The sequence below is a fragment of the Poecile atricapillus genome, chromosome 15 (assembly GCF_030490865.1).
Source record: "Poecile atricapillus isolate bPoeAtr1 chromosome 15, bPoeAtr1.hap1, whole genome shotgun sequence".
Classification (NCBI taxonomy): domain Eukaryota; kingdom Metazoa; phylum Chordata; class Aves; order Passeriformes; family Paridae; genus Poecile; species Poecile atricapillus.
Window position 1 is genome coordinate 2,152,574 of NC_081263.1, and position 70,366 is coordinate 2,222,939.

Genomic DNA, 70,366 nt, shown 5'->3' on the forward strand with positions numbered 1-70,366 from the left:
GGGAAACACCCCACAAACCATGGGGGAAACACCCCACAAACCTTGGGGAAATCACCCCACAAACCTTGGGGGAATCACCCCACAGACCATGGGGAAAACACCCCACAAACCTTGGGGGAAACACCCCACAAACCTTGGGGGAATCACCCCACAAACCATGGGGGAAGCACCCCAGAGACCATGGGGGAATCACCCCACAGACCATGGGGGAAACACCCCACAAACCTTGGGGGAAACACCCCACAAACCTTGGGGGAATCACCCCACAAACCATGGGGGAAACACCCCAGAGACCATGGGGGAATCACCCCACAAACCATGGGGGAAACACCCCACAGACCATGGGGGAATCACCCCACAAACCATGGGGGAATCACCCCACAAACCTTGGGGGAATCACCCCAGAGACCATGGGGGAAACACCCCACAAACCTTGGGGGAAACACCCCACAGACCATGGGGGAAACACCCCACAGACTCCAGGGGTATCACCCTACAAACCACAGGGGAATTCCAGATAAACCTGAACCATAAAACCTTGTCAAGCACTGCTGTCCCCTTGGGAAGCCACCAAAAGACTGAAAAGGCACCAAATGCACAAATCTAGCCCAGATTTGCTTGGGCACAGCTCTTACCTGCTCCTGTGGAAAGCCAGTCCCTCCTCCAGCAGCTCCTGGGAGCTCTGTGTCCCTTCCCCATCCCTTTCAGAGGATTAAACCTTCTCATCACCTCCCAAATGAACCCAACTGGGCTGACCCCAGGGCAGTCCTTAACCCCTTCTGCGCCCCTTGGCACCTGCAGCCCCCCCTCAGCAGATTGACATGGACAAAACCTCATTTTTATTTGCCACTTTTACTATGGTAGGACTGTGTGGAGGCAACAAAGTGGGAGAAGAGAGCCGAAAAGTTACTTTCAGGTGTAGTCACAATGGCAATAAAAGCCTTTGCATGGGTTTAGTGTCACTGGAATGAAATCTGTGCTGCCTTGTCTCTGGCAGGGCTGCCCCACTCACTGCTGGAAGCACCAAAATCCTTCAGGTGGGGCCCAATCCTGGGTTCTTGGGATAAAGAGAATTTTTTCTATAACACCTAAGGCTGGTTCTGCTCTGTGACTGGGGTTGTGAATATTGATACAGCCTTTTGTGGCAATAAACAAGGAGTAATAAAGTTATCTAGCCCTGATTACTGAATTTGATGAAGGGTTCCTGAACAGGGTATTTGATAATTATGTGCCTTTTTCATTATGTGAAGCAGTTGTTAAAAATAATAATTAAAAAAAAAAATATATAAAAAGATTGCTTCAGCTCAATTTTACAAGCAAATTTTTCACAAGCAATTCTTTTCCTTCACTCAAGGCAGCCAATGCCAGGGCTCAAAAGAGAAAGTTTCCTGTGATGACAGAGTCCAAACATTCTGAGCTACTTCAGTTTCATTTACCAAAGCAATAAAATTTCAGCTATACCAGCTCAGAATCTATTTTTCCAATGGACTCGAAACTGCTGACAGCAAAGAAAAGTGAAAACTCTGCACCTTAATCCCCATTTCCCTTCTGTTTTCCAAACAACTCCAATGGAGCAATCCCAGACATCCCTGAACTTGGTGGACAAAGATGAGTTTACAAAATTGTAATTGTGTTTTAAATGCCATTGTGTTCAGTGTGTCCTCCCCGTTCCCTGTGCCCTGTGATGAGAATAAAGGACCTTGCTGTGTGTAAAGGTGAAGGGGCACTGGTGCATTCTGCATCACCTGCTCGCTCTGGGATGTGATAAAGAAAGAGTTTGGACTTTGTCCCTTTCCGGTTTAAACTCAAACCTCTGGTGCTTCCTGTGCAGGAGGTTCTTTCCTCTGCCCTTCAGCAGGTGGCAGATTTAATAGGAAATGATTAAGTAAAAGCAAAGAGTGGTGATAAGAGGTTTATTCTTCTTCGAGGCTTTTGATAATTTGTTGTCAGAAAATGACACCACTTTAAGGAATTTGTCTGCATCTTCAGCCTCTGTCAGGGCTGCTGCAGAGTTTCCTGTTTTTGTGTTCTCAGAACTGCTGAGCTGCTGAAGTTGCCGGTAAATCCCAGGGTGTGTTATCCAGAAGAGGTGGAGTCTATACAAATCCAGATTCTTTACTGATATTCTCAAAGAGAATTCAGAGCCATTCCAGCCTCACCATGGGGTCAGTCCCCACAGCCACAACCCCTCTGTGTTTATCTCCTGCAGGTATTCCTCATCCTTCCATGCAGGAAACCATGCATTTTGTTGCATGAGTGGCTTCAAAGCCATCTGTGAACATTTACATCTGAAAAGGCATTCAGGTGCAGTTCTGGGGGCAGAGCTGTGAAACACAAACCCTGGAAGTCAGCTCCGGCCTCAGTGGGAACAGACTCAGCTCCTAAAGTGAAGGATCTTAAACTCCCAAGGAGCAAGATCCTGGCCAGACTCCCCGCTCTGAGGGTAGCCACGGGTCTGGAATGGTCAGAAGGGAGGGAGTTTGTGGTTTTTAGGCACTCCCAGAGGAGTTTGTTGCTCTGCAGCCCACCCTGGGAATGCAGGGAATGGGAGCTCAACTCCTGGGAACAGCAGGATGGACACCAGGCACTGAGAATCTCACTGGGAACCTGCTCCTTCTCAGGGGCAAATAAACCTCTGTGTGCTCTAAGCCAGCATTTCTGACACAAAAACTTGCAATTTTGATCCAGTCCCTTTTATATTTACCAGAGGCTTAAAATCCATCCAAAATGCCCAAATGAAACACGCCCTGAGATCATTGATCAGTGTGATCTGCTCCAAAGATCCTGTGCATAAAACCAGAGTTTATTTGTTGTCAAAGGGCTCTAAATGCAGTGTAGTGCCTTGGCTGCTCTTTTCCTTTGTCCTGGGCTGCAGCCTGTCCCAAACTTTGATTTCCAAATGACTCGTTCAGCTTTCCTGGGCCCGGACATGAAAGCCACACTTTAACGTTTCTTATGGCATGGAATGTGGGAACTCCTCTGGGCTGGGGATGCTTCTCCCAAGACTTTTCTTCCTCTTGTGTCCCTCTTCCACGTGTGGCTGCTTTGTGGGAAGGCTGAGTGGCTTCTTCAGAGCTGCTGGTGCTGCTGTTGGCAGGAGGAACCAAACAAACCCAGGCAGTTTCTGCATGGAGGCAGTGCCAGCTCTCAGCATTATTTCATTTGTTCTGCAATGGGAGCACAGAGGGCACCCAGAGCCACACTCCCTTGGCTTGTTCCCTGCCAAGAGCATTTCCTGATCCCTCAAATCAGCCCTTTGCCAAGTGATGGGCTCAGAGCAGGGGGCAGCAGCCCTGAACGCCTGGGAACGCAGAGTGCCCCCAGCATGGGCCTGCTCCCAGAGCAGGAGAGATGTTCTCCTCCACAGGAGGCCTGCTCTGTCCAAATTACAGCATTAATTAACATCCACACAGTCTATAATATAGTAATATATATATATATATTCCATATTTTCAGCCTGGAAAAGAGAAGCTTTGGAATGACCTCATTTTGGCCTTCCACTGCCTGAAGGAGCTGCAGGGAAGATGGAGAGAGAGGATTTCCAAGGGATGGAGTGACAGGACAGGGGAATGGCTTCAAACTGACAGAGAGGAGGGTCAGGTGGGATACTGGGGAGGAATTCCTGGTTGTGAGGGTGAGGAGGGGTTGGGATGGAATTCCCAGAGCAGCTGGGGCTGTCCCTGGATCCCTGGCAGTGCCCAAGGCCAGGCTGGACAGGGCTGGGAGCACCTGGGACAGTGGAGCTGTCCCTGCCAGGGCAGGGCTGGCACTGGGTGAGTTTTAATGTCCCTCTGTGATTCAATGCTAATATAATTGACCATAATCATAATTTCTATTTGGAAATTACTGGAATACTATTGCTGAGGTAACCACAGCAGTATGGGATGACAGATCACACAGCTCTGATCACAGCCCCTGTCTCACATCTGGCACTCCCACACCCCAGTGCAGCCACCGGGGTCCTTTCCCTGTGTGGGCTTTATTCACTTCAATCTCATGTCATGTAGACAAAGCCTCATTTTATTTCTTTATTTTTGTGGAGCAAAGCTGGACAGAACAACCCCAATTTTTCATTCATGCTGGGGATGGGCAGGAGTCTCTGGTCCTGCCCAGATGGCCAAGGAGGGGGCTGTGGATCAGGCTGGAAAGCTGTGAGCAATCAGCACGGGTTCACTGCCCTTTATATGGCTTGGAAGTGCCAGGGAGTGGGACAGAAAGGGGACAGAAAATGCAATTTTAACTAAAGAACCTTTGGTCTGTGCTCTCTGGGTGCAGAGCCAGCAGCAAGTTTTGGTTGGACACCTTCAGGTTTGCAAAAATCCCGCTGATCTGCAGGACCTTTTCACCTCTGTCCTCTCTGATTAGTTAGAAACATAATTCTGCAGATTTTTTCTGAATTCTCCCTTGCTTTCCAGGTGTAATCTTCACTCAAATAAAGAGAGAATAACATTTATTCCCTCCACAGGCAAGGCCTGCCTGTGCTGATTTATGCCATAATGTCACATCAGTCATCAGACCACAGGGATGTAAATAACAACCTTTCTTTGAAAATTAAAGCAGCAACTGATTTTTCTTTTTTCAAAGGATAAGTATTAGTTTATTTAAAGATAAGGATGTCAAAATATACAGTATTGTATCATTAAGATCAGTGTTGATTAAAATGTCAGGCCCCTGGTTCCCTGTACAGGCTAGGATTGAACGAACAGAAATCTTAATTTTCTGTAAAATTTATTAACTGTAGTTATTATGGGAGTCTTGTGAAGCAGAGAGCTGCCTGGGCAGCTTTGATTTTGGTTTTTATTAGGATTAATTACGACTATAAACAAATATCAGGATGAACAAGTAAGTTTCCTATGATCTAAGGACCATTAATTCCCGGCTGGCAGGCACAGCCCGGCGTTAGGGGACGTGGGTGCCCTCTTGTGTCCTATTAGAACTTTAAATAGCTTTTAATTTGTTATCCCACCTCGCCCGGCCAAGAGAGGAGCTGCCTCAATCACCTCAAGCCTTTGCATTTTAGCGTTTTAATTTACATTAATAACCAACAGGAAGCAGGACTTGATCACCACGGATTCTCTCAGGCTGAAGGGTTCAGCTTTGATTTCAGCTCCATCGAAACCCCACCAGAAGTGACTCAGCTGTTGTTCCATGGAAGCAGAAGATTTATCCAAGGGGATTTGTGTTTTTCCTGGCTGCTTTCAAGCTCTCTAACGCGGAGGATTCTCTGCCCGTGCCTCGCTGCCCTCCTTTGTCATGTCCTTTGTTTTTCTGCCATTTATTGAATTCTCTGCCACCCTCGTGCCTGACTTACTCTCCCCTCTCCACACTTCAAACCACCCACACCACCTTACATTAAACACATTTCTTGGGGGTCTTTAGAGCTGCTTTCTCCAGGTGAGGAACAAACCTGCCAGTGACAAGCTGCAATGGTACCCCGGTGTTTGCTTCAGCCTCAGGCGTTTGCTGAGAGCCGTGGGAAGGAAAAGGAGGCATTTCTGCTGCCAGGAGCTCCCAGAGAGCTGCTGAGCCTCCCCTCAGCAGCCACAGCTGGGCACTACTTGGATTTCCCAGCGGGGAGGATGGACACGGGATCTGTCTGCACTTCTGCATCCGACATCCTCTTGGAGCCCTGTGGAACAAGAGAGACGCCTTCAGAAACATTTCCAAGCGTTTCAGAATGGTCAGGTCTGGATTGGTGTCTTGGACTTTTGCTACCAGATCTTTCCCACTGATTTCATCTCCCTGCTTCTCTTCATTTGCCCTTTATTTAATATGCACAAATATACGAGCACCATCTGCATCATGAGAACCACACGAAATTCCTGCCTGTGACTCTGCCTAAATGTGGGGGTTATTTTAATAGAATTGTCTCAATTGGCATGGAAACAATTGTTTTCAGGAGCTGGGCTCACATAGCAGAGCCAGGCTGCTGCGTGTCTGTAGTACTGGAGTTTTGGCATAACTTTCTCTAAAATTTCCCTGCCCTAAACGCTTCACTGCAAGCCTGCTAAGAGTCCTTCAAGCATGATGAATGGTGTATTATAGCCAGCCCTGCTCTGCTCTAGGTTAAAGGAACATTAAATACTTTTATGCATGACAGGTATTCGACAATGTTTGAGTGATAAAGCTTTTTTTACACTGCAAACCTAATTCTGGGTTTGGAACCGCTCCAAGACACTAATCCAGCTTAGATGAAGGAAATGTATAGCTCTAACTATACCAACTACATTTTTCATTAACTGATAAAAACTTGGCTCTGGTTTAAGGTGCTTGACCCAATTTTGCTGGCCTTGAAGCTGCCAAAACTTCAGCAACACGGACCCACAAACAGTGTTTGAGGTCACTGTTACCACTGTGGGGTGTCAGTGCTGTTTGTAGCCCAAATCGTGCCTTGCTAAGCAGAAAATCCAGCATGACCAAGCTAAAGGTGACTCTGTGCTTTCCCTAAGATAGGAACCAGGCAGAATAATGTGTGAATTGTCCTTTCCTGGAAACCTGAGTCACCACTTCAGGATGATTCTGTGTTTCACATGGAGAGTGAAAGGTCTCCACTTCCTCATCCCATTCAGGGAAGTAGAATCAGCAAGGTTTTTACACTGATAAGGCTCCACCTCACTGATCTTCTTTTAATTTTTCACCTTGAAGGATCTAAGGATGAAAAAGAGCGGCCAAAAATCACAATGGACTAAAAAAATCCCATCTAAAACTGATTGTAACCTTGTGCAGCTCAGCTGGCTGCAGTGGCTTTGCTTCTGCTTCCCCTGATGTTGAGTTTTGGAGGGTGCTCTAGTGCAGAATAAAAGGGTTTGGCCATTTATAGGTAGCAACAAATCCAAGTTTTATCCATCAACCAATACTAAGTGAGCTACTCATCCCAAATTCACCCAGAAACCCTAAAAGCTTCCACATCAGGTGAAGATTTCCCCCATCACAGGAGCAGTGGGGTGTGCCAGCTCCAGCTCCTGTCAGAGCAGGATGAAGTCACTGCCAAACCCAGCTAGGGAATAAACTGATACAATTTGCCTTTCCTCCTGTAAAGGGCTGGAGGGAGGAGAAGGAGAAAAGGCTCGTGGGAGATAATCCCCATTTTGCCTCATTTACCACTCATTTTACATTATTTTCTCACTGCAGTCTCCTGCTGCACCCATTTTCAAGGTGGCTGCTGATTAAAGCAGGAAGATCAGACTGGCTGATGATTCTTGTTGAACTGGAATTTCCAAGCCCGGTGTGAAACAAAGAACTTTGTTCTGCCTTTTTTAACGGACAAATTCCAGCTCTGCCCTGGGATTCAGGAGCTCAGGTACCACCAGCTCAGGGTTTGTGACAGTGAAGCTGGAACGTGCTGGTTTGAGCAGAGCATTTAGAAGTGCACACACAGCAAAATCGTGGTACTGGAGAATTTTCTTCCCCAAATTTTGCTCAGGAGAAGCCTGGGTCAGTGCAGCACATACTCTGCTCAGAATAAATCCAAATACTTTCCATGTGCTGAGCACTCCCAGCTTCTGACAACTGGACTATGAGATATTCCAGCTCAGGAAACAATGTTAATAATCTTTTTTTTCCCCTTTTTTTTTCTTTCTAATCTAATCTTTCAAAGACTCCCTAAATACATTTGCTACATCTTATAAATTAATCTCTTTTACCATAGGAACAACCTTATCTGTGCTCAAAGCCTGCAGCTGGGCAGTGATGCTGTTTGCTTGCGTGAATGGCTCCAGTTGTAGCCAAAATTTCAGCATTTGTAGCCAAAATTCCAGCATTTGTAGCCAAGATTTCAGCATTTTTAGCCCAGCTGGGAGCAGAGGCTGGAGCTGCAGTGCTCTAATCTGCATTCCTGCTCCGTGCCATTCCCAGGGGAATCAGGATCCAGGAGAGGGTGACGGTAAAATACAGAATAGGAGCTGTTCAGTGAGCATGGGCTGGGTGAGCTGCTGGATCCCCCCTTCAATCCCTCCTGCTCCCATTTGATCAACAAAAATCTGGATTTTTCTGCTGAGTTGTTCCCAGACAATCGAGCTGTTATCTTGAACTGGCCATGCTGGCATGGGTTGGTGTGTGTGATCTAACATTTTCAGATCAATGATTACACCTTCTGATCACCTAGGAGATGAGGAAATTATTTTTTTAGCATTGCAGAATGAGTTTCTTAGCTCTTGGTAATCTTGGGGATATTCAAAGACAGGTAATAATTTTCCATGAGAGTTTTCCCATACTCAGACCTCATTGCTACATGATTTGCTGCCACTTTGAAAGCACAATAAACTGACCAAATCAACATTACTGTTGTCAAAAATTCCTTTTTTTTAAGAGTTAATGGGAGAGGGAAGCTGCAGGAGCACTCTCTATAATCTCTAGAAGATAAGGGGCTGCCAAACTGAGGTGAGCAGAAAACAAATAAATCCTACAGAACACCTCTACTTCCTCTACATTGATTCTGGTTCATTCCTCAAATGGTCTTTTTATCTCTCACTATCTCCTCCCTTGATCTAAAAGCTTTTCTTGCCCTTTCAATCTGAGCCACCTTTCCTGCCTCTCTGTGCCTTTCATGAATTTTGAAGGTGTTTCCTCACTCCTTCAGATCTCCCTTTCTGGAAGAATTCTGAATTTGTGTCTCTTGTAAAACTCACGAAGGAGTTTGGATTTTGATCCCCTCCCTTGATTTTGAGCTTGCAGGGATTTTGGTTTGCAGGGATTTTGGTTTGCAGGGATTTTGTTTGGCAGGGATGCGCCAGCTCTGGTGAACCAGCCCCATCTCCACTTTCCCTTAATTAACACCCTGTAATTTGTAGGGACTTTGACTCATCCCCGTAGCCAAGGCCTGAACCCCAAACCCAGCGCTGTGGCAACAATTCCAGCTCTCCCTGGGCAAACCATCCCTGCCTCCATCTGCACCCTGAGGCCTGAATTTTCCTTCTGTCCCCAAAATCTTGCTGCTCTTTGGCCCAAGTCCTGCTGGTGAAGTTGATGCACAAATCCCCCATGGATCAGCTGGAAAATGGCTAAAAAAGGAAGAGAAATGAACGTACAAGGCCTTTAAAAAAGCCTCCGAGGGACTGCCTCTTCTCTGTCTTCTTGTAGGAGGGTTCCTTGGCGTCTCCACCGTTCTGGATGGAGTCGGGGTCGGCTGCTGGCTGCTCCCGGGGCTCTGGCTGCTCCCTGCCCTTCTGCTTGCCCAGCTCCACCGAGGACTTCTTGTCTTTGGAGCTCTCTTTGCTCCTTTGGCCCCCAGGGTCGCTCTCAGATGGGGCAAGAGGCTTCTCTGTGGCGTTTAAAGTCTGCAGAGGTTCCCAGCAGGGGTTATTTTTAGTGGGGAATAGAAAGAGATCAGAAGGAGATCCATAAATATGTTAGGGGGGATAAAAAGTAATTAAAAAAATGCAAGGCCACCTGGCAGGGAGGAATCGTCCTGCTGCCCAGCAGGTTTTCATTTACAGGGGCTGGGATGAGCTCCTGCAGTGTTGGCTCAGGGAAGGGCTCCCAGGGAGCTGATGCAATTCCATGAGCAAAGACTGCGAGATCAAACCATCCCTGCGTGGAACAAGTTCACTGATGTGTCTGCTGGAGGAGGCAGAGAGCATTGCACAGTCACTGCCCACTGAAATACCCCAGTGATTGCACCCCAAGCAGGGAAAGCACCCAGAAAGTGCAAGGAAAAGATTTGAGAGAGGATAAAAAATCAAAAGACCCCATAAAGCAAAGAATGAAAACAAATTGCCTGTGAACGAGCAACACTCCACCCAAAAATTAACAACACAGGGTTTGGCTGTGGAAAGCCAAAACATCATAGAAAATTTCATGTACAAGTGCAAAAGAAGAGATGGGAAATCTTCCAAAAAAAGCACAATCACAAAGCACCTGTCTAGAGTAAAGGGGAAGATTCTGGAACTCAGAGAAGTTCAGGATATATTTGAAGTTCACACAAGAAAAATCACAGGATTTTGTCTGCCTGACATCAAAGGCCCCACAGCAAACAAAGGATCAGACAATGAAATTGTCACTGTTTGGGAAGTAGTAAATGAGGGTGTTTTTGCCAGGAAATCTGTTTGCAAATAGGGTTTTCTTTTTTCTTATTAAAAGAAAAACCCAAAAAACAAACAAACAAACCAACCCACAAAAAACAAACAAACAAAAAAACCCCCACCAAACCCATATGGCTTTACTTATTACCATCATTAAAACAGCACAAATTTGCCATGTTGAAAAGCTGGAAATCTCACATCTGCCCTCAGGCCATGGCCCTAGCTTAATGCTGTGTATTTTTCCAGCTTTGGGAATTTTACCATTAGTCTTGAAATATTTGGTGTTCTTCTGAAGGCCTGGGGTTATGTGCTCACACGCCAGGCTTAGCTTTCATTCAAAACAAAAACATTTTTACATCTCATGATTTCAGAGAAAACCCTGAAAGCAGAAACTCTAGAGGAACACAATGCAAATACACCTCTTGTATTTAAAAATAAAAAATGTTGGAGCCTGTCTAATTCTGGGGAAACAAGAATGAGAGTGGACAACAATCCTACTGCTTGCCTTTTTCACTCAATTCACCTTTTCTCGCTACTCAATCTTAAAAAAATTCCATGTTTAAATCACAGAACCCATTTAATACATTCAGACTCAACTCCTCCACTGAGTATGAGCTTTTGGAATTATTTCTTTTTCCAAAGATAGATATAAGTGGGTAAATATTTCCTCACACCTGGATTTCTCTGTTCTTAGATGTAAAAAATCCAGTCAGCAGCTTGTGTTTGTGCAGGAGAACATGAAGGAGGGGATCAGCAGAGTTAGAGTTCATCAAAGCAGATTCAGGGGGTCAGAGGAGAGCAGAGGGGAGGTCTGGGGCTGCACAGACACCACACACACCCCACCTGTGTCCTGGCCACCTAAACTGTGTCCTGGCCACCCCACCTGTGTCCTGGCCACCTAAACTCTGTCCTGGCCACCCCACCTGTGTCCTGGCCACCTAAGCTCTGTCCTGGCCACCCCACCTGTGTCCTGGCCACCCCACCTGTGTCCTGGCCACCTAAGCTCTGTCCTGGCCACCCCACCTGTGTCCTGGCCATCTAAACTGTGTCCTGGCCACCTAAACTCTGTCCTGGTCACCTAAACTCTGTCCTGGCCATCTCACCTGTGTCCTGGTCACCCCACCTGTGTCCTGGCCACCTAAACTGTGTCCTGGTCACCTAAATTTTGTCCTGGCCATCTCACCTGTGTCCTGGTCACCCCACCTATGTACTGGTCACCCCACCTGTGTCCTGGCCACCCCACCTGGGAAAGGACACTTGGCAGTGCCCAGGGGATGCAGGAGCTCTCCCAGCACAAGGAATTCGATGTTGTCTCTGGCTCAGTTAAACTCTGGGAGCTCTGAGCTGCTGCCCCAGCTCTTGGTTTCTCACTGGAATTTGCCTCAGCTGACCTTTGAAGTGATTCTTTGGTGAAATTGTAAACGTTCACCTTCTCTGCAGCACCAACCACAGCTCTGGGACTGAGCCCAGACACAGCTGAGTTCAAAGGGGCCAGAAGAGCCTGGAACCCTCAGAAACACTCTGTGAAATCTGTGGCTTTGCTCTGTGGGTGTAAAATTAGAGTTTCCCTCCCCACACGTGCCTGAGACTGCGCTGCAGCCAGAGCAGAACGGTCCCCATGGCTGAGAGCAGGTGGGGCCTTTGATGAAAGGCAGACAAAACACGTTTTAAAAAATATTCATAATGCATTTTCCAGGCAAAAAAAAAAAACCCAACTCAAACCCTATCAGATAATCTCTTTGAGGTGTTTCATATTAACCTTGAAAAGCAGGAAATGGGCATATTTGATATTGACGGGAGCAGCTCAGGAAATGCGGAGTGAGGCCTATGAATAATGAAAGATGTTAATGCTCCTTATTCCAAGGCAGAGCTGCTCCTGGCAGTTTGCTTTGCCTCCCTCGACATTAGCACTGCACTGAAATAAAGAAAGAAAAATGGACAGCATTTTCCTCCTTATCTCACAGGAGACCTTGGTCCAAGGCTGATTTTTAAGCGCAGGATTTTTGGAGCGGTGCTGAAATTTCTGGAGGGCGCAGAGGGGCAGGGATGGGAAGGGGAGAAGAATCACAGCATTCCAGAGACACTGCAGCATAACTGAAGGAACTCCTTTCAAAGAAATCCCCAAAAAAGGAAGAAGTCAGCAGCAGATCCAGTTTTCCTTGGGCTCCTCTGTGGAATAAAACTGTTCTACTTTACACCAGGGCAAGGGAGAGGAGGAAGAACAATAAACTGATTTACAAAAATGGAAGGAAGCTGGCTGCTCTTTAAAACAATAAAATAGATCCAGGGCTGAAACTTCTGGTGTCTTACCCAGATCACTTCACAAAACTCCTGTATGAAATAAGGATTAGGTGTCACAAGACAAGGCCCTTCTATATTTAGGATGTTTTTAGAGACATAATTCACAAAAATTAACCTTGGTGTCATCAGATATTGTGAAAATAAGAAGAGAGAGATATAATTTTACAGCTCTTTGAAACAGGAAATTCTGAAATGTCAGTTTTGAATGCAGCTTCAGATTTGCTCTTACAGGAAACTGCTTATACACAGAACCTTGTTTTATCTCTCATTACTGAGAGATGAATTCTTCTGGATATCTTCACTTGCAGCAGATGAGGGTTTGGCTCTCAAATTAACAGAATTTGTATTTCTAATGAAAATATGTTTTTTTTCTGAAGCATTTTAAAAGCCATCAAGAATAGAATGCAAATACCACACCCAAAGGTTGGGTTTAGATTTTATGAACACAGAACGAAAGAAACAAAAACAGATCAGGAAACAAATATTTTCATGGCTTTTGTTACACTGCAGTGAACACTTTTCATTCTCACTTTCATTTCTCTTCTTTAGAGTTTCCACCTAAATAATTCTTTCCTCGGAAGACAAGTAAATCAACAAAGTAAAAATAATTCTGTGTGTATTTAGTTCCACTGCCTGAGTGCTTGCAGAAAGTCAAAAAGCAGCAAAAGAGGAAGAAGACTGACCATAAACACAGTAATTATTTTAAGAAAAGGAACATATCCGGAAAAAGATTTTTTTAAAAAAAAAATAAAAAATATGCTGACTCTTTAAAATCTTGTTTAATATTATGAATAGATAAAAGAATCAGATAAGTTGTGTGTAAATATATGAAGCTCAGTGAGTGCAGCACTTTTCTCTCAGTGACTTTTACATTTCAAGAGGTTCAGCTGTGTGGAAGGTGACAGGAATCCACCATCAGAGGATGAAAAGTCCAGGCCAAAAAAGAAAAAATCCACTTACGTGGTGTCTGGGGCTGGGACCATCTCCCTCTTCTGAACTGGGGGTCCCTCCATCACCTTTGACTGACTAAAATCACAAAGGGTTGTGTTTGAGGCATTCAGTCAGGATGAAAACTCACAGGAGTAAAGTTTGAAGGAATTTCAGCAGCTCCACTTTGGAAATATCCCCATCTCCAGGGTGGATTTTGCTGGTTCTGTTCTGTGGATTGTCTCTTGCCAGTCAGGTTTCCCATCAAGGAAAGAAGGAATCATTTCAGCCACTAAACAAGAACCTGCTGTCAGCCCTGCTGCTGGAATTTTCTAGAAAGAGTTTTTCCTTGCTTTTCAGAGCCAAATCTGTCCTTCAAGACCTACTGGGACTTGCTCTCTATTTCTCCACCCTACTCAATGCATGTGCTGTGAATAATTAAAGCCCACTCAGCTTTAGAAAGATGTTTTCATATTTAATCCTGATTTTTGCTTTCCAGTTTATTCCTGCACTCCTTAAATCTCCGAATAATAATTCTCCTTGGTTCCCACTTTTCCCAGCCAGGACAATCCAAGCAGAGCCTGAGGCAGCAGCACTGGAAGGTCACTCAGAGCAAATCTTGACTCTGAAATATCTTTTTAAGGTAAAATCCCATTTCCATCTAGATATAAAAATGAGAAACCCCCATTTGATCAAACTGAGTAAATAGTACAAGCTTTGTGAGAATTAGGTTAAGCTTAAGTTACAATTAGTGCTACAAAAGAGACAACAGGAATGAGCATTTGTGTTTAAAAATGTGTTGGAGGGTTCAGGGTGTTCTCCTGGGTGCTACAGAAACCACAGAGCTCAGCAGCAAAGCGTAAAACAAACTGCAGGATTTCAGAGTGCCCAAATTTAAATGTCATTTTTCATTGCAGGAGTTCAATGAAAACAATGAAAGGATGTGACTTTTGTTCTAAATTTATCTCAGGCGGAATTGTGGTTTGCTGCAGCTCTGCATTTGTAACGTGAGGCACAGCCTGATCCCACAGATGGGGTGACTGCAGCCCAGAGCCTGATTTTCCTATGAAACCACGAAAATCAATATGTGGCAGCAGCAGGAGAGAGAATTAAACCACTCCATGACAATTGATGGCTTTTGTGGGGAAAATGCTGTCCCTGGAAGGTGCCACTGCTGAGGCTGGTGTGTGTTTGTGCTGGTGGAGCTTTATCTGCACGGGAGGAGTGTGATCTGTGCTGGGACAAACCCGTCCAGAGTGCACAAAGATGGGCTGTGATAAGATCTACTCCGCATTTGTGTTTTAGCAAGTCCTCAAATGCATTTAGAAAACTAAAAATTCTGCTCTAACAGCAATCAGTGTTACCTTTCCCCCTATAAACACTCCAAAGCCAGATATAAACAATCCTGCTTTAGCCAGCCTCTCTAACCCACCTGGTATTTTTATCATTATTACTATTTTTAACCAAAAATAACAGAGTAAAGACCTCGAGGTCTAGACAAAGCTCCCTCTTGCTGCCAGTGAGACAAGGACAAAACAACCCCAAGGATTTCTCTCTGAGCACTGCTGACCTCTTATCCTTGCCTCTGGGCACTTGGGCTCGCTGCTGGCCAAAGCTTCCCAAAAAGTTTTCTGCAGCAAGCAGGGTGGATTGGGATGATTTGAAATGGAGGAGATGGGAACAGCCAGCCCTGCTACCTTTTCATGAAGAGTTGTGACAACATAAAATGGTTATTCTTGATTCTAAGTGCTATTTATTGCCTAAAAGTTGGATTATGTTGGGAAGAAGGGCAGCACAGGGACTGCAGATGGCTTGGGAACAATTTTCCTCATTCCTCAGGTAAAGGATTCCTCAGATTCCTCAGAATTCCTCAGGTAATGGATTAAATGCCCAAACAGGCAGATTTTTTTTAAAAAATAAATTTCTTAGGACCAAATTCAGTTCTCTACTGCAGTTTTCTGGAGGGAATTTCTGCAAAAACATTTGGTCCCAGCAGGATCCCAGAGCCAAGAAGTTCTAAGCAAGCAGAAAGGAGCTCATTGGAGAAAGTTCACATTTCACAGGCTATTGTGATTCAGCACATTTGTGTAAAAGGAAGCAGGATCAGATTCTACTTTGTGCCTTCCCTTTTTCCCACCTGATGGGGCTTTGCAGGAGTGATTCCCTCATTTCTTCTCACCTACCAGTTCACCCAACCTACCTAAACTGCCAGAAAAAGTTGTGCCACTAAGAACACAAGTCCCCGGAGCCAGCACAGGACAGGACATAGCACAGCGAGGTCCGACAGTGCCGTGGCCAGCGGGAGATGGATTTGGAGGCGGCTTTGGAGATGGGATCCTCCGGGAGCATCCCACCGGGGGATGCGGTTTGTGACACGGAGCATCCTCGGTGTGGCGACCCTTGGGGTTCCCTGGGAGGGGAAAGGGCCAGCGGAGCCCTCGGGCCGTTCCGGGAGGAGCCGCGAGAGGGAGATGAAGGACGGGGAATGCGCGGGGGGATGCGGGGAGAAATCCCAGCCGCGCATCCCCAGCGCCGCTCACCCACCCCGAGCATCCCTGCGCCCTCCTCCCAAAGGCAAAGCGCTTTCCAAGCCTCGCCCCCAGCCCTCTGAGCTTCAGAAGGGATAAACTGCTCTTACCAGCTTAAAAAACTTCCTCAGGTTTGCTTTGGGCGTTTTGCTCTCCGCCCCTCGCGGTTTCAGCTCGGTGCTCTCGGAGCTCTTGCTCTCGTCCCTGTCGGGAGCCGCCGCCTCCAGAGCCGCCTCTGCCTTCTCATTGCTCACCGTCTCTGCTTCTTCCGAGTTCTGTGGTTGGGAAACAAAGTGGAAAAAACATCCACACTCAATCCCTGAGGGGTTGGTTGATTTTTTAAAAAAATTTACAATCAAACAAGGCATAAAAGCATCCTCAGCTTCACTGTTCTCTTTGTGTTGCTTCAGGATTTGATTAATCCCAATTGAAAATGAGGAGATAAATGTTAGAATGAATGACAGAAATAACCTTCCTTGACTTGCAGTTCCCAAGCACAAGAATCGAGTTTAGATTACAATGTAAAAAGAATGAATGTGAAATTACACACAGTGATGTCCTGAGGAGATGAGGCCAAAGTAAATCCAGTAAATAGAAGAAAAATCATACTCAGGAACTTGCACTTCAAAGCAGAATTAGGATTCTTTAAAACACACTATGGACACTATTAACTGCTGAAACCTGGCCTTGGACACTTCCAGAGATGGGGCAGCCACAGCTTCTCTGGGATCTGTGTCAGGACCTCACCTCCTGAGGTGATTCCAGGGAAGAATTCCTTCCCAATATCCCAAATAAACCTCCTCTGTGTCAGTCTGAAGCCATTTCCCCTGTCCTGCCACTTGTTTATTCTTATTTGTCACCACATTCCTTTATTTGGATTCTGTCACTTTTATAGTGAACGGTGATATTTTCCACTCCCCTTTACTGCAGTTTTTCTGTGTGCTGTTGTCATTTCCCCTTCTGAGCAAATAAAATCCCAATTTATTTAGTCCTTCATCCAGAAGCCATGCAATATATTTACTCCTTTTGGTTCTGTTATTACACCTTTTAGTTCTGTCACATTTTTAAGTTGCAGGGAGTTCCACATTCAGGAAGGGCACTCACCATGGACTCCTACAGCAGCAGGAGAGATTTTGTTTTGTTCCTGACTCCTCTTTTGTGGAAGAAACAACATTTTGGGGGTGGGGCAGCAGGGAGAAGAATGATGAGGGAATAAATATTCCTTATCCCCTGCTGCCTGAGATGGCTGCAGCACATCCCGCTTCCCTGTGGAATTGTAGATTTAATTTATATTTATGAACAGCTTCAAGATAATCAATCTGTAGTAATTTTACTCTGGATCTCTGCCTATTCCCACATCCATATCATCAATTCCCCATCTATTTGCTGGAAGGAAATGATTCAGAGCAGAGTGGAAACAGTGGCTCAGTAAAGCAGAGTTCAGCTCCTGGGATCTCATCACTCTGAGGGGACAGGTTGGGATCACGCTGCTGCATCCCAAAGGAGTTTTGTCTCTGCAGCTCTGGCTCTGCACTGCAATTGGTGGCACCAAAGCAGCAAAAGCACCCTGGGACCAAATGCCATCCTCCAAAAAGCACTGTCCAGCTAAATGAGGGTTAGTCAGCTATTCAGAGATTGACTTGTTTAAAGTATCTGGGATTTTTTTGCACATTTCTTCAGGAAATTCTTCTGCAGGACAAGGGGGAATGGCTTCACACTGAAAGGAGGGAAATTTAGGTTGGATATACAGAAGAAATTCCTCCCTGTGAGGGTGCTGAGGGCCTGGCAGGCTTTCCCAGAGCAGCTGTGGCTGCCCCTGATCCCTGGGAGAGCCCAAGGCCAGGCTGGAGGTGCTGGGAGCAGCCTGGGTCAGTGGAAGGTGCCATGGCAGGGGTGCCACTGGATGGGATTTAAGGTCCCTCCAACCCAAACCACTCTGGGATTCCATGTTCTGCTTCACCCAGTAATTAACCAGTTTGCTGTTTGCACATCAGTAAAATGTGCATGATTTTCCTGCAGTTGCATGTCAAAAGTTGTTTAAAATTCAAGGTTTTTAAGCAAACACATCTGCTTTTAAAGACAGATCCCAGAGCAGTCGAAATAACTCTGCCTTGATCACCTTCCACCCTGGCCTGGCCTGCTTTGATCAGATAAATGTGAAGCATCATGTTTCTCTGCCCTGATCAGATATCTACGAGGCCTTCAAAGCAGCTTTCCAACACAAATATTGGAAATTGCCTGCTGTAATTCCCTATTAGTATTCCTTCTGAAAAAAAAAAGAAAAAAGAAAACTGCTGGCACAGCAAATATTTGAGTAACACTTCTGAAAATTCTCATGAAAACTGATCAGGAAATGGGGCAAATACAAAGTGGCTCCCAGCTGAGAGGCTGAATAAGGAATTTTTCATTTTCCTTTTCCATATTTATTCATCTGCAGGCAGAGCAGCAGCATTAAGAGCCACGTGTTGACAGGCACTTCATTAGCTGCACTCTGAAGTGAAAGCTCATCAGAAGATGGATATTTAAGAGACTGCCTGGAAAGAGGAGCTGGAGCTGAATCCTGGGTCTATTGAATGCTGTGGTTGCTGTTTGTGAGTTCAAAAGCAAAGCAGCTCCTGACTCTGAATTCTCCACCTATTTGAGTTTGGATTCTCTGTCCTAACAAAAGGACAGTGCATTAAATGTGCCAGAAAAAAATAAATTCACTGCAGAATACCCCCAGAATCTTCAAACCAAGCTGACTTTGAGGCCAACCTGTTGCCTTTCAGTTTTTTATACATCTCTCTTAATTTTATTTCATTTCAAGCTGACTGGGTCACCAGGGTCTTTCAACAAAAGAAATATAAAATATTATTCTCATCCAAGAAAACTCAGTAAAGCCACATCAGCCTTTTACAGGTAAAGGATTCAATGCCCAAACAGGCAGATTTTTTTTTTTTAAATAAATTCCTTAGGACCAAATTCAGTTCTCTACTGCAGTTTTCTGGAGGGAATTTCTGCAAAAACATTTGGTCTCAGCAGGATCCCAGAGCCAAGAAGTTCTAAGCAAGCAGAAAGGAGCTCATTTGAGAAAGTTCACATTTCACAGGCTATTGTAAATTCAGCACATTTGTGTAAAAGCTTTAATCAGCCCTTAGGATTTTCGGATGCAACAAAATCTGCTTGGAGTCGTGGAGAATTCCCTACAAAACGTTCTCTCCCCTGACATAAAGAGCTGAGGGTGATGCAGGAGGAATTAAACCCAGCATTATCAGCTAATTATCACCATCAGCAGTGAAAGACAATTTTGGTCCGAGGTTTATGGCCTGAGGGGTTGGAGACCCCAGAACTGAAGATTTTTACAGGGTGAGAGATGCTCAGGGCAGGTACCAAATTCAACTTTATCTCTGAGAAGTTTCCCTTCTTGCATGTTTTTTCTCTCTTTTAAAAAGATCTTGATACTTCATTATGAAATAACTGAATTCAGATCAGATTTATTGCTGTTTTACACTGAAACTCCACACAGCAGCCTGCCAGAAAGCCTCTTCTTTTCCTTATTTCATCCTGATGTTCAGCACACATCCTGCTTTCCCAGCTCTGCTTTCAAATAAGCCGGACTTCTCAGAGGAGGAGCAATTCTGTAGCAATAACAGTTACAGAAAAAACCTCCCTCTCCCTCTTCTTCCCAACTTTCCCCTCATTCCAAGCACCTGATTTATTCAGTTCCCTGGGAAATTCAGTCCCAAGTGGCAAATGTTTGAAGCTTTGATTATTTTCAAGCATGTTTACGCTGTAAAATAGATATTTACTCTGTAAATATCTAAACACCTTCATTTTTTAAACATAAATAAAATATCCGAACTGCATCTCCAGTGGGAAAACACAGCTAAAGAAGCTGCAGGAGCAGCAGCCACTCAAAGGCATCTGGGTGTTTGGAAGCAGCAAATTTCTGGGATTTGAGCCTGAGCAGAAGCCAGAAATGCAGTTATTCAACATCCAGTGACTCAGTGAAGTTTCATACAGCCCTTCTATGAAATGAAATTAAGAATGAATAAACTTCAGCTTGTAAGCCATAAGGATCATGGAAACAAGCTGTGGTTTTAGAGTTAGCTCTAATTTTAGTTAAAATCTTTATTTAACCTGAGGAACAATGTTCTCTTCCCAAGCAATTGAGGCCCCAAACTTAAAGCCTGACCTGCTCTGTCACAGAACATTTTCTGCTGGGTAAGAACAGATCCACATGATCCCAGCTTTTCAGACATTTACAGCAAAGAAATGAAAGGTTTGAGCGCTTTATCAGTGATAATTTTTAGTAAAGAATGCTGTGATCTCTGGGGGATATTTAACAGAAGCATTGAACTGAGAGAGAATAACGTTTCTGATTCCATAAAAACAAGAAAAACACCACAGATCAATTCATGCTCCTGATGTTTAACATGGGAGCCGCTGCCCGTGGTGGGTTTGGCTGGTTTGCTGCACCTTGGAATGAACTCCAAGCCCTGCAGGGAGCTGCCCAGCTCCCAGATCCTGTACCTTTTTCCAGAAGAGCTTGCTCAGGGGCAGAGGAGTGGCCGAGCCCTTGTCCTTGGTGGCCTCCCGGGGGGTTTCAGTGGTCACTCCCTGCGCAGGGGTCGCGGCCTCCGGAGCTTTCGGGTTCTGCTTGGCCGGCGGCTCTTGGGAGGGAGGGACATTTCTGTCTGCCTTGACACAGGTGACAGGAGGCTGCTCAGGGCTCTGGCAATAAAAAGGACATGGATATTGTGGAGAACAAATCCAGCACGCTCAGGCATCACCTGGGGCAGGTGAGCACCGCCTCTCCCTGCTCAGCTTCATCCCTGCTTCCTTCAGCAGAGGAAGCAAAAGACACAGCAGACCCAGCACCCAGATAAAGAAATTAAACCTTTAGAGACTGAAAATGCCAGCAAGAATCCCCCTTTTCCTGCACTGCACAGATAATTCAACCCTCCTACTCACTTTGGTGTTGGCTGTCTGCTGGGTTTCTTTTGCAGCCTGGAGGGAAACAAAACACAAAGATGAGTTTGTCTGAGGCAACGGCAGAGCTGCAGTTCCACAGGCCAGGAATTGTCTGTGTCACCGATTATTTTGTTTTTAGTGAATGTGTGTGCAAGTCCTGGCTCCTGCAGCCATGGAAACTGATCCCTGGAAGAGTGGAAGGAATGCCAGGTACCCTCCTTGGTGCTGCACCAGCTTGGTGCTGCATTCTTTGTGCTTGTTCTTTAAAAATATGTTCTTTAAAAATAAAAATTCATTTGTAGATGCATTCCCATAGTTACATTCCCATTCAGCTCAGGTAAATCGTTACAGAGAATTGAAAGGTATTAACAGATTTTTCTGTGTCTGCAGCTTCCAGTGCTCACGGACACCAGAGCTGGGTGTTTTCCATGGGAATCCTGCACCATCCTCAGGGATGTGCTCCCATCACCTTCCAGCAGGAGGCTTGGATTTCTGGCATCCAAAACACAGGCAGCACACGAAATCCTGGAAATCCAGGGCAGGGAACAGCCCTGGATTTGGAATTTGGCCAGAGCTGCAGCTCTGCAGGTGCTGGAGGTTGGTTCCACCCATCCTCTCATAGCTTTGGCCATGAGGTGGGATTTCCTTTTGTAAAAACATTCAGTGATGGGCCTGATTTCATCAGAACACGCAAACCCAGGAGGATCCCGTTAAATTCCTCCTTTGCCAGGGATGTTCCCCTGCTTCTCTCACCCCTCACCCAGCAGAGCTCACACTGAAGAATTACCTGAGCTGTACCAAAAACATCACCCAGCCGCAGGCTGAGGCTGCAGCAGCCTGGCACAGCCTTTGGGAAGCTCCCACAGAACAGGGGAGAGATTCTGCACAGGAATCACTTTGCAGGAACCAAGAATTGTGGTTTTTTTGTGGTCAGCCCTGACAAACAACATCCAGAAGGGTGAGGATGCCATGGGCTGGCCTGAGTGTTAGTGAGGGATTCACCCTTCTCTTCCAAGGGAAAATTCCATAAATCAGCACGGTGATACTGCAAAATTAGTGTGGAATGAGGGACAAACGTGCATGGGTGGGAAGAGCATCACAAGCTGCTTTAAAGTTAGGATTTTGTAGCACAGGAGCCTGAAAAACAATGTTCCTGTTAACTCCCAGCCAACCCCAGCTGGATTGAGGCAGAGAAGTGTATTTTGGACATGCAGAGAAAGCACTGTCAGAGGAGACAGTGAGGTGTTTAAGCACAAATATATCTATTAAAATGATCATTTCAAATTAAGGAATTGGTTATCTATCCATCCAGTTCGTACAGCATGGAAAGCATTGCAAATTTAAAGATATAAACTATATTTTTAATTTTTTTTTTACTAAAAGTGGTAACTCCAGGGCCTGCTTGTCACATCCCCGCTCTGAGTTGAATTCCCACTTTCAATCAGCTTTACAAGCAAATTGTTGGCACCATTTAAATCCCTCTCCTTGATTCCTAATAGGTCATAAATGATATTTCAGTTCCTGCTTCTGTATTTTGGATGTGAAAAGAAAACTGTGAAAAAAGAAAAAGTTCTTTTAAAAGTAATATTTTATAAGACAGCTTTTACTGGTGTAAAAACTTATTGCTCTTGCATTCCTTCAAGGGAAGTGTTGTCATTCCAGACAAAAAGCTCTTTAAACTTTCATTATATATTCCAGGGAATTTTCTCCCTACAACTTATTGCAAGATTAATTGCTGGCACTGAATATTAAAAAATGCCAGCCAGGTTTGGTTTTTACCAGGAAGCCTTAACTCATTATGAACAAGTAATTAATATTTTAATTTTATTAAGAAATAAAGCTGAGATCTCAAATTTAAGTTTTTGGCAAGAACTGCACACTTTAATTCATTTGGAATCTTATTATTCCTTCAGCAATATGCAGATGATTTTTTTTTTCTCAAAAGTGAGACAGTGGAAAGAACATTCTTGGTTTTAAAATGTATTAAAGAATGGCCTATGCCCTTGATTATAAAGCCCCCTACTCACCAGAAATTCCACGTGGGTGTCTGGAGGGAGAATGAAATATTAATTAGGTTCCTCCCCCACTGGAAGGGTCTCTGCTTCTGCATTCTCTGGCCTGAAAAGCTGCAATTCTCTGTTTCCCTGCCATGATCATCTTCAGAGAGTGCAGAAATCCCCAAATATAGAGCTTGAGACCAAAAGGTTTGGGTGATTTTTGGGTTTTAATATTGTTCTCTGAAGCAGCCATTTGCTTGACTGTGCATTTTAACCACTTTAAAGTACCCATCAATCCCAGATGTTTTTCTACTTCAAACAAGGACTAAAATAAATTAATTTGCTTGTTTGCAGGGATCCCTATTTCTGCAGGAAATTCCATGTTCCAGCCTTCTCTGTACCGCACCAGATGCCCCAAAACACCAATTTTAGCCAAGTTCTGGTGCACATTAATGACATAAAACCCAGCTGTGGCTGGGCTGAGCTGCCAAAGCTCTGTGGTTTCAGGCTCTCTTCACCTCTACACAATTCATTGTTTGTCAGCACCTCTGATTTTATTTTGGTTTTGAGTGGCCAGGGGGGGTTTAGTCCATGTTAGTAACCAGGCAGGAATTGGTACAGGAATAGTTATAGGAATTGGTATAGGAATTGCTCCAGGAATTGTTATAGGAATTGCTCCAGGAATTGTTATAGGAATTGCTCCAGGAATTGTTATAGGAATTGTTCCAGGAATTGTTATAGGAATTGCTCCAGGATTTGTTATAGGAATTGCTCCAGGAATTGTTATAGGAATTGCTCCAGGAATTGCTCCAGAACCCTGAGCTCACAGAGGGCCCAGCGAGAGGAACTCTGCAGCTCAGGATGGTTTCCATTCCCAGCACAGAAACGCTCCCCCAGGGATTTCTAGAGCTCTGCACATCTGGCCAGATGTTGGGAGAGAACTCCTCTCTCTCTCTGCCAGGAGCCAGCTGTGATTTCTCAGGGTTCTGCTCCTCCTGGAGCCTCATACCAACCTTGTGCCTAAAGAGTTTGCTAAAGGTGCTGTGGCCCAGCTTGGGGCTCTCTGCCTTCTTTTTCTTGGCTCCTTTGGAGGGGGATTCTGCCGCTGCCTTCGGGCCCGGCTGCCCCCCTGGGCCCTTCTCCGCCTTGGAGCCCTTGTGCACAACAGCAGGTGCAGGTGAGTTTATTGCAGGTATTTTCTTTATCAAAGACATTATTCCATCACTCACATGCGTGGGATTAAAGGAAAACATTCCCTCATAGCCCTGGACAAATCAGGTTTTTTTCCCCCGAGTGATCTCTCAGCTCTCCTCAGATCTTCTTTCACACGAGCAGCAAAATAAAAGCCAAGGCAATCCACCCAATTCCAAATTAAACCACAACTTCCCCTCTAAAATCTCCCCTAAACTGAAACCTAATTCCACAAACTTCTGTCTTTTCAAGTAATGAAGAAGCAATTTAGGATTTATAATTTTAAAACAGGCAAATATATAAATCTTTGGAAGAACCTTCAGTCTTTTTACTGCAGAATAATAGGGACTTTATAACATTTTATATAAGGTATTATTTCGGAAAAGGGCAGTGTGAATATTCATGATATACATTGCCTAAAATATTTCAAGCTTGCATTAATGTCCTTGAAATTAATTAATTGATTGTTCAAGGTCTCAGGCTTTAAAGCAGGAGGATGCCTTTGGTTACCTGGCACGGAGGAGGACGAAGGATTATTCCTTCCTAACTCCCACAGCAAAGCTGACCCTTTTTCCTGCAAAATCCTCACAATTCCCAAACACAGAGTGACCCAGGAGCAGCTCGGGGTCTGCCACAGGAGGGCCAGGGCAGTGATTTGGGGCAGACATTGCCCTCTTGGTTTGTAGGAACTGCCCGAGGAGGTGGAGTGGAGACAGCTGAAAGGACAGCCAGCGAGGGACAGCCACACACCCTGAGGGACAGCCACACACACCTCGAGGGACAGCCACACACACCCCAAGGGACAGCCACACACCCCAAGGGACAGCCACACACCTTGAGGGACAGCCACACACCTCAAGGGACAGCCACACACCCTGAGGGACAGCCACACACCTCGAGGGACAGCCACACACCCCAAGGGACAGCCACACACCTCGAGGGACAGCCACACACACCTCGAGGGACAGCCAAACACCCCAAGGGACAGCCACCCCAAGGGACAGCCACACACCCCAAGGGACAGCCACACACCTCAAGGGACAGCCACCCCAAGGGACAGCCACACACCCCAAGGGACAGCCAGCCCAAGGGACAGCCACCCCAAGGGACAGCCACACACCCCAAGGGACAGCCACCCCAAGGGACAGCCACACACCCCAAGGGACAGTCACACACCCCAAGGGACAGCCACCCCAAGGGACAGCCACACACCCCAAGGGACAGCCACACACACCCCAAGGGACAGCCACACACACCCCAAGGGACAGCCACACACCCCAAGGGACAGCCACACACACCCCAAGGGACAGCCACACACCCCAAGGGACAGCCACCCCAAGGGACAGCCACCCCACAGGTGTGCCCAGCTGCTGGCAGCACCCATTGCCCAGCAGCTGCTCAGAGCCTGATCCTACAACCCCAGAAGGTCCCGTCCCCACAGAAGGTTCTGGGGCACTGCCTGGGCTCCCCAGGGGTTGTTCCCTGCTCCAAAACCTTCCAGCACTCCAGGAGCGCTTGGACAACGCTCTCGGTGGGATTGCTGGGGGTCTGTGCAGGGCCAGGCCTTGGATGATCTTTGGGATCCCTTCCAGCTCCAGGATATTCCATGATTCTATGATTTGAAGGCACAGCAGCCACTCAACAGCCCCACGGCACTTGGGAAAACTTCACCCGGTTGTTTACCACCTAATTTTGTTTTATTTTCTATTTTATATCATTATTATTTTCTAATTTTCTAACTCCTTATTTTTTAATTTTTCTATTTTATTACCCTAATTTATCAGCTTTACCTTTAACACATTTGAGTTGTTTTTTGGGAAATAATAATAATAAAAAAAAAGACCATTATTTCCTATCAGCCAAAAAAATCTGCAGTTTTTCTACCCGGAAGCTGATAAATTAACCTCCTATAGATATTTCCCCTTTATTAAAGTATAAATGCCATATCAGACAAAGGAATTCCCAGTAAAAGAGAACTCCCACTTAATCTCCTGTAGGGAGTTTGCATATCCTGCGAGTCACCTGGATTTGTTTGCCGTGCCAGGTGTGCCAGCAAACCAAACCCACCCAGAATATTCTGTCCAAGTTACAGCAGCAGTCACCTGGCACAGGTGACACAGGCATGGGAACGGGGTGCTTTCCCTCCAAGCAGGATTGGGCACCACCTTTGGGAAGAACTGCAAGTTTCCCTGAGCCAGGGAGCTTTAATAATTGTATTTTCTTCATAGCTTGGAAAACCTTTACCCTGTCTGATGATTTTCAGAGTTATATGGAATTACTGAGAATAATTTTCAGAGTTATTCAGAATTAAATCTCCCAAGCTTGCTGCAAAGGTTAACCATTGAATGGGACAAAAGAATAAAAAAATAGGAGAAAACCCAAAACTGTTGTGGGTTTGGCTAATATCTACATGGACAAAACACTTCCATTTTTAGGGTGTAATTCCTTGTTTCTTAAAGTTATTTCAAGGCACAGGGAAAACTGCTCTATGAGCAAACTGAATTTTTTTGCAGACTTAAAGTTTTCACTGAAATTTTACCTCAAGGATGAGTCAGAGAAATAACCAAAAGTGTCACAAATCATCACCAAGCTTGCAGAAAACACAACAGATTTTGATTGCAACAGATGATTTAAGAATTGCACTGTTTGGTGTCTTCCTTTTCAATTTATCCAGGGGAAAAAAATATTTGAAATTACTTCAAATGATGAGATCAGTTGGGGAAAAAACCCAGCAAAATAAATAAGAAATCCCTGTGTGAAAAACACCCAATGACCAGTGAACAAGGAACTGCCTACCTTGTCTTCAGAATCACTTTTGGCTTCAGCTTTGCTTGGGGAGACCTTAAAAGAATTGGAGAAGAAACAGTCACTCAACCCAGCCTTTCAAAGGATCAAAAAGATGAGTTTGAAATCAGCAGGTTTTATTTGCACAAAGCGAAAATACAAATATTGTTTGTCTCAAGCAGGAAAATTGATAATGCAAATATTTCTTGAGAATAACATAAAGGCTAAAATGAAAAATGCCTGGATCGAATATTTACTATTCGAGATTCTAATAAATTTAAAAAATGAACTTTTAGAGGTGGTACAAAAGGAATATCAAGCAGAAAATCTTTGAGACAGGTAAAGACCTGTGAGTATCTGTGTAAAAGTGAAGTTTGAAGAGCAGGTGGCACTCACCATTCCTCATCCCTCCAGTGCCCAGGACAGAGAACATTTTACATTTATTTGTGCATAATTTTTGCGTTATTTACACATTTTTTTCAGTCCCACAGGGGATTTTTGGAAGCAATTGAAACAGAAAGAGATGGAAAGGTAAAACTTACCAGTGTTTTGAGGAAGCTCATGACTGAGCCCTGTCCTGCAGCTGCCTGGGGACTGTCCTGCTCTACCTGTGTCCTCCCAGGGGCTGCAGCAGCTGGGCCCTGTTCACCTGCAGAGTCCTGCCCAAGCTCCTTTTGGGTGCACTCATCTATCTCCTAAAAAATAAAAGGGGACAGAGATTGCTCGGTGCCAGCTTGCCCGATTCCCTGTGGAATGCAAAAGTGACTTTTGTGACTTGCTCAGCGTCACAACAGCAATTCCAACCATTCCTGCCCAGCCCACGGCTCAGAACAATCCAGCATTTATCCCTCTCCTTGTCCTCTTTCCTCAGAGATTCAGCACTTGCTGCTGCTTGGGGAGTGTTATTCTCAGCCACTACAAGCACAGGGTGAGTCCCAAACTCCACTTTTCTCTTTTCAAGGCTGAATTTGTGAAAAATGGGAGCAAATGCTGAGATTTTGGCCTTTGCCAGCTCCCTGTCTGAGTGCACCATACAAAGATGGCTTCTGATTCTCTGTTTTGCCACACCAGGAATAATTTTATCTATCAAACACAAACGTGACACACATTAAAAGAAGGAAAAAAGCAACAAATCAAAGAAATTCCCCTTAGGCAGATGGAGCTGTCTCTTCTCTTCATGGAATTACAGCTCCCAGAGCCCCAAAACATTTTCCAGTGCTCAAACACTCACAAGCAGGTAATATTAAGGTACTTGTTTTCAGTTTAGACACTGCACAAGGATCTGGCTCTAAAAAAACTGTTCTTGAACAAGTTTTGGAGAGTTTGGCACCTCTCACACTGAATTTACCTCCCACTTTGGCCATCTTTGCCTTGTGGCTGCACAGGAAAACTCAGCAAAAGTGTTGTGCAGCAGAGAGTGACATCAAAGAGTGCCAGAGTGACATCAAAGAGCATCTAAGTGACATCAAACATTTTTTCCCTCACCAACCCATTATAGCTCAGTGCTTTTTTTGGTGGGGAAAATTAGAATAAAAGCATTCTAAAGAACCTTTCCCTGTGCTGGGTGATTAAAATACCACAATAATTTTATAATATAAATTTCTTTATGTCACCAGTGGAAGGAATAGACTTAAAATGCTTTAAAGCTTCAGAGGGATGAGGAGAGCTGGGTGTGGGGTGGGCAAAGCCAAGAGAACACAGGAGTTAAAGTGAACATTGAAATACCAGCAGGGACTTGTGTGTAATTCCCCACGCAGCGAGGTTTCCAGCTGGCCCAGGAAGCAGCAGAGCAGCGCTGGAATGCTCAGCAGCTACTGGAGGGTGTCACACAGCACTTTGTGCAGCTGCCAGCCCCTGAGTGGCCCCAGAACAATCTGTCCCATGCAGGGCACGCGTGGCCACGCCAGCCCAGGGGTGCCATCCACACAGCTCTGCTGCTGTGGAAAAGGCTGGCTCTGCTCCAGGGGTTAAAGGGACAACTGAGGCAGGACAAGGAGGAGCAGGCTGATGTGTTGCTAAACAGAAGCAGCTTCCCAAGTGCTTGGTGCCATCAAACTCTTTGGAGCTGAATGCTATCAAGAAAAAGAAACAGATTTAATAACCTTTTTGACTTACAGAGAAGGCCAAGGCTGGTTTTGGGATGCACTTCAGGAGAGAGCTGTACACAGCTGTTTCCAGCTGTTTCTGGCTGATCCAGGACATCTCCCTGACAAAATCACACTGAAGAGAAATCCTGAGAACTGGGGCCACCCCAAAATCCCTGAACAACCTCGCAGCTCAGGTGTGCCCCATTGGATATACCCATTTCAGTGTACACTTTAACTCCTGTGTTCTGTTGGCACTGCCCACCCCACACCCAGCTCTCCTCATCCCTCTGAAGTTTTAAAGCATTTAAAGTCAATTCCTCCCAGTGGTGACATAAAGAAATCCGTATTATAAAATTATTGTGGTATTTTAATCATCCAGGACACAGAAAGGTTCTTTAGAATGCTTTTATTCTAATTTTTGCCATTAAAAATGCCCCTGCCCTGCTCGAGGATCCCCCTCTGTGATTTCCAAGCCCTTGGCTACAGAGAATCGCTCAAATCTGGCCTTGGAGAGGGGCTGTGATCCATCCTGTGCTCCCATGGGAATATTCCTGCAGGAGGAGCACAGGCTCTGGCCACCAGCACAGAAATCAGACACAGACAATGCACAGCCCTACACAATCACTTAGAACAAAATCACCACAAAAGCCTCAGTGGCAGCTCCCTGCTCAAAGCCCTGGGGGTAAATAATGAAAGAAACCCCAGGAATAACAGAAGATCAGTATTAGGAGTTAATAGATGCCATGTAAATGTTCAATTCATGTCTTTGAGAAGCTAAATTTGGGGGTAATAAACACCTTAAATATACTGTAGTTTCAGTTCAGTCATCAGGGAAAAAAAACAACCCCAAACATATCAAAAGAATGTATTCCTGCCAGCACTTTTGTTTGCATGAATCATGGCTCAGTGAAACATTTCAGGCATATAATTTATCTTTTCTTTGGCTTACATAGTAAATGCTTCATGAATTCATGAATTCTGCCCTTGTTTTAATTATGCTGCGCTCTGAATGTAGTTTTGTAGACCACAAAAATAAAGAGTGGCTCAGCAAACACAGAATGTTTGTGCAGCTCTTAAGCTACAACTGTGGAGCCTCTCTCTTACTCACCAGCAACGCTGTTTGTTTTGTCTTGGCACTCAGTGCAGGGAAACTTTGCTTTTAGCATTTACAGATACTACAAGTCATAATCCACAAAGAGGAAAAAAAAGAGAGAGAGAGAGAAAAGGAGCTGTTGGCAGCGATATCTTGATTTTTAGTACGATTATTTGGTAACAGTTTGTAGTTACTAGAGTAACAGTAATTAAATTAGGCTTGGTCATTCTCCCATCCAACAGAATTGGGACTTCAGAGAAAACAGAAGGCAACTGTGGTGCAAGGCAGAGTAACAACCTTTGTTTTAGGGATTGAGTTAAATTTGGCAACACAGTGCAGTGTTTAGCTGATGTATTTTCCCCAGAAAAGGTGCTTAACTCCTCTCTGCCCCCACCACATATTCCTTTTCATATCTGAAGATCCAAAATTATAGCCCAAAAATTCAGGCTTACGGTTAAAATTCCTCTCCCTGTGATCCAGATCTGTCATTTATTTACAGAGTAACCCTGATTTTGTGAGTCCTCAAAGATTTCCATGGTGCAGCTTTAAGAACACACCTAAGAGATGTAGGAGCATTTTTGATAACCAGACCTGTCCTCAGGAATGTTCCTGGGCTCAAAAATCTGCTGGGATGCTGCAGACACTCCCAGACAGACCCAGCACCAGCCACGGCTCAGCAGTGCCTGGAGTTTCCAGCTTATTCCCATCAGGGACCTCCAGGATGTGGATGGGTACAAGGGGGGCTGGAGCAGAACTGCAAACCAGCAGGAATTATAAGAAATCCAGGTGTTATTGATATAATAAAGCTTGATTTGGATGAGCAGTGCTTCCCTGTTTGAGCTGGGAGAATGATTTCTATTCCTGTCCCTGATCATGCTCGTACAGCACTGCCTCACCTGAGCTTTCGACTGCTCCCAGCAATGTCTAACTCTGAATTTTAGCTAAAACTGCTCCAAATTGTTCTTTCACACCATTCCTTCAGCAGCATCAGCTGGGACCTTCCCCACTCTGTAAATAAAAGCAGTGACACTGCAGTGACAGCAAAATAAGAAACGAGGATTTGGCATTTGGTGGGAAAAGAGAAAATTCTTGCAAGCTACAGGGAAGACTTGTGTGATAATCAAAAATATCTGCAGGAATTTGGGGTGTTGAAAAGCTTCATTCTAAGAGGCTGAACACAGAAGTGCCAGTGTGCCCTGAACAGAGGATTCATTTCAAATTATCCACCCTGTTCTGCTTAGGTGCTGAATGCCTTTATGGATTCTTTAAATGTGCATCCTGAGCCGTCTGAAACACCAGTGATGGGAGCACTCCTGAAGGGCAGGCATGAAAAATGAGACTGTTTTTTTCTTGAAAATGAAGCTCAGAAAAATATTGCAAAGGGTAAATTTGTACAAGAAAATCTTCAAATCTGAGAAGGTCTAAAATAGAGAAGACAAGGTAGGTTAAAATTAAAAGAATTTTGGGACAACTTGCAATGCTGGCAGTGTAAGCAGGGAGTATCTCATGAGTTAAGTTCAACACTACCCAAGGCATCAGTGAGCACAATCTTATTTGTAAGCCTGAATTGGCCAATACAAGCAGTTGTTATTAAAATGGTATTTACATATAGATTTTTCCCTCCCGCTTCTGACATTGGACAGGGTTTCAATTTGATCCCCAATTCCTGTATTTTGCCTCTCTCGCAGAACTCAGTTACACCATTATGCCCTTCCAGAGGATAGGATTTTTGTGTAGTTAATTCCCTAAACATTAATTTTATAATACCCTCGCTGACATCAGTCTCAGCAGGAAGTACAAAATCTAAACTCATATTAACTTTCAGCTCCTTTGACCAGAGTGCTCTTTCAGTTACGATCCGTAGTTTCTTCTATCACATTCTCATCCTGTAAAATCATTTCCAACGAACCACTTTTTTTTGACTGAAACATCACAATAAGTGAGTACAGGAATTATTGCTGCATAATATTCCTTATTTTGATGAATAAGATATCCAGCATCTATTGCTTGATAAGTAGGACTGTTTTAAAAATGGCACAAAACACACCGAAGAACTTTTAGAAAACCATCCCGTGTCAAACTCCAAGGTCTTAAAGCACAAGAAACTGTTTTAGTTTCAGGTATTTTTGCTTTCATTTGCAGCTGGCAGCTGTTCCACCGGGCAGTTGGAGCTGTGTTGCCCAAACCTTTCAGGGAATTATAAATTAAATTAAACCAGAGGTCAGGATTTAGTCATGAGAGAGAGCTTCACTCCTTGGCCACAGGTTCATCTTCCACACCTCTGTCTGGTGCTATCTGTGGTCGCTTTAAAGGCAACACTGATTCCTTCCCAGCCCCACATGGAGTTATCCCACTCTGCCAACATTCCTGAGAGGTTTCATTAGTGAAAATGAAATTAATGGATATTTTATGGAAGCACTTGCCTCGTCCAGCGGGATCCCGTTGGGTGCGCCGGCCGCGGTGTTCCCGTTGGGAACGTCCAAGCCCTGCCTTCCCTCCTGAGGGTCTCCTCGTGTCCTTCCCTTGCCCTTCTCCGGCCTGAAGATCCTGTCGAAGAGCGTCACTGCTTTGGCCTTTGGGGCGGCCACATCGTGTCCCTCAGGTGTCCCCTCGAGCTCGACGTCCTGGAGCGGGGCCCGGCCCAGGTTTTTATGGCTTCCCTGCTGGGCCTCAGCCGCCCCAGGCCCCTCTGCGCCCTCACTGGGACCTTTGTTCAGGCCGGTGGCATCGCGAGCGGGCTGTGCGGGGGCTGGAGGCTGCGCTGGCTGCTCAGCACGCCCTGGCACAGCCCAGGGAAAGGCGAGCAGGGAGCGGGGCCTGGCAGCCGGCTCGGCCCTCCTGGCAGCGCTCCCGCCCGCCCGGGCAGCGCCGCGCTGCTCCGCTGGCTCCGCCGGGGAAACGGCCGCGCTGTCCCGTCCAGAACCCGCCTCGGCAGCTGCTGGAACAGAGGGATAAAGGGAATTATCCCACAGCAACAGTGCATCCTCAGCCACGGCCGCTCGGGCTGTGGTGAGCTGGTCCTGATGTGTGGAAGAGCACACGCAGGACCCCGGTGCTGATGCTCATCCCTCACTGAAATCAGTGCGAATTTTCCTCTCTGCTCATCCCTCAGAGATGATTGTGGCTCCCCTGCCATCCCTCACTGAAATCAGTGCGAATTTTCCTCTCTGCTCATCCCTCAGAGCTGATTGTGGCTCCCCTGACATCCCTCACTGAAATCAGTGCAAATTTTCGCTTCTGTTCAATCTCCAGAGCTGATTGTTGCTCCCCTGACTGAAATCAGTGCAAATTTTCCCCTCTTCACACCCCCCTCACAGTGTCAAAGTCAGGTACCAGCCCCATTTGGCACTACTCAGCCCAGTGGACAGCAAATTAAAATTAGTGACATGCAAAAAAACCCATCCCAGTAAAACCTGAGACAGTTATATATGAATATATCACCCTCTCCTCTTTCAATGCTAAAGAAACAAATGCAGTGAAAAGCACCAGGATTGATCCCATTTCCTGGCTCGCCAAACTCCCAGCAGGGCTGTGCTGTCAGAACTGATTCCATGCATTTCTGATTCCATGCATTTCTGATTCCATGCATTTCTGATTCCATGCATTTCTGATTCCATGCATTTCTCCTGGCCTTGCTGCCTCAGTGCAGCTCCTACCTGCACTTCTCCTTTGCCTGCACTTCTTTTCAGCCTGGTTTGAATACTGAAAAATCACATCCGAGCCAGGTTTCTTACCCTTACATTTCCCTTTATATTTCTTCTCTTTACCCACAAACTGTGGCTCAGAATCACATTTCCTCCCCCAAAATTCACACAAATCATTCAGTGTGTACACATGATCATCACACCTTAGGTGCAAAGACCCTTTTGATTTAAAATTGTGTTTTATGATTTTGTAAAACAATGGTGCTCTGATAACACAGTTGAGGTGAAAATCCCTGGTATGGGATGCACAGACAGGAAAAGGCAGCTCCTGCTTTACACGAGACAAAAGAAACAAGAGACAAAAGGACAATAATCTTGCTTGGATCTGTTTTGTGGCTGGGAGGCAGAAGCACAGATGATGTGGTGTGAAACCCCAATAAAAAAGGGTCTTGTCTAGAAGTAAACCTTACAGCTCCCCCCGAGCTTCAGCTTCTCTTCCCTACTTGGACTGGAATATGGATTTGATTTCCCTGTCAGTCATCACCACATTTCAAGGATGAATTTAGATCTATTTAATTATAACTGTGGAAAACTGACAGGCTCAAACCAACTTGCTGAATTAGAGCGGGAAAATTGTCAGTTTCAATGCAAAATTGAAACGATTTCAAATTATAATTGTAATAGTCTAGTCAATATTATGCCTTCCACATTTTCCTTTAAGAGAAAGAAAACCCCAGATACCAAAAAAAACCTGACTGAAACTTGTCTTCCACACAACACAGATCTTCAGTTTGAAATTCTTTGAGATCAGGAAAACAGAACAATTTTAGATCCCAACTTTCAAAGCGATCCCTTGGCTTTTCACAACAAAATTCCCCCGGCTTCCCACCTCCCCAGGGATTCTGGATAATCCCATAAAACATCAGCAGGTCCTGGGCTGATTTTATCCATCAGCTTCTGACTTTCTGTGGCAGCACCCAGGGATCCTGGGCACATCCAACAGCAGAACCGAGCCCAGGGCCCAGCCAGGAGATTCCTTTTTCCACAGCCCTCATTCCATGGCTTTGTGTAACAGATAAGAAATGAACCCCAGGAAAACTGGCTGCAGCAGAAAAAGAGGGATAGAAGCTCAGCGTTAAGAAAACCAGTTCCAGTTCAGGAACCCATGGAGCTTCCTTTAATCTCTGATTATCATGGAAGGAATGGAAGCCCTGGAAAATGTCACTGCCATGGGCTGTGCTGTGTCAGCTCCAGCTGCTCCAAGGAAAGCCAGAGGCAGAGCAGATCCCACCACCAGCGCTGGGCTCGCTGGACAGGCACAGCAAACTCAGGGGGAGAACCCTTGAAATTCTGGTATTTGGGTGAAAAGTGCAGGATATTTTTGTTTCTAAAGACACTCAAGTGCCATTTTTTCCAGATTTATTCCTCAATCCTGAGGCAGAATTGCAAAGATAAGCAAAACCCCCCAAATTCTAGGCCAGGTCTTTGAGCAGATCAAAGCTGCTCGTTGTGACTGAGATTAAAGCTGCTCTGAAATGAAAATCAATACACAATTTACAGACTGCATTTCAGGCTCCTCCTGCTCAGGCATTTGCCTTTCAACTCTTTAACAAAAGACAGTCACACTCCAGATGATTTGTCTCTCTTTCCCCTTTTCTTCACTAGGGTGCGTTAAAAAGGAAATTTTGTGGCTACACAAAATCCCTCTTCTATTAGAGCACACTCAAGGAGATTTCTTTTCTGGAATTTGGCAAATTAGACCAATGTTTTCTTCTTGACTTCAGGAAAAAAATAGGGAAGAACAATGGTTAATGAAATATCACAAAATCATGGAATGGTTTGGGTTGGAAGAGACCTTAAAGCTCATCTCATTCCTCTATTTTGAGTACAAGCCAGCCACAAAGAGATATTTTCCTTAGCCATGGAACTAGAGCCACACAGAACTTTTTTCTCTCCTGGTGTTCAGATAATTGTGGAGAAAATATTTTAATGGCCATGAAGAAACCATTAATGGCTACAAGGCAACACTTGGCACCAGGAATTGCAGCAGTGCAGGGCAGCACAGGGTACAACAGCCCTGAATGAATTTCTGCAGTCAATACTAATCCAAAATAAAACATTCCTCCTTCCTTAAAAAAAAGAAGGAACAAACTAATATCCTTTTGCCATCTTCCTCCACTATTCCATGCAAATCATTTTTATGCTCCAAGAATCATCTTGTTTCACTAATTTAACTTGCATTGTTATTTACCTCCAGACTCCCTGAAATTAATGGAGATAGGGGGAGAGCAGCCAGCAGCAATAACAGCAATGATCATTCCCTAAAAACATTCCTGAGATAATTCACATTTCAGGCCTTCCAGGCACACTGAGCTGCTGCAATCAGGATTTCTGTTGGGTTCTGGTTGCTACAAGGCAACATTTGGCACCAAGAATTCCAGCAGTGCAGACCAGCACAGTGGGTACGACTGCCCTAAATGAATTTCTGCAGCAAATACTAATCTAAAATAAAACATTGTCCCTGTCTTTAAAGAAAATCAAGTCCACACTAATATTCTTTAGCCATCTTGCTCCATGCAAATAAAGTTTATGCTCCAAGAAGCATCTTGCTTCACTAATTAAATTGTGTTGTTATTTACCTCCAGATTTCCAGAAATTAATGGAAATAGGAGGAGAGCAGCCAGCAGCAAGAATAGCAATGATCATTCTCTAAAACCACCCCTGAAATCCTTCACATTCCAGGCCTTCCAGGCACACAGGGCTGCTGCAATCAGGATTTCTGCTGGGTTCTGGCTGCAAGCTGCATTTGCTGAATGGGATTTATCCTCTGGGACAAAGGAACTGCATCTTCACTCAACCTTTCTCCTTTGTAACCTTTTTAACTCCTTTGTAATTCTTTTTAGGAGCAGGCTGTTGTTTCAATCTGCATGGAATTACCACCCAAATCCCACATTGAATTGTTCCTGTTTTGTCCTCCTGCTGCATTTCTGCTCTGTGGAGTTCCAATCAGAGACAGAAAACTCCAGTTCCAACCTCCCCTCTTCACCTGTTGCTCACCAAATGCTTTTTATTACTGAAAGTACAAAAAGGTTCCCTTTTCTCAGCTCTGGCTCCCCCAAAATCCTCACTTTAGACCCCAAAAATGCTATTTATTGCAGTATTTAGTTTTAGAAATGCTACAAACAATTTTTTTTCCATAGTAATAACTTCCATCACTTTTATTTCTCCAAAACCTTGATTACATTGCACAAAAGTGGAGATTTCAATTGTATCTCAATGATTTTAGCTGCTTTTTCAAACAGGAAAAAAGTTAAAATGCAAGAAACATCAACACAGAAATGTCTAATTTTTCAACTTGCTACTTAAACTGATTTAGCAATTACATTAATTAGGTAATCTGTTTAAGTGAAGCAGTCCCATATGTTTCATTTTACATATGAGGAATAAAATGTACATGCATTTTCTACGTCTTCAGGCAGTGTAAATCATCTGGCTTTTATTTCCTCCTCAGAACTCTGCTGGTTTACACCAGAAAAAAACACACAGAGAGAGGCTTTTCTAGTAGGCAGCTGCTTAAAGTGACTTATGGTGGGATGGCACTGGGAAATTTGGGCCATGGAACAGGAGCTGAGCTCTTATCAGAACCATCTGCACATCCCCACACCAGCCTTTGACTATTTTTACCTAAATTTAGATTTTTCAAGCGCCTGTGACAGATTGAGAGGGTTCTCTTAACAATATATCATAAAGTGTTTTTCTCAGCGTTGAATTAGAAAGTATTTCCTTATAAGATGGAAGAGGGATTGTTGGGCTTTATTTATTCTGAAAATGAAAGAAGCTGCAGTGACAAGGAGAGTGGCTGAATTTCAGAGCTGTGAGCAGGGGTGGTGCAGCTGCTCAGAAAAGCTCCAAAGCCAACAAGGGCTGGCAGGAGGAATTCAGGAGGTGCTGAAAAGCAAGAGGAGCCACGTGGCTGTGGATGAGAGCAATTGCCCTTGAATGTGTGGCAAAAACTTCTCTAAACTACTTGGAAAGGAATTTTTCATGCTCAGGTCATGTAGCTCCCGGCAGGATTTGAGGATTTGGGAAGTGGGGCTCAGCTGCACCCTGGGGGGGTCACCTGCAAACCCAGTCCCCTCTGAGCCCACCCAAACTGGGCTGAAATGGGATCAGCTCACGGAACAAAGCTTTACTCACACCCCACCAACTGCTCTGCACTCACAGCTGCTCCGTAAAAGGGACAGAATTTATTTAATTAGTGTGCAGGGAAAGAAGAAATGACTGTGCTACAGTCTAAATTCTCTAGGATTCAAGCTCAGGAGCTGAATTTTGTTAAATTTTGTTAAACAGCTAAATTTTGTTAGACAGACCCTGGTCTCTTCAGGAAGCTCCAAATGAGAGCAAGGATGGTTTTTGTACATTAAATACTCACTAAGGCCCAGCTCAGGGTCAGAAGGGGTCAAACGTAATTCTGATTTAACAACTTCACTGCAGCTTTAATCCCTGCCACTTTCTGGTGTTTTTCCCAGCCAATCACTATTTTTAAATTAAAAACAAGACAGAAAAAATTCCCTATATATATTTAATTGCTAATAAATAACTGCTGAGTACCTTTCAAGTGAAAGCAATGCCCCTGGTCAAGAGAAGAGAGAATAAGATGGAAATGTTCAGATGGATAAGGATTCTAACATGAATAAGACATTTCTAAAACCCCAAACTGCCAAAATCCCCCTGCACTGGTGCTACTTCTGCATTTTGTCCTTTCCAAGAGCCTAAATTTGGCCTCCTTGCAGCAAGAATTCCCCCAGGGCTTGCTGGAGACACAAATTCCACCAGGAATTCCCCCAGAGCCTGGGCAGAGCTTGCCACAAAGCCAGCAGGGACCAGCACCAAACCACCCTGCCTGAGGATGCTCCACACAAAGCCCTTCCCTCTGTAAATCCTTTAAATCTGTAAAACTTTTTGGGAGCCAGGGCAGAACCAAATCCCCAGAACTATCAACCAGCACCCAGAGAACTTTGGGAAGCATTCCTTCTTTTTGTTTTTGTTGTATTTAAACTTTCCAGCTTCAGTAGAACCACATTTACAAGTAAGAGCAGGAACATGGGTACATCCCCTAATTCAAAGCCACCCCCTAATATTAAATATTAATTAATTTAATTTATTATATTAATCTAATTAATACTGAATATTGTTCCTTCAGCACAAACCTCCAACCCCCCTTCCCGGTCCATACCTTCACCATTCACTGCCAGGGCAGGGCTCTGAACAAACACCACAGATCCATTTTTAATACTGCCAGGAGACTCAGAGAGAGCCTGAAATAACAAAGAACAGAGTTTTCAGGACACCAAAGGGGTGAAAACGGCACTGGCAGCAGCCAGGGAGGTGGGAGCGGGGTTTCTCACCTGGTAACTCTTCACTGTGCAGGTGTTATCATCCTCAGCTTCCTCTGGCACACTCAGGGTATTCCCCATTTTCCTGGGAGGTGGAGAGAAAAACCCCAAATAACCCTTTTTTTGTCATTGAGATGAATGCACTGCCTAATTCCACAGCCAGCCAATGGGTTCAGGCTGTAAAAATCCCTAAAATCCCACCTGCCTTCCCAAGACACCTGCCCCATCCCCTTGTGCTCGAGGCTCCCAGCTGCTCCCCAAAAATGGCAGAAAGGAACAAACTTTTCTGGTTTATGGAGGCAAAGTGGCTGCAGTCACACCTGCAGCGCTCCTCAGGGCTCAGGAGAGAGCAGCAGAACAAGGCTGAAATCTGTGCAGAAACTACAACAACCTCTGTGCTTTTGTTTGGCTTTTATTTAATAAAAGAGAGAGGAAAAGAGGCAGCGTGGAAAGGCACCACACATGGAAACTCTGAACTGCAGCCTGTGTACAAATTCACAGAAATCTTCTGGGAGTTTGCTTTATTTCTCTTTTCTTCCTAATTTCAAATGCATTTTTGCTAAAAATGGGAAAACTTGCTACACAACCCTAAACATAATCCCCAAACACCAAAGCCTGTTCTCTGCTGTGCACATGGAACAGAGCAGCTGTGGCTGCTCCATCCCTGGAAGTGTCCAAAGGCAGGTTGGACAGGGCTTGGAGCAAACTGGGACAGTGGAAGTGTCCCTGGCATGGCAGAGGTGGCACTGGCTGGGCTTTGATCACCTTCCACCCCTCTGTGATATTGAAAATCCCCATGTGCGCTCTTCTGCCCTATTTTAAGGAAAAATGACAGGTCAGTGCCACCTAGAGACAGCAGCGCTACAAACACAGCAGCTGGGATCAGGCTGGCAGCGCTCCCGGCTGGTGTCACAGCCCTGCCCTCCTGCCAGCACAGCTCCCTGCCACCAGCCCTGCCTCCAGCTGATTGTCCCTTCTGTGCCAAACAACAGCTCCGGCATTCCCAGGAGATGTTTGGCTTTTCTGTTTATACGGTCACATCCATTTTTCTCTCATCTCATACACCGTGTCTTGAAGCTGAAGTTGTTCAATGTGAAGGCAAAGAGGTTGTCTGGAAAATCAAGGAGCTCTCAGGGTGTGTTTGTGAATGAGATAATCACGGATAATTGCAGAAGAATTTGGTTGGAAGGGACCCAGTGTAAGCCCTGCCCAGGCAGGGCCACCCGGAGCAGGGGACACAGGTCTGGGGTGTCCCCATGCCCTCCCTGGAGCTGTTCCAGGGCTCTGTGGGAATTTCTTCCTCTTTTCTTGCGACAGAAAATTTGACAACTTTTATAGGAGACAAATTTTAAGGACTGAGAGGGGAAAAGAGATGATTCTGATACAAGAACATTCTTCAAAATGAGTGGAAAGCCCTTAAAAGTCAGGAGGAGCTGGAGTAATTCCTCTCCTTAGGCTTCCTTTCTAGGTACAGGTTTTTCACCAAGCTCCAAGGATATTGTCCTTGTGGGGGGCTCCCTCAGGCCAGCCAGAATCCAGCCCGACTGGTTCCAAAAGGAACATGAACTACCAGCTTCTACAGCTCTGAAACAATCCCTTTTCCAAATTATGCTTCACTGCTTCCATTGTAAGTGCAGAAAATAATTCAAAAGGAAAATAAACGTATTTTTAATTGGTTTTAATGTTATGTGAACCGTAGTATGCCAAGTTCAAGGCTTGGGAAAATTCTCCTTTTTCACTCTCTCTCTCTCAAAAATCGTTGGTTTGGTCCTGGCAGAATGGTAAAAACTTTGAAAATAGGAGAGAAAATTACAGCAAAATCTGTGATCTGCTGTGTACTGCTAAAGGCAGCCAAGCCTCACCTTCCTGATGTATTGACCAGCCTGGAATATTGCAGTCACCCTTGTCTATTAATGCCAATAGTCCACAATTAATTCCTCACTAAAACTTACCATATGTCATATTTAAACATCAGAGTAAAGAATCCATTTTCCTGCCCTGGGAACCCAGCTGAGCTTGAGGACATGGCCATGTGCAGGTGGAAAAGCAGAATTTCCAGCTGTGATTGGAGTGGAGCGAAGAAAGGGCTGATTATGGGACAGAGTTTAGAAATTCAGCTTACCTGGAGCGCAGCTCTGGTCCTGCAGGGACAGGCACTGGGACACGTGCTGGGGATGAGGAGAGCAGGGCCAGGTGGCTCCGAGCCCGGGCACAGCTCAGGAGGAGCAGTGGCACAGAGGGACAGCAGAAGGGACAGCAGGAGGAAGGTTTGGGATGAGTCACCTACAGCAAACAAGAAACACCCAAGAGCACCTCGAATCCAGCCTGGCAGGGGCTGGGCACGCAGGACGTGCTGCCTCACGGTCCTTAAGGCTCTTGGGACAGTTTTATACAATTCTTTCAGCCACTCCACACTGGAGCCAAGTGGGAAAAGGAAAATAGTTCAAACATTCACGCCCTGGGCTCTCAGGGAGGGGACAGCTCCGCAATGGCACCAGCTGAACAGTCAATCCTGGCAGGGGAAAGGCTCTGCCACAAAGCTGGGCTTCCCTTTCTGCTGTCCTCCTGCAGGAAAAGCCAGGACACTGCGGGGACAAAGGCAGAGCAGCTGCTTTAAACACAAATAAAGAAAACGAGACTTGCAGGATCCCAAGATCCTCGAGCAGGAGAGCACAGGCAGCACTGCTGGAGCACAGCAGCCAAAAGCAAACGCAAGAAATGCTTTGCAAAAGCAAAACCCGGGAAAAGCCAAGCCAGCAGCACATTAGGGAAGGAAGGATATGGAGGATATGAAGGATATGGAGGATATGGAGGATATGGAGGATATGGAGGAGTTACCTGGGGGAGAGGGGCTGGGACAGCCTCTGGGAGCCGGAGCTGGTCCAGGTGAGGTGCTGCTCACCCAGCCCTGACAGCTCTGTCCCTGCTGTGTCCCTGTCCCTGCTGTGTCCCTGTCCCTGCTGTGTCCCTGCTGTGTCCCACAGTCAGCCCAGGGAGTGCTCACAAACACTGGGTGCAAACACAGCCAGGGTGGAGCAGCCCCGTGCCCCTCCCCAGCCCTCTCCAGGTGCTTTCTGCTCTCTCTGGCCCCCCCAGCCTGCTCCGAGGCACCTCTGGATCCCTGGCTCTGGGGTCCCTCACTGCTTTGGGAATGGTGACATCGTGCTGGACACCCACCAGCCCCTTCCCAACGCGGACTGTTCCCAAAATGCAGAACAAGCCCGAAGTTCTCTTAGTGGCAGGACTGTTTGCTGTTGCCAGCGTGGCTCCTAATCCCCCTGCAGGGTGTGCAGAGTGACTGAGTGGTGACATTTTAAAGCCATTGTCACGATTTGCTGTTGCCCCAGGTGAGTCACGGAGCCCACGCTCACACTGGGGGTGTCTGCAGCAGGGAGAGCTTTTCCTTCTCAGTCAGCAAAACCTGGCTTTGGAAAGTGAGGCTTCCACAGGCAGTCAAAATACCAAGAAAAAATTCCCAATTTTATGGTTTGAAAAGAACACCATCACAATCCCTGGGATCTGTTTCCCAATTCCAGCTGCTGCTATTATTTCGGAGTTGCTTTATGGGTTTGGGTATAATTTTGTTATTAATCATGAAAAAGAAAGGAGAACGGATTTGTCATGAGGGTTGTGCTGGCTGTGGAGGCTGTCAGGTGTTTGAGGGGTGATGAGGAACCTGCAAGGTTGGAAACAGAGCAGGAATCTGCATCCAGAGCCCCAGCAGGGTGTGGGAAGGGAGGGGATGTCCTGATTCCCTCATTTCTTCCAGCACTGGGTCAAGCATCTTCCTCATTTTCTCCTTGGTGTAAATCCCTGTCTGCTACAAGCTCAGGTGCTATCCCACGAGTTCAGTCTCAAAATTCCATCCAGAGATGGAGTGTGAGTTATGAATGGTCTCTGGATTCTTCATGTAGGGACAGAATTTATCCCTGGGCTGAGGCACAAAATCCCAGCCTGGCTGTGAAACCACCCACCCATGCAATAATGCTGGACTAATTGTCCTTTTTATCTTTATTTTTTGGTCATTCTCCCCTGGTTAAAATATTATTGTGAGGTGATTTTGAAATGCAAAATGTAAATACTCAATTCAGAAAATGCTTCATTTCTGTAAGAGAAGGTCATTACATTCACTCTGTGTTTGCACCATATTTCAAATATTTCATATTTGCATCATATTTCCATGGTTCTGTTTGCTCCTCAAATGTCTTCAAATTCAGCCTCAAAACCTTGATGTTCATCACAAAGGAAGTAATTTGGATTATCATGTCCTTCACCTGTGAATATAAGAATAACAGTGCTCCTTTTCCTCAAAAAAAAAAGCTTTTTCTTGATCTGAGCCATCACCCTGAGCCTTATCCTGATTCATTTTTCCCAGTTGTGTGGATGGTGAACCATCCATTCTTTGAGCTTCCAACTCTTTAATATTCCTTTCCAGTAATTTCAAAGCCATCTCATGTTTTCATCAAGGACAGGTCAGAGGGGCACACCATGAGTTTTGTTTTACCAAATTGGGAATTATTTACCTGGGTGGCAGCCAGAGAAAATCTTCTCCAAAGCAAAGGAAACTGTGCTGCTTTCATGATTTTTCAGCACCCAAAATGCTATTTTTTTTCTTTCTAAAAATCTCCAATGAAGCTGTCACCAAATAAATCTTCCTCCCCTGCAGGAAATGCTCAGCTCGTGCATCTGACAGCTGCACAAAACTTCCTGTTCATGAATGGCACAGAGCTCCCAACAATTATCAATGATTAACCAGCTTCTTTTATGACTGTCCAGAACGAGAGCCAAGAGCATTCAAATATTGACAATGGAGGAGCAGATGACTCCTGGGCTATATTTGCATGTGTTTTTGGCACACGTGGGCTGGAGGGGGCTGCTGTGTGGGTTGGAGGTGAGGGTTTCCATCTGGCTGCTGCTGTCAAGGTTCATTCAGCAGAGCACGAGGGATGAGCAGCAAAACGAGGAAAGGGAGGACAGAAGGAACCTGCAGGAGAACAGCTGAGCAAAAAAGCAAAATTAGGCATAACTCCAGTGGAATTCTGGCAGTTTGGAGCAAAATATAAATGAGGTTTTGACTCAGCTTTGATGTTTCACTCCGAGGAGGACGGATGGACTGAATCACGGATTCTTTCAGATGAGAGAGCCCAACATTTGCATGGATTGATGGATCCTGGGAGAGCCATGGGAGCCACCTGAATCCCAGATCCAGCCCAGCCCCTGGGCCTCTGAGATCCCCAGGGTTTGGTCCTTCACATGGAGCTGCATTCCTAAAACGCTGAGTGACACCTCTGAGGGTCACCCTGGCAGTTCAACCCGCTTGGAATAGGCTTCCAAAAAATCAGAGGCAGTGCAGTGACCGATGCTGGGGCTCAGACCCCAACACAAGGTGCTGGCACTCCTGAATTCCTGATATCCCTTACAAAATCCACAATCCTTGGGAAAGACACGAGCTGGAAAGCTGGTGCAGAGGTGGAGTCATCCCCATCACCCCAGCACCACGAACATCCTCCTCTTTGGGGGAGTAGGTGCTGCTGTGAACTGAGAAAGGAAAGCACATCTGAGCTCATGCTCCTGCAATCCTGAAAAGCCTGGCTCAGAGCTCCAGGGAAAACTGTTTCTGTTTAAGTTCTGCTTAAGTTCTAGGCTTTATTGGATCTGGCTCCTTTACAGCTGGTGGCTCCTGGTGCCTGCCCCAGAGTTATGTTTTCAGCAAGTGGGATTTCCCCGCTGGCTCGGAGCTCCCATTAAGGGTTGGATCTGTCTTGCGTTTCACCAATGTGGTCTGACTGGGTAATGAAAAGGAGAGAATAATTGCTGCAGTGCAGGAGCTCTGGGGAAGCAGCACCATCCCTAATTGTTACCATGCTGCCCGTGCCTCTCAGCAGGCCCTGGCTGTTCCTGTGGTCTGCCCCTGCAGCAGCTCCACCAAACCCGGAGGAATCCCTGCAGATCCGCGCCGGGGTGGGAGCAGCCTCTGGTTCACACGCTCCAGCTGGAGCTCAATGGGAAACATTCCCTCATTCTGCTTCCCAGAGATGCCTGAACAGCGTTTTTAAATGCTATTTCAGCCTCGAGTTCCTGCAGACTGTGAGTCACGGTGTTGATGTGGGGAGGGAGCTGCTGATCCGATTGTCTCTTCTTCCCCCATCACAAAACCCCCCCAGGTTCCTGCTGCCACTATTTTATTTTTCAAAGAGGGAGAATTACAGACTCTACACCAGCTATTTCTCCATGTGGGAGCTTCTAGAACAGATAAAAGGTTCCTGTGTCAGGATTGAGACAGAGAGTTATTGTAGACGTGGTGCCTCAGTGGGTGGAACAGGCATTTGAACCACAATTACTCTCCTGTAGGAGCATTTTAAGTCTCTATCAAATATGCAGCGATGATAACAATACTATGTTAAATATTCACCTCCTTCATGCAAGTCCTTCCTTCTGGGTCACGACTTTCCCCAGCTGGCTCTGCTTTGAACCCCCTGGCTCTGCTTTCCCCTGTCAGTGCTTCACCCTTCCCCTTCCCAAGCCTGAAATACGGAAAATTTGAGGAGCTGCAGCTACTACAAAGAAGAAGGAATGAAAAAAAGCCTTGTAAACTCTGTATTTAATTCCTGCCTTTGGTGAGGAAGCAGCAGGCACATGAGCATGGACCTGCAGCATGGAAAGTGATGATTTTTGGGGGGTGTTGGATCCACATGGATCAGGTGTAGGATGTTCTGTCCTGAGGAGGAGCCAGGCACGAGGCTGAGCCTGCTCTGATGGATGTGCAGAGCTGGGAACAGCAGAGTCCCCACAGCCAGCTTTGTCCTGGCAGGTTCCTGGTGCCAGCTGGACACAGGTGAAGTGATGTCCACACTCCTGCCCTTCTGCCAGGCATTGTTTTGAAACCTTTGTTTCCCCACCCTCGTGGCTTTAGGCTGAGGGAAAAGTCCAAATTTTATTCTATTTTGTGTGTACTTCTCCCAAGAAAAGACCTCGATGGCCTCAGTGCACCTTGTCCTGATGCTGTCTGCTCCCTGGGATCACCCTGGAGAAGGGTCCCTGCAATTCCAGCGGTGAATTCCTGCAGCTGCCCCACAGAACGGGGTTAAAGCTCCTCCTCACACAGGAGACACCCCTCAGGTCACTGCAGATCAGGGCAGCTGCAGCCAGATTTTCTCCCTGGAGAAATACGATTTGCTAAACTTGGCAAGGATGGATATCCCTGATCCAGCCCACTGAAGGGATAAAAGCTTTTCAGCTATGGGAGGAAACATTAATCTTTGTGACAGGCTGTGAGGGATAAGAATTTGATATCATTTTATTGCTGCCACTGGAATATTGGACAGGAGCTGTGCCAGCCCCTGGGCTTTTCCTTTTCCCCATTTCCTTTTCCCGTTTCCCTTTTCCTTTTCCAGTTTTTTTTTTCCCTTTTCCCTTTCCCAACTCCTGATCTGAGCTCTGTGACCCTCTGGATTACTCAGCAATTCCGCATTGCTGAGAGCCAAAGCTTTATTCCAGGAGAATTCCAGCATTCCCTGAGCCTGTCCTCCAGCACAGCTCCCTGGCGAGCAGTGACATTACAGCAGCACATCCTCGGGTGACACCGGCACGGGAGAAACGAAACAGGAATTTCAGGCAGCACAGGGATCTTTGGAATCCTCCTGGGTTCGTGAAACTGCTTCTTTCATGAAAAAAACCTTATGTACCTGAGGATTTTGTTGTTTTATTGATTCAGTGGTGCCTGGTTTTGAATTTTGATAGGTTTGGGTTTAAAAGAATAATTATCAGGGTTAGAAAATTGTCAGTATTGCAAAAAGAGGCAAAGAGGAGTTATCAAGTATTCAGAATTCATAGTGCAACTCGAGGATCTGCTGCCTAACTTATCTCACTGGCAGTAAAATCAACAATACCCAAATCCAGCAATATCCTACAGTTTGAAGGGGATAAAATTGCCAGGTAGGAACTTCGTGACTCAATTAAACATTTAAAAGTGCAAATCCTCAAAAGCAGAAGTGGGAGCTGTGCTTAAGAAGGCAAGGAAAAAAAAACCTCTCATTTTAACTCATCACATCTGGACTCAAAATTGGCTAAAAAAATAAAAAAAATAGAAGATTTTTAGGGATGTTGCAGCTTGGAGTAGTTGCTCCTGGATTCAACCCCGAATATCGCTTTTTGAGCTTTAAATGGAGAAGTTTCACCTCATTTGAGGGCAGCTCTCCAGCAGTGACTCCTGAGCAGGACCTGACCCGTCCTCCATGGCCAAGACTTGGGAATTACACTTCCCATATCACATTTAACCTTTCCCTTTATTTTACCCTCTTGTAAAAAGCAGTTACACCTCAATTCTGACCACATTGTCAGCATCACCTGGCAGAGATGGCCAGGGATGCTCAGGGATGCCCACGGAATGTTCAGGGATGCTCCGAGATTCTCAGGGATGCTCCGGGATGCTCCAGGATGTTCCGGGATGCTCTGGGATGTTCCGGGATGCTCAGAGAAGCTCCGGGATGCCCAGGGAAGCTCCGGGATGTTCCGGGAAGCTCCGGGATGCCCAGGGAAGTTCAGGGATGTTCCGGGAAGCTCAGGGATACCCACGGAAAGTTCGGGATGCTCAGGAAAGGTCTGGGATGCCCAGGGAAGATCCGGGAAGCTCAGGGATGCCCAGGGAAGGTTCGGGATGCCCAGGGAAGCTCAGGGATACCCAGGGAAGGTCCGGGATACCCACGGAAAATTCGGGATGCCCAAGGAAGCTCAGGAATGCCCAGGTAAGGTTCGGGATACCCACGGAAGCTCCGGGATGCCCAGGGAAGCTCAGGGATGCCCAGGGAAGGTCCGGGATGCTCAGGGAAGGTCCGGGATGCCCCGGGAAGTTCCGGGATGCTCAGGGAAGGCTCGGGATGCCCAGGGAAGCTCAGGGATGCCCAGGGAAGTTCCGGGATGCTCAGGGAAGGCTCGGGATGCCCAGGGAAGGTCCGGGATGCCCAGGGAAGCTCAGGGATGCCCAGGGAAGGTTCGGGACACCCAGGGAAGCTCCGGGATGCTCAGGGAAGGCTCGGGATGCCCAGGGAAGGTCCGGGATGCCCAGGGAAGGTCCGGGATGCCTCGGGAAGCTCAGGGATGCCCAGGGAAGCTCCGGGATGCTCAGGGAAGCTCAGGGATGCCCAGGGAAGCTCAGGGATGCTCAGGGAAGCTCAGGGATGCCCACGGAAGCTCCGGGATGCCCAGGGAAGGTCCGGGATGCCCAGGGAAGCTCCGGGATGCCCAGGGAAGGTCCGGGATGCCCAGGGAAGGCTCGGGATGCCCAGGGAAGGTCCGGGATGCTCAGGGAAGGTTCGGGATACCCAGGGAAGGTCCGGGATGCCCAGGGAAGGTCCGGGATGCCCAGGGAAGGCTCGGGATGCCCAGGGAAGGTCCGGGATGCCCAGGGAAGGTCCGGGATGCCCAGGGAAGGTTCGGGATACCCAGAGAAGGTTCGGGATGCCCAGGGAAGGTCCGGGATGCCCAGGGAAGGCTCGGGATGCCCAGGGAAGGTCCGGGATGCCCAGGGAAGGTTCGGGATACCCAGGGAAGCTCAGGGATACCCAGGGAAGGTCCGGGATGCCCAGGGAAGGCTCGGGATGCCCAGAGAAGCTCAGGGATACCCAGAGAAGGTTCGGGATGCCCAGGGAAGCTCAGGGATGCCCAGGGAAGCTCCGGGATGCCCGGCAGCTGTCAGCAGGTGGCGGAGTTAAGCCGCGCTCAGCGAGGAGATGCTCAGTGCGCTCCGAGCTGAGCCCAGCGTTTTACCCACAATGAGCACTTAATTAATTGATAATCCACCTCAGTTTGAAATTTCTGAGCGCTTGGGACTCAAAAGGAGGCGCTTTCAAGCAGCCTTGTGCCTTCCAACCCTTTCCAGCCACTTCCCCTCTCCTGCAAAGGAATTTTCTGTTCTCACCACCAAGGACAAAGCTGGCTGATGAGCTGCGTTTGTGCAGCTCAGACTGCAAGTGACATTTCTACTCTTTAATTCTACTCTGGACAAAGTAATCTTTTCGAGCCCCCTGGGTTTCCTCCGTGCTGTTGTCCTGGTGGTGTTAAAACAGCCGGGCTGTGGTGACCAGGGGAGAGTTTGGTGGCACCAGAGCTGTTCTTGTCGTGACAGACTCGTGGGCAGGTTTGTTTTTAGCAATTAAAATTAAAATCCTAAGTCCCAGCTGTGAAAATAACATGTAGGTGTCAATAAGTCAAGGATATACACAATCTTTAGGTTATCATTGTCTTTTAAATAAAGAAATGCAAGCCAAACCCTGGAGAAGCTGATTTGAACATTGATATTTGGGTAATCAGGAGTAACTTAAATATTTCTTTAACTATCAAATTTCTCTCTCTAGAGAGAGCCAGCTGGTGTGATTAATTCCTGCTCCAGCTTCATCCCTTTGTTCCCATTTTGAACCAAAAACCCAATTTAGGCATGAGAAAGCTTCTGAAGATGTTTCTTGTGCAGGCAGAGGTGGAGGGCAGGGTAAATGCCAGCACATGACTCAGGCTGTGTCTCAAACCACACAGCTGCCACTGTTTGCTCTGAACCAGTCTCATTCTAAAGTTAGCTTCATTTATTATTATTTTTTTTTTCTCAGATCAAGTTTTTGTGTTGTTAAATTTGTTCCCTGGGGTCAGAGAGTCCGTGCTGGTGTTTTCAGGTGCGGTTAATGATTTAAGGTGACTCATATGTCAGGGCTCACTCACTGGAGCCTCACAACAAACCCAGCAGTGACTCAGGAAGCTTTTTTACCATTGTGTTGAGATGATGTGTGCTCACAGAATTCCAAGAGGAGACATAGATATTTTAGCAGCTTTTTTTTTTTTTTTTTGGTGTTCTTGCTATCAGTTTGTAACTCTGTGAGGGGATTAGCTCATATCAGGGTTAGATCCCCCAGCAGCAGCGGGCTCTGGGTTTGCAGAGGACACCGTGGTTAATGTTTCTGCAGCTGGCATGTGACTTCCAGAGGGGACACACGAGGGACAAGGGAAAGGGGATCTCTGCATCATGTGGCAGCGCTGGGGTTGCCGAGTGCAAGAGGCAGAATCATTCCAGGTCTCATCTGAACACGTCCAAACCCCAGGGAAAGGAACCCACCCATTTTAGTCAGCTCTGGAAAGCACCTTTAACGTGCACAGAGAGCAGCAAGGAGAGCGTGGTGCAGAATGACAGAACCAGGGCGTTGGGAGGGATGTCAGAGCTCATCCCTCCACCCCTGCCATGCCAGGGACACCTTGCACTGCCCTGCCTGCCCTTGGACACTTCCAGCCTCAGCTTCCCTGGGAATTCCATCCCAGCCCCTCCCAGGCAGGAATTCCTTCCCAATGGTGCTGAGCAGGGATCACAGAGGGAATGATTTCCATATGTCAGTGTCCCCTGCTAGAGGCAGACACGGCATCAACAGGAGCTGAGTTTTTGGTCAAAAATAAAGAATGAGCTTGAAGTGTTGAGTCAGAACAGAAATCCCAAAGGAAAATTGTGGGTGCATCCCTTAAAATGAGACTTCTTCAGCAAGTATTAGTAACAGCTTAAATATTCTGTTACATAAATGTCATTTTTTGTAATGCTGGTGAGAGATAGGGACTTTTATTTTTTCCCCCAGGAAAAGATTGCTTGGCAATTCTAAAAGCATCTGTATTGTTTTTGTGTATCCTGCAAATTTCACGTGAAAACACTTCCGAAAAGCGACCCTGGCACTTCCCTAACTCCAGGTCTTGAGGAGTTATAAATAACTGCTAGGAAGTACTACACGTACCACTAGTTTGGGTAATATTTAATGGAGGTCAGTGTGCAATGAACTCCTCAGGTAACGGAGTCCAGTGGACAATTATTGCCTGACACTTCAGTTTTCTATTTGGATAATTTGACCTTTTAATTGAGCACTTAACCTGAAAGTTTACACAGTTTGGGGCCACTCTCAGGGGAGAAAAAAAACCCCACTATTATAGATATTCTTTTCTAAATTTCCAATTAAGGGGAAGACATGACCAAAGCAGTTTTCCTGGAGCTGCTGGCTGGTGCTGGAGCTGACAGGAGGAGGGCAGGGGTGTTTGAACCCCACGGGGTGGGTCACGTACTCCCAGGGCTGGGATGGGCTGCACTCGTTGGCCTCTCCCTTATCACGGGAGGGATTCCTGCTGGAGATCTGCTCTGCACGCTCGGGGTGAGCTGGGTTTGCTGCTGAGCCGTGTTTTCCCCAAAGCTGGGGCAGCTCATTCACTCAGCACATCCTTCAGGGCTGGGAAGAGCCAGGACTGGGCTGTTCCTGCTGCTGAGGGTCCATCCTGCCTCCCTGTGCCTTCCCAAGCTGCTCCCCAGGAAAGGCCTTCCCAAGGCTGCCCTGATGCTCCAGGCTCTGCATTCCTGAGGGCTGAGCCTGGTCCCAAAGGGAATTCTGCTGAAATTCAGTGTTTAGAGAAGCCACACCATGATAAAATATATATATTTATATATTTATATATTTATATATTTATATATTTATATATTTATATATTTATATATTTATATATTTATATATTTATACTTCCTTGTGAGCTCTCTGCAGCTCTGGTGGATCACCCAGCTGCTAGAACACTGCTGAGGATGCAGCTCCGAGATTCAGACACCTCAAATTCCAATGGGCTTTATTTCCACCCTTAATGGTGTCCAATAAAAGAGAAAAGATGGGAACTGTTTTCAGATCAGCAACTGCTGAAAGCCAGGGCAGTGCTCTTACTCATGGGCAAGCCTGATAATCCCAGCAAACTCACTCATCCCTTCTCCAAGAGGAATTTATTCCAGTCCACACCACACAGTTCATTGCTGGTAAGAAGGAGGAACAACCTTTTGCAATATGTTCCTCCCAGCCAATCCTCCTTTGCTACTGGCTTTTTCCTACCAGGTTGCCCAAGAATATTAAAGAAAATTCAGTGAGACTTTTTCAAACCACTGACTTATCCCAATGCTTTTGTTGGCAGCAGCAAACCCGGGCTTGAAAGTTTGAGCAATGTGGAGATGGGATGGGTGGGTGGGGGAAAAACTGAAAATGCAAAAGCAAACTCAGGGCTTAGGATGCTTCTGCTTTGGGTGAGACAGAGAGGGAGAGTAAAAGAGAAAGAAATTTGACACAGAAGCAGTTCTAGCTGAAAATTTTCAGTGAAATTGTAGAGAAGAAATTTGGGAGATAATTTCTCTAGACATTTTCATGGCAAAGGAAAAACAGTGGCTACAAAGACTTGTACATCTCTGAATATTTTTGGTATCCTCTGTACAAACACAGTTTTCCTTTTTGACAGTTCTGGCTGAAAAAAACCCAGTAATTAACACACAAAATTAATGACAGCTTCTCTGCTAGAACAAACTCCTCGAGGTGAAGGCTAATGGAGCTTTAATGATCTCTCTAGAAAAGGGAAATGGTCATTTCCAGCACAGCCAGCCATTATTCTGCCATTCTAACCATCACTGCCAAAGCAGGAAATATTGTTGTGCTCTGAACTGCTAAGAGCTGGTGGAAATCTTCCTCTGAGTGTGCCTGTGACAGAGAATATTTAACTTGTGAGAGCAGGGAAGAGCAACCAGTCATTCTGCTGGGTTTTATTATTTGCCTCAATCCCGTCCAGTTTGGAAAATGTAAAAACAAAGAACACTTTATTTCTCATGTTATCATAAATATGGATTAATTTACAGGAAAGCTGAGGGTGCTGCGAGATCAAAAAGAGAGGAAATCCACATGAGCTTCGAAACAGGCTGGCGTTTCTCACCAATAAACATGATGTGTGGTGGGATGATCAAAGCTGCTGCATTAGTCCAAATATTATCCTTGGAACAGAGCCACCACCACTCCGCTCTGTTTCTTACTTAACCTTTCAAGTAAAAGTCCCATTACTCATGAGGGTGTCTCACGCTGCTCTGCAGCTCTCCTGGGCTGCTGTTGCTGCTGTTTTTCCTGCTCTATCCCGAGCTCACACGGCTGCCGTGTGCTGCTTCCCCACACCCCGGCTCTGACTCGCCCCTCCTGCACCGTGGGGGCATTTTGGGCTCACATCCTGACCCTCATTCTCTTCACAAAGTATCATAAAATGATCTTTTACTTCTTCTGACAGCACCATTCTGCCCTGCTTTCCAGACTCAGGAAGTTCCTGACGTGGCAATATTTGGGAAATCTGGGAAGAGGTGAAGCTGGGAGCCGTGAGCCTGCATCCCACATCAGCCTGCATCCCTGCTCCCAGGAGATTCCCTGAGCCCTGTGCTGCCCTTTCCTACATCCCCTGGGGGCTTGAGGGAGGAATCTTGGCGTGGTTTGGCCACAGTTCAGCCCAAGATGGTTTGGGTTGGAGGAATCTCAAAGCTGATCCCATTCCACCCCTGTCCTGGCAGGGACAGCTCCACCATCCCAGGCTGCTCCAAACCCATCCAGCCTGACCTTGTCACTGCCAGGGATCCAGGGACAGCCCCAGAAGCTCTGGGAATTCCTGTGCCAGGGCCTGTCCACCCTCACAGGGAGGAATTTATCCCAATATCCCACCTAACCCTCCTCTCTGTCAGTTTGAAGCCATTCCCAGTGTCCTGTCCCTCCATCCCTGTAAATTTTCTCTCCCCATCCTTCCTGCAGCTCCTTCAGGCCACGATGAGCTCACCCCAAAGCTTCTCCAGGCTGAACAATCCCAATTTTCCCAACCTTCCCTCACAGCTGGGGGGTCACCAGTGGCAATACCAGCTGTGACACTCAGGCTGGGGCTGCTCTGTCCCCAGCTGGGGACATTTCCCATCCTGGAGCCTCCCAGGCCGTGTCCTGTGCTGCTTTTTGTGTCTCTGGTGGAAAAGGTCTCCAGGTTCCCCCCTCACCCCATGCCCTGGCACTGGTTACTCATTAAACCCCCTGCTATTAATAGCAGAGCACAGGGTGGGAGTGCAGGTTCAGCCAGTGCGTTCTCCTACCCAGGGATGCCAAAAATAGACACACAAAAGTCCAACCCTGATGAAACTTTAACTATTTTTAGTAAAAAACCCCACATACTATACTAACTAACTGATCCCTGACAGGTCCGAATTCCTCAGGAGCTGTGGAATGAATGTGTTAGAAACCCCATCATCTGTTATATTTACAATATCTCTTGTAGCTGTATTTCTAAATTAATATATATCTTTTTTTTTTTTTTTCCTTACTTTTCAGCTGATGAGGGGAAATGAAGCTCAAGGATGTTTCAGTGTGTTTTATTAATTGCTTTATTCTATGATCAAGGATGGGCTGGTGATGGACACGAGCTGAAGGTGTTACCTGCAGTGCCTGCCCCTGCCCAAAGCAAGATTTGGGGCAGGCTGAGAAAACAGAGCCCAAATTCTGGGAATGACAGAAACTGGGTGGGTGGGGGATTCCAGGAATCCAGGGGAAGGATTCTGACAGGCTGAGCTGAGCCCTGAGGGTGAGAATCCATGGAGCCTCAATTCCTAAGCAGGGATAAATGTGGAAAGGTTCAGCCCAAAACGAGAGAACTCTGAGAGGAAGCAGAGGAGACAGAGCCCACCTGCTTTTGATAATGGCAGAATTAACTCTGAGTTATGTGCTGCTCCCTGAGCTTTTAAATCTTTTACTGTTAATGTCATATTTATGATTTCTGTGCAAGCTAAGGTGATGAAGTCCTGCACAGACTGCTGGAAGTGGCTCAGGAGCAGCTTTTCCCCAGCACTGATTACAGCCTGGCTCTCGTGCCAGATAAGCAAAGCTCTATCTCTGCATTAACAACTGAAAATAAATCACTTGGCTCTGTCTGCCCAGACAAAAGCAGCAAGGTAGAAATGGCTGCATATTGCTGAAAATTTAAGTGCTATCCATGCACCAAAAAGGTTCAGTTTTTGGCAGAAGTTTTCCTGCTCAGACTGAGGCTGTGCAAGGTTTTCTCACCATTTAATGGCGCTGCCTGAAGATGCTGTGCCTGAAGGTGTTTGGGTGGAGCTGCTTTCTAAAAATCAAAACATGCCATGAGACTGAGGTGGTTTTCATGAAATGCCCTTTCAAAATGAAAATGAAGAGTTGTTGACATAATAATGTTGAAAACTGCAGGTTTGGAGCTTGACTGGAAGAAGAATCTTTGTCCTGGAGGAAGCTCTTGTAACAGCCCAGCTAATCTTAAAAACAACCCCAAGTTTTCCAAAAGGTTCCTTCCCATAAGATTTGCATCCAGCTGATGTGTTTTGCCTCTTAAAAACTTTTTGTAAAAAGCCACCTTCGCTTCAATCAGATTTTCAAGCGCAGAAGAATTTTAAATTTCAGGATTGTCTAGAAAAATGGCAAACCTGGTTCCCATTGTCCTTCAGCCAGTGTGGGGCACGTGGCTCCCCAGCAGGGCACTGACACTGCTCTAACCTCCCTCAGGAAAATGCTATTTCCACTTCTCTGTTTGCCCAGGGGCTCTGATTTCCCCCAGAAATTCCAGTTGCTCCTGCTATTGTTTCTTTTTTTTCCCCCTGGATGCCATTGATTTCTATAAATAGCAAGCTCCTCTCTCTCCCTGTCACAAATCTTTTTTTTTTTTTGACAAATGTTTCGACAAAAAACAAATGTTTTCCAGTCTGGCACCTCTTTGGGTGCCAAGCACAACCCCAGAGGGGCTGGGAGGAAGCAGCAGCTTCCCCAGGGGATGTTGAATATGCAAAATATGCAATAAAAACCCCTCTGTGCTCTGTGTTTCTGAGGGCACCTGCCCAGAGCCCTGCTGCTGGATCAAAGCACACATCAAACATTTGGCATCAGCCACGTCCCTCCCTGAGCAACCCCTCCTGCAGGCAGCATAATGTGCTATTTTTAAACTTTTATTCCATTCATTTGTATCCACACACAAATAAAACTTCCCCACTGCAGGGGTTTGCTGTTGGCTCCCAGCTGACTCTGATTCTTTAAGCAATGAGTTTCCCTTTCAATTCTGCCTTTGGGCAAGAGGGGATTTGCAAGAGTTATGAATCAACTGCATTTGGAGCTTCTGTCCTGCCTGGAAAATGTCTTGGGGCACACTTTCCTTGCCAGGCTTCCCTCAGAGCCTGGCCCTGTGCTGGGAAGTTGTTTTGCTACTGTTCAGCAACAAAAAATACCTTGTGCAATTAGTTCTTTTCTCCTTCCAACCAGAAGGGAAGTCCTGAGAGGTTCTTGTGTATCCAAAGTGAAATTTTAGTGTTTAGAATAAAAAACTAAAGACCTGCTGGTTTTAGGTGGCTTAATTTCACTTTAATATTTAAGAACCTGAGGGACTGCATCTCCAGCTAAAAGATTCAGCACCTAAAGTTCTCTTTAGAGAGACCTTGGGGATCTTCCTGGTTCCTTTGGCTGCACAGGGGGGTGGTCTGGCCCTTTCCAGCTCCAAGGTCTCATCCCCAGGTAGGAATTGGTGCCACATGGCTGCTGTTGACTGCAGCAGTTCTGCAGCCAAGAGCTGAGTCACAGCAGCCCTGTGATCCTACTAAAACCAGCCCTGCACAAAAAGGTTTTTGTCTGGATCAAAGTCCCAGGATCCCTGCTCACGAAAGGGGGTGAAGGACAAGGGTTCATAATCAGTCTGTGAACCACAAAGTTCCTTGGGGTGCAATCTCCACAGGGCTTTTATTGCAGGTGAGCAAACCACACCTAAAAAATTCCCCCAGCTACCCTCTCCTTTGGGATGGGTGTGAGCAGCTCCAGGGGATCAGCTGTCTCCATTTCAGGGGAATTTAACTCCCATTGATTCCCATCAACTCAAGGTGTCTAAATGAAAACATCATCTATAAAGAGGTCAATAAAGGAAATATCCTTACAATTATGGGCTTGAATTCTCTTTGTAACTCTATGGCTCTTTCTGTCCCCAAAAATCCTTTTCAGTCTGCACACAAATATGTATTTAATAGGATGCACCACTCCTGCTGCAGCCAATAAATCTGATAAAATGATATTTCTCCACCCTGCAAATGTTTCCCCTCACCCTGCACTTCTTATCAGCCCTTCCAGGAACGAGCACTTGGAGGTGAACTTTGAAATATTAAATTTTCGTAAGAAAACCAAATGCCTGATCTCCTATGGAGCCAGCTTCCCTTTGTATGTCCCAAATCACAGAATCACAGATGAATTTAGATCGGGAAAGATCTCCAAGGGTCCAACCTCTGCCCAATCTCCACCTTGTCTCCTAAACCAGAGCACTGAGTGCCACCCCCAGCGGCAGTGGAAGCTCCCAGTAAGAATTATTGAATTACCTGAGACCTTTTTATCATTGACAGCATTTCAAATATCTCCTGTTTCCTTCTGTTCCCTTTATTCTAGAGGAGTGTGCTTTGAAGCCTTTCACTTGTGTGGAAATACTGAATGTTAGAAGGAGCAATGTGCATTAAAGCTTTTCCTTCGGAGGGAAGAGAGGATTCTTCCAGAGCACCAAAACCTGGCAGCTGCTGAGCAGAGCACAAGGTGTGGATGATCCCAGTTATCCTCTCAAACTGCCCAGAACCTCGCTCCCAAACTCTTCCTTGCTCTACTTCAGCTCCCATTTAAAATGACCAGAGTTTGGTCAGCTGAGCTTTTCTGCTGTGCTTTTTTGTGGCCCAGATGTTCAGCCCCAGCAGTTTGAGGAGGGTTTGGGGTCTGCAGGCTCAGGTTGGAGGTCCCTGCTGAGCCACCAGGGCAGCTCCCAGCTCTGGGCAGGGGGTGGCCTTTGCCCACGGCTGAGCTGGCTCCTGGCTGACCCCTGGCAGATATCTGGGTACCTTTGCCCTGGAGAAAAATGGGACAGAGCCTCAGTCAGGCATTGACCTCAGCTGCAAAACTGCCTGTGATTCCCGTGCTGGAACTGAGATAACAGGAAGGGCTTTTTTCAGGGAGCTTGGAAGCCTGGGCAAGTGCAACCCATTCTGTCTGAGGCTCCTCAAACATTCCCTCCCATCACTTCCATTAAACCTGGAGAACCTTTTTCCTTCCTTCCCCTTCAGCCAGCTCATTCTGCTGGAAGTCCATCTGCAGCGAGGTAAACAAGACCTGGAGCATTCCCCTGCTCCTCTCCTATCTCCTGTTTTTCTGTGGAGCACAGTTCACCAGCAGCATGAATCAGATGAGACTCTGATTTCCATTCCACTTTCAGGACACCTGAGTTGATAGTGGAGGGTTAAAGTACCATGGACGTGCAGATTTCAATTTGGGGTAATTTTTGTACTCCTGGCTCCCCTTTATTGCCCTGCTGTTGTCCCTGCCAGCAGCTGACTCCTTCCCTTCTCCCTTCCCTTCCCTTCCCACTGTCTGGAGTTCACTCAACACATGGAAAATTAGAGGCAAAGAGTTCGAACTTGTTGAGAGGAACATGCCCAAGGAAGCACAGGATAATTTTCCCTGATTATTAACCACATTCCATTCCACACTTGTTTTGACATTGTCCCTCGGAGAAAAATATTTTGCTTTATAGGGAGGCCTCGCTGTTGCTTTTCCTGTCAGGAATTATTGCTCCATAAGTGTTCAGCTCCATCCAAACCCTACAATGTAAAGTTCTCTAAAATTCCTTCTGGACCCAAGCCCTCCAGCTGAAGTTTAACTTGTTGGGTTGTTCCAAAGCCTCAGAGAACACAGAACTGAGATAAAAGCCGTGGACAAGAGTTGAAATTCGATGTAGTCCATTCTCTGCTAGCAAGGAGTATGGGAATATAGGAGACAAAATCCATGCAGGAATTGGATGGATTAATTGGAACATCAATGAAGTTCTAGGTGAACAGACAAGAAAGAAAAACTGATTTTCACTCTCTTCAACTCTGATACTCAAAAACACCCAAGAATAAATAAAAGTGAACAGGCACAATGTTCAATTTCATAATATAATATTCACACTTTTCTCCAAGCCCTGCCTGAAAGGAGACATTAAAATAAATTGAATGCAGCCACCCACACCTTGAGCTATCAATGCCCGAGTTCTCAGGGGAATTCACACATCCAGGGTAAGGGATTAATGAGCTGCTGGTAGCCTCAATCTCAATAAACCTCTTGTTTCAATTATCTGAAGCCAAAAACAGCTTCTTTCTGCTAAAGCTACAACTCCTCCATAAATTTTCAAGATATTTGCCACAGAGGACTGAAAATTGTCCAACTTTCTCCTTTTTTAAGGAGTGATAATGCATTAAAAACCCACCCACCCACGTGCAGCGCCACTGAATTAAAAATGAAGTTTCACATCTTTAAAATGAGACATGGGATGAATTTCTGAACATTTGTCCTGAAATGAACTTCAGCTGTGAACAATCCACAGAATTAATTTTTTTTGATTTTGGGTTATTTTGCACCATTAATTAAAGGATTGACTGAGATGTGAATTCTGCCTCTGGCTGTTGAGCACAAAGCTCCTTCTCAGGCTGGAGGGGACAAACCTGAGCATTTTCTGTCACTGGTGAGAGCAGGGAAAGGTGCCCAAATCCCTCTGCAGGGACTGACTCAGAGCTGAGGAACAGCAGCTTGTCAGGAGCGGAGCACAGATCAAAAATTCCAGATTGCCAGACCTGAAGACTTCTCATCCATAAAAATAGCGTGGATTATTGGCTCCAGCTTTGCCTTTCCAATTCCAACATGCCCAAAGCCTGAACAGGATTCTCTTCCTTTTGGACAGGTAAACCTCACTCCCTTCCTTGTTGAGACAGGGAATTAATTCCATTAAAGTTCTGATCCTTCCTCTGAGGAGTGACTGCAGGAAATGATCACAGGGAAGTGGTGTTGAAATGGAAATTCTGAATGAGGGACTCGTTTCAAAGCAGCAAAGGACTGCACTGGATTTATCCTGCTGGCCAAAAGGTTTCCCAGATTTTTATTAATCTCAGGGCGTCCTGGTGGGTTTGTGCTCTGGAAATATGAGGGGAAAGAAAACTCTGCTGGTTTCTGGATGGGGAAGTCTGGCTTGGTCATTCATTATCTGTGTAGTTTGATAATTACCTATTTCCTAAGTAAATTGCTTTGGACATTTACTTGGAGGTAGGAGATTAATGAAGTTCTTTCCAAACTTCAGGAACCTGAAAAAGCTCCAAAGATTCCGGAACTGAATTTTCCAGGTCAGTGGTTATTGGACCCTTGTTCACCCAGCAGAGAGCAGAGATTTGTACCTGAGCTCGTAGAGAATCGATCAAAACCTCCCTCACAGCAAGCCCCGGCTGCATCTCTGAGTCCACTACATTTAAATAACAAAAATCCTCAGCGGTCCAGTAAATATCAGGCTGTGATTTAGTGCCCAGGAGCAATCGAGGGTTTCGAAAGAGCTGATAACGAGGCTGCCAAGGTCAGTTCAGCAGATAACAGCGCTGTGCTCTGGCTGCCTCTGCAAGTTCAATCATCAGAATCAGAATCAGAATCATCATGAGCAGCCAGAGATGTCCAGAATTGAACAAACTCTTTCTCTTAGTGCTCGTGCCATATTGGCACAGCTCCACTGGCTCTAATATGGGTTTATAATGTATATATATGGGTTTATAATGTATATATATGGGTTTATAATGTATATATATGGGTTTATAATGTATATATATGGGTTTATAATGCCCAGAATTGAACAAACTCTTTCTCTTGGTGCTCGTGCCATATTGGCACAGCTCCACTGGCTCTAATATGGGTTTATAATGTATATATATATGGGTTTATAATGTATATATATGGGTTTATAATGCCCAGAATTGAACAAACTCTTTCTCTTGGTGCTTGTGCCGTATTGGCACAGCTCCACTGGCTCTAATATGGGTTTATAATGTATATATATGGGTTTATAATGTATATATATATGGGTTTATAATGCCCAGAATTGAACAAACTCTTTCTCTTGGTGCTTGTGCCATATTGGCACAGCTCCACTGGCTCTAATATGGGTTTATAATGTATATATATGGGTTTATAATGTATATATATATGGGTTTATAATGCCCAGAATTGAACAAACTCTTTCTCTTGGTGCTCGTGCCATATTGGCACAGCTCCACTGGCTCTAATATGGGTTTATAATGCTGTAAAGAGGGGCTTGGTGTGGGTTTTTGTCCCAGGATTTTGGGTAAAGCCCTCACACAAATCTCCCTGGGGATTGATTTCCCATCCTCTTTGCTCTCAGTGGCACCCTCACCCCACCAGGAAGGGTGGAATTTCTTAAATATGCATAATTTCTTCTGATTCTGAAAAAATTCAAGCTATTTCCATCCTTCCTCAGAACTTTCCATGGATTTTATCTGGTCCTAATGGCTGAGAAATGTTCCAATCCCAGCCCTGGGATGTCCATGACAGGCAGAGAAAAGGATGCAGAAGCCTTTTCTCTAAAGTTGCAAAGACTTTAAAATAAATAAGGGAAGACTAATTCTAGGGAAAAAAAATAGAACTCTTTATTTTCTTACAAAACTGCCTAGAAATATTCAGATAATGCACAAACTGTTTTATACATTGTTACAGGGATGCATTTACATGTCTGAGCGTAACAGAGGAGAACAAATGAAAAACAAGAGACCAACAAATACTAAGAACTTGCATCATTTCAGCATTTAAAAAAAATAATAAATTCAGGATTATATATAGAGATAAAGCTGTACTTGAAACTGCAAAAGTGTAAAACCAGTGACCATAACAGCCAAAATCCAGTATTGCATGCAGGGCAATTTGAACCTTTGGATATTGCAGTCTCCACGAGAAACAGACCCCTTGGAAATGTTTAGGGTCCTCATTTCCTGTGGAATTGTTCTTGGAAGCACAATTTTATGTTACTAATCTCGTGTCACTATCCTGTTAGGATAATCTTCATTCCGCAGAGGCAGAACCCATAGGATTCCAGTGGCTCCATTCCTGGATCAGGCCTTTTCATGCAGTGAAAGGCCACTAAGTTTTTACAATAAAAGTGGGATAGAATGGGCTGTGCAGGAGCTGGAGGGATGGAAATCCATGGGGAAGAACAGAGGGTGTGTCAGGCACAAGATTGGAACTGTCAGAGCGAAGCACTCAGTCCTGTCAGGTGCATTTGTCCCGATTTCCCTCCTATCCAGGCAGTGAAGAATGCCAAGGAAATGTATTTCTTTAATTAGCCCAGTTTTCCAACCCTGTTTTCAGCCTTTTTCCAGACTCCCAGCTCCCTTCTCCTGGCACTGCTAATTTGGGAAGTCTGAGGCCATTTCCCCTCCCTCAAGCTCTCCCACTCTGAGCTCCCAGGGCCATTCCAGCCAGGACTGGTCCCCAACTGGAGGCAGCTCTCCCCAAACTGGGCTGTCCAACAACCCCCAGGGCTGCTCATCCTGCACTAAATCCCTGGATTTCCACAGCTCTATGAAAACACTTGGTATTTTTCTCTCCTTTTGAGCACATTTTCCCAATAAAAGAGTCTGGGAGCTTTTCCTGCTGCTATTCCAGGCTCAGCAGCTGTTCAGGGGATGTGGTGCTGCTCTTCCCTGGCTGCTGGAGCCTCCAGAGCTTTTCCCACCGTCTCCCTTTTAGGAGCAGGCAGCAGCAGAGCTGGCCTTTATTTTTTGCAACCTGTATTGAACAAAAAAAGAATATTTATAGTGATTATATCAAAGCAAAGAGCGCTGACCAAACTTCAGTTAAAGAAGTGAATATTCAGATTATACTGGGAGATGCTGGCTGGCAAAAAAAAAATAATAAAAAAATCTTCCCCAGTATTGAAATGTCCTTGATTTCTAATTGGAGGATTTAATTCTACATCAGAGACTTGTTTCCTCAATTTAGGTTTTTGCACAAGTAAATTATTTTGTTGGTTTGTTTGCATAAACTTGTGAGAGGGAAAATCCTACATTCAAAATATGAAAGTTGCAACGCTGCACGACCATTTACAAATAGGTTTTTCTTTGTCCTGCCTCAAATGAAGTTTTGTTATCTAAATTCTCAGTGAGAAGTTCCTTCACAAAGGTATCTTTTATTTAATCTGCAAATTGATATTCAAGATCAAATGCTCTTTTCCAGGAAATATCTTCTGGGAATGCAGTGGAGAAGTTCTAACAAAACACTGGCTGTTATTTCCTGCAGCAGTGGGTAAATGTTCATTTCCCCCTTTGTGATCTGCATCACGCAGAGAAAATGTGGGTATAAAATCAAAAAATGTGGATATAAATTTATAACGAAATGTGGATATAAAATTAACTCCAGAGCCATGAGCTGGGAGAAACACAGGATAATTCCTGTTAAAATACTGAACTGGGACAGCACTTAATGTGTTAAAATAAGGAATCAGGCTGGTGTGGCAGCGTGAGAACGAGGAGCAGACAAAGAGCCGCTCTCTCCCAGTGCCGTTGGTTGGAAAGCCCCCGAGCAGGTCCCCAGAGAGGCTGCAGTGAGCAGCAGAGCCCCAGCACAAACCTGCTCGTGGCTGGAAGGCGATGGGCAGCGCCCGGCTGGGGATGAGGATTCCCGAGTGCAGCGTCTCCACCGGCTCCCGGTCCGTGGCCACAATGCGGTATTTACGGATCAGCTGCAATGAAACATTCCCATCAGGATCCGGCCAGCTGGAGGGGAGAAACCCCCCCAGGATTCCCTTTTTGGGGGGCTCACCCAGCAGAGGGCCAGGTGCAGCTGCAGCTCTGCCACGCGGCGCCCCACGCACATCCTCTTGCCCATGCCGAAGGGGACGTGCGAGAAGGGATGGATGGAGCCCCTCTGGAGCCAGCGCTCGGGCCTGAACTCAGCCCAGCCCCTGAAATACTCCTCACTGCAGCCCAGGGCATGGCTGTTGATCATCAGCACCGTCTGCAGCACAGAAAGAGAGACAATCACCGAGGGAATCGGCTCCCGGATGGAAAAACATCGCGCAGCAGCTTCCCCGGGACAGGTGATGGAATTCCCGAGAAATTAATTGGAACATAGAAAAGGTCATGGTTTCCTCAGAGAATCATGGGAAAATTTGGGGAAAAAAGAGTTGGAATAGCACATCAAAATTATTTCAGGCATATATTTCTGTCCAAGAGCAGGACAGGCAGGTGTGGGTTTGTGTTTATGGGAGACCTTGGGGTGAATCCCTCATTCCTTGTCCTGGGGCTGGCACTTTGGCAATGTCAGTTTGAAATTGAAACACGAGCAACTTCTGTGGTTTAAAGGACAGTTAATAAATGGAAAAACATCCCAGTAAACTGAATTAATTAACTTACCCCTTTGGGCAGGACGTAATTTCCCAGAACCATTTCTGTGTCGATGGTGCGAGTGGTAAAAGGCACTGATGGACTTAACCTGCAGGGAAAGAGAAGAATGGGTTAAATTCCCAGCAATTTTCCTTCTTTTATCTCTCATTTTCCCCTCAAACAGCAAGATGAACAAAATTCTGTGTGCTGGATAATTCTGGACAATTTTCTCCCTTGTACAAGGAAGCTGGTAAAAAACTTGGTGATTGTTTCGCAAGTTATTTGGGAATTTTACCTCATGGATTCTTTCAGACAGGCTTTTAGGTAAGGCATATTCCTCACGCTCTCAGCATCTGGGCTCTTCTGAGCATCCAAAACTCTCTGGATTTCCTGGAAAAGCTTCTGCTGGACGTGTGGATTGCGGGAAAGGTTGTACAGAGCCCACAGCAGACTGTTGGCTGTCTGGAACAAAGCAAAGAGAAAAGTTGAGTCCTCCTTTTGTAGGGACAGAAGGAAGAAGTTGCCCAAAGTTCAAAGCAACACTTAGGGCTGGGCAAAGCTTTATGGAATTTTGACAGCCTGGTGGATTATGAGCAGTCCCAGTTGTCCTGCAGAATTAAAAACTGAGGGATTTCAGGTAAAGAAACCCCAGGAACTTCAGGTAAAAAAAAACCAAACAGGGATTTCAGGTAAAAAAAAAACAAATAAACAGGGATTTCAGGTAAAAAAAGCCAAACCCAGGGATTTTGGGTAAAAATCCATTTCCACTTGGGCCACTGAGGCAACTTTAGTATTAACTCACTTCCAGGTGTGCCAGTGGTTGGATTGTGGAAGGAAGGAGGGAACTGGGATGATTTGAGACCCTTGGAAAATCAGTTTTACCATCCCCACCCAGGGATCTGCAGCTAAGGAGGGAACTGTGAGGAACCAAACCCTTGGAAAATCAGTTTTACCATCTCCACATGGGGATTTGCAGCTAAGGAGGGAACTGGGAGGAACCAAACCCTTGGCAAATGAGTTTTACCGTCTCCACACAGGGATCTGCAGCTAAGGAGGGAACTGGGAGGAACCAAACCTCTTGGAAAATCACTTTTACCATCTCCACATGGGGATTTGCAGCTAAGGAGGGAATTGGGAGGAACCAAACCCTTGGAAAATGAGTTTTACCATCTCCACACGGGGATTTGCAGCTAAGGAGGGAATTGGGAGGAACCAAACCCTTGGAAAATGAGTTTTACCATCTCCACACAGGGATCTGCTGCTAAGGAGGGAATTGGGAAGAACCAAACCCTTGGAAAATGAGTTTTACCATCTCCACACAGGGATCTGCAGCTAAGGAGGGAATTGGGAGGAACCAAACCCTTGGAAAATGAGTTTTACCATCTCCACACGGGGATTTGCAGCTAAGGAGGGAATTGGGAGGAACCAAACCCTTGGAAAATGAGTTTTACCATCTCCACACAGGGATCTGCTGCTAAGGAGGGAATTGGGAAGAACCAAACCCTTGGAAAATGAGTTTTACCATCTCCACACAGGGATCTGCAGCTAAGGAGGGAATTGGGAGGAACCAAACCCTTGGAAAATGAGTTTTACCATCTCCACATGGGGATTTGCAGCTAAGGAGGGAATTGGGAAGAACCAAACCCTTGGAAAATCAGTTTTACCATCTCCACATGGGGATTTGCAGCTAAGGAGGGAATTGGGAAGAACCAAACCCTTGGAAAATGAGTTTTACCGTCTCCACTCCAGCGATCTGCAGCTCCGCGATGGCAGCGTACAGCTCCTTCCTGGACAGCTGTCCCCCCGAGTAGATGTCACACAGAAAATCCTCCTGGGGGTTGGCCGAGTGCTTCTGCAGCCGGCAGTCGATGGAGTGCTTGGCTGAGGAGGGCAGGATTAATGGGAAAATCCCTCAAAATTCCATAAAAACAACAGCAACCCCGCGCTCCTCGGGCGGGGTTTGAAAGAAGCGCCAAGCCCTGCTCTGTTTCCAAGCGGTGGGTAAATAATGAGTGCATTTATGGGGAATAAAGAACGGTATTTTCACTTTTCAAACAAAAAAAACTCAGTCTCAAAAATCACTTTTCAACAGAGGAGCTCTGAGAACTCTTAGGAATTCTGGTCTCTTAAATTAGGGAGGAAATGGGTGACACGTTGAGGGAAATATTCAGCAAGCAAACACGAGCGTGTAAAATTTATTACCTGGGGTTTTCAAAGGGGATCAAGGTGTTAAAAAATCAAAGGGATTTAGCACCCAGAACCCCCAAGGGGAAATGTAAACTTTGGATTTACCAGGGGAAGGCACAAAGAGATGCCAAATTTCGACATGCTGGGGTTTTTAAAATAAAAATAAACAGATATTGCTCGTGAGTATCTCAGCTGTTAAAACCAGTTCCTGTAAGGAATAATTCATTTTAAGTGAAGGTGTCAAACTGGTTTTCCTGAGCAAAGCTGGTTTAAAGTGTCTTTCCCAAAGCTTATAAACTAAGAAGCAATAAAATAAGTGAGTGTGTGGCTGGCAGGATGAAAAGGCTTGGGACTCAAATACCCAAGGGAAATATCTCAGTGTTACAACCTTTCAAAAAAATCTTTCTCAACTTTTAGTTATGCCTCTCACTGTTTAAATCAATGACATTTAAAAATATTAAAAATATAAATTTAACTTCACATCTGAAATTAGAGTAATTTTTAAATTTGGAAGGCCAACACATTTTAAATAGTCAAAATATGTCGTCAGAAAGTCAAACTGCACCTTGTTATTTTAATTACTTCTGGTTTTAAGATTTCCAGCAATGTTGCAGGTTGCTCAGAAAAGCTGTAACTTCTTTTTCAGCAGACAGGTTTTTGTTGCATGTACAGTTCTTGTTTCTCAAGAAAATGAGTCTTTGAGGGAAGTCCCTTTTCGTTCATACCCTCACCTTTAAAGAGATTATGCATTTTTAATTTACTTTTATGATAGATTAAAGTGGTGCCGTGACACTGCTGGCTCCCAGAATCCTGGGATTTCGCTGGGAATTGAATATTGCCCCACAAGCTGGGTGTGAGTCACTGCAAACTGCTCCCACGTGGGAATAAATCTGAGTTTAGGTACGGCAAAGATGTTTTAATCCGTGCTGAAGGTGGGAATTAACAGCAGCACAGGACAGCAGCAAGTGTGAACAAACCAGTTCCAGCAAGGAGACAGAGATAAAAGGAAAGGAGATCAATTTGGGTAAAATAATGACCTGTTTTAAATATATCATCCCATGCTTTGGTGTGAGCTTGCCAGACTTTGGTGTTGAGCCCCTTGTGCAGCTCCACAGGGGTCACCATCATCATCCCGAAGGTGGCCATCATCTGTGGGGGGAAAGAGGTGGGGAAACCTCTCTTTAATCTCTTTAATCCATCTATTTGCAATCCCTGGACAATACGAGGCTGGAAAGCAGGGAGAAGTTTTCAGGGAGGTGGAATTCTGGTGGATTTCCCATCCAGAGAGGACGGTGTCAGTCTAATTAGGGCATATCCAGGTAAAAATTAGGGACAGCCAGGAGCTTCCTCAGCAGGGAATTTCCTATTTATGCTAGGCACCTGCTGAGAGTGGGACAAGGTGTTTTGGGGCAGGGCTGAGTCAGTGAGGCAGATTTGGACCCCAGGGCAGCCGTGCCTGTGGGAATGACTAAGCCAGCCCCACCCTGCAGGGCTGCAGCACAGGAGAGGAGCAGAGTCACCAGCCAAGCTGATTCTCCTTCCAGGATTGCCCTGGTGGCCACTCAGCATTTCCCTGACAGGCATTCCAGAAGGGAGGCAGGAGGCTGGGATTAGCTGGGCACCTTTGGGATACAGGAGCCGGAGCTGCTTTCCCCAGCTGACTCCTCTACACTGCTGCCTCCTTAACAACAGGGGTAAAAAACCCACCACAGCCCCAGGAGAGAGCCTTCCATACCGTTTTTACAGCCTTGATGAAGTTCAGACTTTCTTCTTCTACGTCCTGCTGCAGGAGGCCAAACCTCTTCCCATACAGCACCAGGCAGATACCTGTTGTTAGGCAATATTATAATTACATTTATAAACAAAAGGAGCGTGGGATGCATTGCTTAGTGGCAAGGAATGGCTTGGATGAGCCTTCTGAAAATGTTCTTTGATACAGACCTGTCAGAGCAGCACTTGTAAAACACCTCCTGCTTGTCTGGAGGGTTTCCAGGGCCCTTACAGCAATATTTCTGCACAAATTAGGATTGCCACTGATCCCCTCACGAGCGGCAGAACTGGATATTTGGCTCATTTTTGGTGACTTTACTGAAGAAAATCGAGTGGCAGGAGAAGAGGGCCTGAAGAGCCACCCACCAGAGCCCTGCCAGCTCCTCCCCACAGCCACAAACCTCTTGTAAACGCTGGCAGCACCCCACACTCCAACACTTTCCATTTGTCTCTTTTCCCCCTCTTTCTTTCCAAGATGTCATTTCCTATTTCTCTCTTTCCAAAAGCAGCCATCACCACTGACAGTGGAAAAACAAAACACTTTGAGGAGCTCAGTCCAGGGGCTCTGAGAGGATCCAGCCCAGAGCACTCGGGTCTGGCAGGGCTGGTGCAGCCACTGCACCCAAACCATCCCTTCTTTTTTGGGAATCACTGAGACCCTGTGGCATTCCTGGCAGATTCCTCAGTGTGCTCTGAAAGGTTTTTAAGGATGAGGCTCTGTCTTGGTAACTCATTCCAGCCCTTCTCAATCCCAGTGTAAACACTGGAAATGGGATTTTCCAGTATTTGCCAACACCCTGTTATTGGAATAGTTCATTGATCCTGCACTGTGATAATTCAATATCAGATGGGCATAAAGGGCTGTGTGTTATCTGATCCCACCCTAGATAAATGAATTATAATCCCCCCAGTTTTTTGATTTCTAAATCACTGGAATGTTTGAATTTTTATAAGCCATGCAGAAATTTTGTGCTGGTGAGTTTTGCACTGACAATCCCTGGCTGTTCTGCAGCTCCTTCCATGATATTATAGCTGAGAGATTGGAAATAATCAGCCAACACATTCATCTCTGATCGTATTTTAACTGCAGTGCCCTGGCAGGTGCACCACACTCAGGCAAAATCCCACTCACTTTCAAAAGACCATTTGTTGAATTCTGAATAGACATCTTCCATTTGTCCATTGTGGTCACAAATTTCATCTATTCTGTACATAAAGTCCTCCAGGACCTAAATGGTGGAGAGAGAAGAGAGAAAAGAAGGGAATAAAATGATATCAACTAATAAAAATCCAGTGTAATTCAACATTTCAGCTGCCTTTTAAGCAGATAACAATCTTGCATGAGAGGAATCCTTTTGTTCCCTGTTCTTTGAACAAGATTCAACTTCCCCCGTGTGAACAAATGTTTGGATTTGACACAACTCTCGTGCTTTGATGAGCTGTGCTTCCCTCACAGGGATGAAATCCTTCACCCTGGGACAGCGCTGGGGTTTCACAATTGAGGATTAAGGTGTTTATCTCAGATGCTCCCTCAGGAGCACAGAGGTTAAGGACAGAGGTGTTCCCTCAGGGGAGGAGCAGAGGAATGAAGGGGTAAAGGCAAAAACTACAGAATACAGGAAAAGCTGTTTGCAGGAGCCTCTATCCTCATGGAATAATCCTGTTTTTCTGTGAAGACAGATTCGGCTCCAGGTTTCTGTGTGGTCCCAGACCCTGGCAGTCAGTCTGTGTTTGTTATTCCCTTGATCTGGGTCTGAACTCGTGGTTTTATCACCGTGGAGCAAATAAAGCTATCCAGATAAACCGGACCTGCTTTAACTCCCCGGGTTTCCAGGGGAGCGGGGAGAGAGAAAGGATTTCTCAGAGCGCGGTACCTCATTGATGGTCGCATCCAGTTTCACAACTTCCCCGGGCTTCATTAATTTCTTCTGAAAGGCGCTTCTTACCCTCTGCCAGTCCTTTCCCTCCCTGGATTGAGACAAGGACAGCGATGTTGGAGAGTTTATTCTGCAAACAGAGGAATCCCAACCCCGCAGGGTGCGCGCTGCTGATGCTCCATCGCGCCGCCGGGGGCTGCTCGGGGCGGGGATGAGGACAGCCCGGGACCCCCGCACCCGCTCCCCCTGCAGCCCCGGACCGCCGGGATGCTGCGGGTACCACTCACAGGATGAGCAGCCCGTAGCCCTCGTCGCGATAGTCGCGATAGGCTTTCCAGGGCTTGATCTCCAGGCGCTGGGGGCAGGCGCTCTCGCGGCGGTACAGAGCCTCCAGCAGGCAGGGCGCAGCGATGTGCACCGAGTCGAAAGCGCCCAGCTTCATGCGGAAAATCTTCCCGAACCTCCGGTGGTACTGAGCCTGGCGAGCGGGGAAAAACCCGCCGTGAGCGCGGGGCGCTGCCCGGCGCAGCATCCTCATCCCATCTTCATCCTCATCCCCATTCCCATCCC

General features: G+C 46.0%; 2 protein-coding genes across 9 annotated transcripts in view; both read right to left on the reverse strand.

Moving 5' to 3' along the window:
- Positions 1 to 4,576: 4,576 nt before the first annotated feature.
- On the reverse strand, positions 4,577 to 41,917 carry BCAS1 (brain enriched myelin associated protein 1). Of its 8 annotated transcripts, none has more exons than XM_058850808.1 (14): positions 41,759 to 41,915; positions 41,043 to 41,135; positions 38,933 to 39,005; positions 38,761 to 38,842; positions 32,304 to 32,818; positions 27,243 to 27,395; positions 26,713 to 26,757; positions 23,739 to 23,879; positions 20,729 to 20,764; positions 20,288 to 20,488; positions 15,886 to 16,050; positions 13,281 to 13,346; positions 9,027 to 9,275; positions 4,577 to 5,629 (listed from the first exon to the last, which is right to left on the reverse strand). In XM_058850808.1, the coding sequence occupies exons 3-14, from the start codon at positions 38,999 to 39,001 to the stop codon at positions 5,555 to 5,557; spliced, it is 1,797 nt and encodes a 598-aa protein (XP_058706791.1). In that variant the 5' UTR covers positions 39,002 to 39,005; positions 41,043 to 41,135; positions 41,759 to 41,915; the 3' UTR covers positions 4,577 to 5,554. The 8 variants fall into 8 exon arrangements, with proteins under 8 accessions (XP_058706791.1, XP_058706794.1, XP_058706790.1 ...); XM_058850811.1 differs by having other exon boundaries at positions 41,043 to 41,088; positions 41,759 to 41,914; XM_058850807.1 differs by having other exon boundaries at positions 41,043 to 41,203; positions 41,759 to 41,912.
- Positions 41,918 to 61,255: 19,338 nt separating this feature from the next.
- Positions 61,256 to 70,366, reverse strand: part of LOC131584973 (1,25-dihydroxyvitamin D(3) 24-hydroxylase, mitochondrial) — a 9,357-nt gene continuing 246 nt past the window's right edge. The window contains exons 2-12 of the mRNA XM_058850608.1: positions 70,084 to 70,274; positions 69,794 to 69,887; positions 69,052 to 69,148; positions 67,885 to 67,976; positions 67,187 to 67,298; positions 65,698 to 65,843; positions 64,258 to 64,424; positions 63,993 to 64,071; positions 63,400 to 63,594; positions 63,208 to 63,319; positions 61,256 to 62,367 (exon numbers count right to left, since the gene is read on the reverse strand). Coding sequence (XP_058706591.1) covers positions 62,354 to 62,367; positions 63,208 to 63,319; positions 63,400 to 63,594; positions 63,993 to 64,071; positions 64,258 to 64,424; positions 65,698 to 65,843; positions 67,187 to 67,298; positions 67,885 to 67,976; positions 69,052 to 69,148; positions 69,794 to 69,887; positions 70,084 to 70,274 — 1,299 coding nt within the window. The 3' untranslated portion in view covers positions 61,256 to 62,353. The remainder of the gene's footprint in view (positions 62,368 to 63,207; positions 63,320 to 63,399; positions 63,595 to 63,992; positions 64,072 to 64,257; positions 64,425 to 65,697; positions 65,844 to 67,186; positions 67,299 to 67,884; positions 67,977 to 69,051; positions 69,149 to 69,793; positions 69,888 to 70,083; positions 70,275 to 70,366) is intronic.

Excerpts from the sequence above, each read along its gene's own strand:
- BCAS1 (XM_058850809.1), bottom strand. The coding sequence starts at position 39,001 with ATGGGGAATACCCTGAGTGTGCCAGAGGAAGCTGAGGATGATAACACC. Across the intron at positions 23,880-26,712 it reads AAAGTGATTCTGAAGACAAG|GGCTCCAAGGCGGAGAAGGG; the intron begins GTAGGCAGTTCC and ends GTTGTGCACAAG. Across the intron at positions 13,347-15,885 it reads TGAGGAAGTTTTTTAAGCTG|TCAGTCAAAGGTGATGGAGG; the intron begins GTAAGAGCAGTT and ends TTGTGATTTTAG.